The sequence below is a fragment of the Zea mays genome, chromosome 4 (assembly GCF_902167145.1).
Source record: "Zea mays cultivar B73 chromosome 4, Zm-B73-REFERENCE-NAM-5.0, whole genome shotgun sequence".
Lineage (NCBI taxonomy): Eukaryota > Viridiplantae > Streptophyta > Magnoliopsida > Poales > Poaceae > Zea > Zea mays.
In genome coordinates, this window is record NC_050099.1 from 245223852 (window position 1) to 245295413 (window position 71562).

General features: G+C 44.8%; 2 protein-coding genes and 1 pseudogene across 7 annotated transcripts; 1 reads left to right on the plus strand and 2 right to left on the minus strand.

Annotated features, from left to right (window-relative positions):
* Positions 1-3892: 3892 nt before the first annotated feature.
* On the plus strand, positions 3893-58953 carry LOC100382952 (uncharacterized). Of its 4 annotated transcripts, none has more exons than XM_023302219.2 (40): positions 3893-4382; positions 4991-5054; positions 5536-5740; positions 11576-11749; positions 12013-12330; positions 21873-22095; positions 25764-25817; positions 30101-30541; positions 31313-31610; positions 32105-32551; positions 32638-32796; positions 32927-33076; positions 33840-33995; positions 34130-34171; positions 34266-34610; positions 34752-34925; positions 35037-35197; positions 38721-39030; positions 39122-39527; positions 39613-39934; positions 40130-40318; positions 40647-40911; positions 41029-41217; positions 41288-41506; positions 41591-41767; positions 41851-41948; positions 44074-44529; positions 44611-44821; positions 52140-52361; positions 52450-52920; positions 53013-53315; positions 53409-53861; positions 53943-53989; positions 54095-54188; positions 54387-54593; positions 55619-55744; positions 55842-56210; positions 56294-56525; positions 56959-57706; positions 58484-58953. In XM_023302219.2, exons 1-39 carry the CDS (start codon positions 4222-4224, stop codon positions 57654-57656), a joined length of 9636 nt encoding a protein of 3211 aa, XP_023157987.1. In that variant the 5' UTR covers positions 3893-4221; the 3' UTR covers positions 57657-57706; positions 58484-58953.
* Positions 58954-61369: 2416 nt separating this feature from the next.
* On the minus strand, positions 61370-61514 carry LOC111591486 (uncharacterized; annotated as a pseudogene).
* A 279-nt stretch (positions 61515-61793) lies between these two features.
* LOC100275075 (uncharacterized) lies at positions 61794-62806 on the minus strand. 3 transcript variants are annotated; one of them, NM_001317854.1, is made up of 2 exons: positions 62555-62806; positions 61794-62463 (listed from the first exon to the last, which is right to left on the minus strand). In NM_001317854.1, the coding sequence occupies exons 1-2, from the start codon at positions 62720-62722 to the stop codon at positions 62098-62100; spliced, it is 534 nt and encodes a 177-aa protein (NP_001304783.1). In that variant the 5' UTR covers positions 62723-62806; the 3' UTR covers positions 61794-62097. The 3 variants fall into 3 exon arrangements, with proteins under 3 accessions (NP_001304783.1, NP_001183844.1, NP_001142735.2); NM_001149263.2 differs by having other exon boundaries at positions 61927-62457; NM_001196915.1 differs by having other exon boundaries at positions 61909-62790.
* Between the last annotated feature and the right edge of the window lie 8756 nt (positions 62807-71562).

The following is a 71562-nucleotide window of genomic DNA, read 5'->3' on the forward strand; positions in this document are numbered from 1 at the left end:
GCATTCTTTCTGGATCGATGGATTCCGTGGCCCGTAAATCCATGCTCTTCAATTTACACCCTCCGTCTTCATCTGCAACCTGCTTCGTCTACCGCTGTTTTCGTTAGGCTACGAAAAAGGTTTGTTTTCTTTGTCCCTGATGCTTTGTGCTTCTACCAGATCTAGTTCCTTCAACTAGATTTGTCAGTCGCTTCATGCGATTTGCACCTTAGATTTTTGGATTCATTCATCGCCTTAAACTACAACTGTTTTTCGTCTCCGTCTTCTAGTGTCTTCGGCGTAAAAGGTTAATCGCCCCGCCTCCAGCAAAATGACTTCATTTTTCCCCGTCTTTTGTTACGGTTAGTGCTCTTTGCTGGTGACTCCCTTGTGTCCGTTATCCAAGCTACGATTTCTTCCCCAAATTTAAGGTTTAGAGTTTATGTTACAAATAAAAAAAGGAAGGAAACCAAGGAAAAAATCCTCACTATTACTTGTTGTTCGATTTAATCCCTGGTTCTTGTACTTCGAGCCTTGAATTTGTTTGGTTTCTCCCCTAAATTTGAAGTTCAAGATTAATGTTATAGCAAAGGAAAAAGTAAGGAAAGCAAGACAAAAAAATCCTCCCTGTGACTTGGTGTTTAGGAAAAAAACCCTCACTATTACTTGATGTTCGATTTAATCCTTGGTTCTTGTACTTCAAGCCTTGAATCTGTTCGATTTCTCCCCCAAATTTGAGGTTCGGGATTAATGTTACAGGAAAAAGTAAGGAAAGCAAGACAAAAAAAATCCTCCCTATTACTTGGTGTTTGATTTAATCCCTGGTTCTTGTAGTTCAAACCTTGAATCGGTTCGTCTTATTTTGTGTCCTCCTTTTCCTTTTTTGGTCCCCTGCACATGCTTCACATGATCTGTTACAAATTCGTGGTTGGTCAATCCGTTGTTCGCCACATTTTTTTAAAACTTCTTTACCTTGAAGAGTCCTTTTCTGTCCTATTTTATTTGGTTTTACCCACACTAGTTTAAGTTCCCTGCTTTTCCTCGGTTCCTGTTTTCAATCCCACTCGATTATGCCCAACTTAGTTTGAATTCACAGCTGTTTTCAATATGGTAAGGAAATGTTTGTTACTTATTAGATTGTAGCCACATTTTCGCCCACATGCTCTCGCTTCCAGATTTTGACCCTTTTCCACGGTTTTCAACACGGTAAGGAAATGTTTGCTACTTATTCCCTGGTGTCCATTATCCAAAGTATGGTTTCTAGGCCAAATTTAAGGATTAGTGTTTATATTACAGAAAAGGACATAGGAAAGAAACGAGTAAAAAAGAAGGAACCAAATCCTTTCAGTTACTTGCTGTTTGATTTACTACCATGTCCTTCTATTCCACATTTAGGATCTGTTGTTCTTTTTTTCCACAGCCCCCCCCGGAATATGTCTCACTGGAACTTTTACAAATTTGGGTTTAGGGTTTATGGTACAGAAAAGGTATGTTTTTTACACCATCAAGCTATTGATTCTTTGTCACTTTAAATTGCTATTGATGTGTAAAAAAGAGTTGATTATATGTTCTACATAAATTGCTAGAATCCTTTGTGGCTACAAAAGAATTGAATCAATTGATTATATGTTCGTTGACGAGGTAAACTAAAATTAGTTTTAAGCTGCTTCCATTCACACTGGTTGTCCGCTACATGGCGAGTAGTGATTTTACAGTTACCTTTCTTGAACTAAGTTTAAATGCTCCACGTCTTATAGGTACTGTTTGTTTCTGCTCTTTTATCGAAGCACGTGGAGTGATACCTCTGCACCTCAGTGGCTTTGTCGGCGAGGCTTCGTTGCTGAGGTAATTAGCATTAGTTTCCTTCGTGCTGGTTGTTCACTAATAGACTAATGTTTGATGTCCTGTTCGGCCCTAGGATTCTTACCAATGCGTCTATGTGTTCCACCAACAATCTAATTAGCACATACTTAAATCTACCATCTATCCACACATTGGATATATACTGCATTATGCATGCTTGCTAGTTTAAAGTGTGATTTCGTGTACAAAATACAGTACAAAGCTTCTTATTTAAAAATATTTGTAACTTTAACAAATCAACTCTTAGATATACAACCTAATGAAATGTATTCATAGGCTCGATGCGTTCTAGCATATTCCGATGTGCCACGCAGTGCGAAGGTAAATTCAGTGTACTTACATGCTTAACTTCTATATATACTAATGAAGATAGATATCTGTATACTGTTAATGCCTCTGCAACAAATGGTAAAAACATGTTTTCCAAGTTAAACACCTACAAATTCCTCGGTACAAAAGTGCTCTCCCACTTTGGACTACCGTAGTAAGATAGCAATGTTTATCTTATCGTTCACAAGTCGTCCACAAAGACATGGATCAGCTGACCAAGCTCGAACTACCATCACCTCCAAAAAAGTAAGTGTTACAAGATATCACTTAGAAAATGAGAACAATGTCTACCCGTCAATTTCACAGCTGCAACTTCTATTCCATACTGATACAATAATAATGCATACAGGATGAAGCATACCCAACTTAACAAAGAGCTGCCGTATTCTATGGGTTCAAAAAATGAAGACTGCTACCCCACCATGAAGCACTCGAAGGTATAACACCGTCTACAATCCTTTGCATACTATCCTCATGTTTTCCTCTTATTCTCCTTTGCACCTGTTACATATTTAACACACTTTTAGCATAAATAATCTTACTCCTTTTCTCATGTATGTACAAGTATTGGTTTTTTTGCAAGCATTAGAAGAGCTCCATCACTTTTTAATATAAAAGCCTTTTGTGTACATATGAACCCACTGTTGGAACATTTCTAAAACTGTATTGACTTATGCAACCTCTAGAAACACACTATTACTGCATATTGAGTACGCTACTTAAATGCTACTTACTATATATTGTAATTTCATTTGACACTACAACTGTGGTTAGCAACCAAATTCAGCTATAAATTTCGTAAGCATGTGGCGCCTTTTGCTTACGTCATAGCATGTTTCCATATGCTTATTTGCTTCATAACAACTCTTATACATGTTCATGTACACTTTCTTTACATTAAACCATGTTAATGGACCCAGCACGCGCGCAAGTGCGCGCAAAATACACTAGTACCTCATGGTAGTGTACAAGAATGATCAGCTAAGTAAGTCATCTAACTTATGATCTATTTGGTTCGGCTGTGGATTTCTAAAAATCTAATTATAGATGTGAGACGTGAGAAAGTTGTTGTGACCGTATGATTTTAGAAAAATTAAAAGATATTTGGTTGAATAAGTATCAACCGTAGATTTTGTAAGAGCATAATAGCGTGAAAACATGTATGACAAAAATCTTGTTTTGTATAAACATCAAACCTTTTATCTATAGGATATAGGTTTATCTTTACCAATGTGGTGGAAGCACATACAAACAGAAGTCGTATTCAAGAAACTTACAATTACTGGTTGTTCTTGGCATCATTGGTAAATAACGAACTAAAAAAGTTTTTTCTTAAAAAGGCTCAATCGAACTAATTTCTTTATCATGTAAATATAACTTAAAACAAAATAGTAACAATTCGATACCTATGAATTTAACACTAGCATGGGCATGAGCATTCCGTTTCAAATCAAAACATGAAAATTGGCTATCCGTATCGGCTTAAGGCTGAGTTCGGGGCTTCTGGCGAAAGAGCACAAAAGAGCACAAAAACATGAAAACGGATCAGCTGGGTCAACTCTGAGTTAAGACAAGGATTATCAGGTTTCTCAAGGCTTTCAGCGCAAAAGAGCACAAAAAGCATGCCGGCGAGCCCTAACGGTATTTTGTCACAAAAGCCCCTATAAACAGTTTAGTTATTTTGTAATTTCCTCCCTCAACTCTCTCCTATACCGAGAAACAACCCCTGACCATTGCTTCCCTTCTTTCCAGAAGAACTCCGGAGTCCGGATCTCTCCCCTCGCACTCCTCGATCTGACTGTTCAAGAAAAAAAACCCCTTGATCGGAAGAAAACCGACCGGGAACATTTTATCCTGTCCTGTTGCAATTCCCCTCACGCGATCTCGCCGTGTCCACTTCTATCACTACCTGGCCACCTGGGGATCGGGTTGGGCTGGATTGGATTTCCGAACCGAATCCTGCGGGCTCGCCTCGCGTCGCCGTCCTCTTCGCCGCGGAGGTGATGCGCTGTTGCCGCCGCCGCCGCCGCTAGCGCCGGATCGGGGGCGATGAACATCGTCAAGGGCGTCGCCGATCTCCTCCGCAAGTCGACGCCCGCCTCGCCGGGGGCCGGCGCCGGCGGGGGCGGCGGAGGCGGAGACCGAGGAGGCGTCGGGTCCCCATCCGCCGACAGGCTCGCCGCCCCGCCATCCCCAAGGGTCCGCTTCAGGTAACTGCGCCTGCCTCGCCTGCCGTGCGCAATGCGACTTGCTTGTTCAACCCTGGTGCTGGTGTCCGCCATTTGCTAGCGAGTGAGCTCGAGCTCGCTGATGATTTTCTTCTTCGCTTCTGTGCTTTGCCACATTTGAGCTGTCGTTGGTGGTTTTTGAAGCATACCGGTATTAACTCGTGCTGATGGATAGCTGCGATGAAATTAGATGGATGTGTTGAAGCTTAACTGGTTAAGCTGTAGCGGTATAATGCTGTTGTGGTGTCTAGTTTCCTTGTCATACTTTTCTATGCCAGTGTGGCTGACAGTTAAACAGATGATGAAGGGTAAAAGTATCTTTTCTAGCGTGTAATGGAGGGAGGGTGCGATGAATCAGGCAATCCTATGGCCGAGTGGGTTACCCTGGCTGTTATACCTACGCACACCAATGCTTCTGTTATGTTGATTTTGGACTAGATACCAACAAGTTCTGTCAATATGTTGCGTGTCCATGTTTTTCCTCTAGGGTTACATCCTGGTGAACTGGACTTTCAGTGCTCCTTGTACTCACAACACAATCTGATATGCTTATGTCTCTTCTCTCTCAATCATGTGTCTTTTGATTCCAGTGACAATGGTGAGGAAGGAGTCCTTAATGCGCTTTGGCACAAGTATGAGAGTGGCATTGACAAGGTACCTGGCTGACAATGTTGGTTTGCCTTCATGGACCTTTCCTTGGATTATCTCAGATGTAATTGAATAATCGTTTGATAACTAGTACCTATTGCATCACATGCATCCTAGCATTAAAGCTCTCAGCAGGTGTGTCCTGATTTCAGTGTAACACTTATGACAATCAGTCAATGTGTTTTGTCCTATCTTTCAACAGTTCCCATGAGATAACTTGGTTAACTGAGTAATTTGACTAGCTTTCTCACCTGGTATCCTGTATGAGGACAGGAGGGAAAAAAATCCAAGACCATGAACAGTATTAATTTATCTGTAGATCATATAGCTTAGTTTAAAGATTGAACTACAAGGATGGAACTATAAGGATTTTTCGCTTTTAGCATAAACATAGATACACTTGAAGTTACTAAGCTTATGTAGCATTTTATAGGAAGTACTTTTCAAAGTGAGATCATGTTTCCTCATTTTATTGTATTTCATATAGGCTGAGAAGAAGAAGACTCTGCAAACATTTGTCATGCATTTTGTAAAAGCATTTAAAGATTGGGAGCCAGGCTATATTGAGCAATCAATCGATCATGAATCGTTATCAGATGATACAATTTTAGGATGCTCTACTGGTCATCCTTCTGAGGTCATCCTTATTCTCATTCAAGAGATTTCTCAAATAACTTCATCTATCACTGAGAGTAAGTGGATCTATCGAACAAAAAGTAGCTCATTTCACCATTTCTTATATTATATCATACAACTTTTGAGGTCTGTACTTGAGTATTTGACACTACAGCTCTAATTTTCACGCTGCCATTCATAAGTCTGTCTGGATCTTTTTTCATGTTGTTCTAAGAAAGGCATCAACATCAACATAGACTTTTAGTCCCAAGCAAGTTGGGGTAGGCTAGAGTTGAAACCCAACAAGAAGTCACCAAAAAGAGAAAGAGGAAGGGGAGGGGAAAAAAGCTTTTGAGAGCACTAAAAGGGAAAATGCCTAATCACGGTTCGGGCACGTGGATAGTTTCTTTCCAAGCACTTCTATCCAAACACAACTCCATTGGGATATTCCATTCCTTCAAGTCCCTTTTGATTGCCTCCTCCCATGTCAAGTTGGGCCGTCCTCTACCTCTCTTCACATTATTGTCCCGTCTTATGATGCCTATGTGCACGTGCACCGGTGCCTATGAGGGTCTCCGGTGGACATGCCCAAACCATTTCAACCGGTGTTGAATAAGCTTTTCTTCAATTGGCGCTACTCCTAGCCGATCGCGTATGTCATCGTTTCTCACTCGGTTTAATCTTGTGTGCCCACATATCCAACGGACATACACATCTCTGCGACACTTAGCTGTTAGATATGTCGTCTCTTAGTAGGCCAACACTCAGCCCCATATAACATAGCAGGCCTCACTGATTTCAAGTCGGGCGACCAGCTGGTCGTCACAGAGGACCGACCAGGCGCCTAATCGCGATTAGGGCGACGATTAGGACGCCTAATCGGTCCTGGTCGACCTCAGGTCGTCTCCTAATCGTCCCATACAATTTCTGGACATATATATGTATATAGCTGTATATAACAAGCAATACTGCAATAGCCAATAGGCTAGGCACTATATAAGTCTGAAACTCTGAACTGAGTCTGAAATTACAAGCAGTGAAGCAGCAGAAATGAAAGTCTGAATTTGTAACTAGAGACTGCAGAATGCACTGGTGCTGTGATGGTAAGAACCAAGAAGTCAAGAACAACTGACCGCAGAGTGTAGACATACTGATAATAAGATAGAAAAGGGGGAGAAGGAAGGGACCAGCACCAGTCATCAGTTCCTCTTCGTCACTGCTCACTGGTGCTGGTCTGGAGACAACGCTGGTGGAGTCCAGGAGAGCCGGCGCCGGTGTATTGGAGCAGCCGCCGGTGAATGCACTGGACAAATGACGGCGGTAGAGGGCAGACAATGGGCAGGGGTGCAGGCAGGGTTTGGGTTACGGCAGCGCTAGGGTTTCGGCAGGGGAGGCAAGCGGTTTATATTGCTTACTGTAGATGGGCCAAAAAAGGATGAAGCCCAATAGTAAACCCTAGCCGCCACTGGACGACCAGAAATCAACTAATCGGACGCCTAATCGGACGATCTGGACGCTTAATCGATGATCTGGACGACCAGAACGTCTGATCGCGTCGTCCGGCTAATCGGCCACTTACCGGCGACCAGCCCGACTAATCGCGATTAATCGCGATTAGTCGGACGACTTGAAAACAGAGGCAGGCCTAATCGCCGTCCTGTAGAACTTGTCTTCCAACTTATGTGGCACTCTCTTGTCGCATAGGACTCTCGATGCTTGACGCCATTTCATCCACCCCGCTTTGATCCTATAGCTAACATCTTCATCAATATTACCATCTCTCTGTAGCATCGATCCCAAATAACGGAAGATGTCCTTCTTTGGTACTACCTGGCCTCCCAAGCTTACATCTCCATCTTCACTAATTGTAGTACCAAAGTCACATCTCATATACTCGGTTTGCACCTCGTCTCCCTCTGGCCCAGCGGTTTGCACCTCGCTCCCTGTGTTGGTGGCACCTTCTGCAGAGCCTTTAATGCAATTGTCTCCGGTGGACGCTTCAGCGCCCGCCTCCTTGGTCTCCCCCACTGTTCTTAAGGCGTCGCCTAGGCGTCCAGGCGGAGGTCCAACGCCTAGGCGCCTTGCCTGCCTACATCGCCTAGGCGTCGTCTAGGCGCCGCCTAGGCGTCCAGGCGGTGGTCCAACGCCTTGTCTCGCCTTACCGCTTTAAAAACCATGGTCTCCCCTCGTTCGGTCCCACCTCTGCTTGTGGAGTCTGCTGCTACCCCTTTCTTTGAGGGTTTTGCTTCTGCTACAGACCAGGTGCCCCTTTTGTCACCAGCTATTGACACAAGGTCTTGCTTAGAAGTGGCGGTGGAGTCTGAATTGAATGTTTCTGTGAATGGGACCTCTTTGATTTTAAATGGCCAGATCCAGTTTGATGACAGATTCAAGGCTAAACCTCCTTGCTTTAAGGTTTATTCCCGGAGAAAGGTGATTCTCACTGATCCAGTTCTGCATGATGACTCTGGTCTCTCTTCGGCTCTGCAATTGTTCAAGCACAACGTTGTCAAACCGGTTGATAGAATTTTAATCCCTGCCCCTCAGTCTTGAATTCGTGATGATGGGCCACATTGGTGGTTTACAGGTGTTTATGGTCCACACTTGGACTCTCTCAAGTACGGTTTTTTTCAAGAACTCAGGGAAGTCAAAACAGTTTGTGGTGATCCTTGGATCGTGGCTGGGGATTTCAATATGATTTATAGTTCTGACGACAAGAACAATTCCAATATCAATAGGAGTTTGCTTCAGGATTTCAGAAGTTTAATCAATGATTTGGATCTCAAAGTTGTTCCTCTTCATGGTAGGAAGTTTACTTGGTCTAACCAGAGAGATTCCCCCACTCTGGTTAAATTAGATCATGTTTTTTGCACTTCTACCTGGGAGGACTTGTTCCCTGATCATGCCCAGGTTAGTACTGCTTCAGTTACCTCTGACCACTGCCCCATAATCCTGAAGTTGCATGAAGAGTTTTAGGGTTTCTTAGATGAAGTGTCTGCTTCCTGGAATCTGCCAATTCAGGCTTCCTGTCCTTTGGTAAGGCTGTCTTTAAAGCTTAGACGGTTGGCTAGAAAATTGCAATCCTGGGGACATAAGAATGTTGGAAATGTTAAGGCTCAGCTTGGTTGGGCTAGAGAAATTCTTCATAGACTGTAAATGGCCCAGGACAAAAGGCTGTTAACCTGGGAGGAGTCATGGCTATTGAGGAAGCTTAAGCAGCATTGCTTGGTTCTTGCTTCGCTTGAAAGAACTATTGCTCGTTTGAGATCTCGGATTCTCTATTTGAAGGAGGGTGACGCCAACACATCCTTCTTTCATGTGCAGTCCCACTACCGTAATAAGAAGAATCATATCCATAGTATGTTGGATGGCGACAGGGTGGTCACATCTCAGGAGCAAATGGAGGAGGTGCTGCATAATTACTATCTTAATGTGTTGGGCTCTGACCCCCAGAGGCAGTTTACTCTTAATCTATCATGCTGCCATAGGGCTGCCCTTGATTTATCTGCCCTGGATCTTCCTTTCACTGAAAAAGAGGTTAGAGACACTATTTTGAGCCTCCCTTCGGATAAAGCACCTGGACCTGATGGATTCACAGGTAGATTTTATAAGACCGGTTGGCATATTATTAAGTACGATCTGTTGGCTGCCCTATTTACTCTTCATCATGGAAACACACATCAGTTGGGACATTTGAATTCAGCTTATCTCACTCTTATCCCTAAAAAGATGGATGCTTCGACAGCTGCTGATTACAGGCCAATTAGCCTCATCCACAGTTTTGCCAAGTTAATCTCCAAGATCCTTGCAAATCGCCTGGCTCCCCATTTACATCGCTTGGTTGCAGCTAATCAGAGTGCGTTTGTGAGGGCGAGGTCGATCCATGATAATTATATGTTGGTGCAGCAATCTATTAAGTCTTTGCACAGGAAGAGGCTCTCTAAAGCCTTTGATTCGGTTTCTTGGGCTTTCATTCTTGGTCTTATCTCACCTTGGATTTGGTGTTAAATGGCGTAATTTGGTTTCAAATCTTCTGGCTACTTCTTCCACTCAAGTGCTGTTGAATGGCTCCCCCGGAAACTTCATCATGCACAGGAGGGGTCTTCGTCAAGGAGACCCTCTTTCACCTATGCTTTTTGTTCTGGCGATGGACGTCCTTAGTAGTCTTTTTAATCTGTCTGAAAGCAGAGGTCTTCTGTATGATTTAGGTGAAGCAGGTATCAGAAACAGGCTTTCCTTATATGCTGATGATGTGGTGTTGTTTGTTAGGCCAGTTGAAGAGGATCTGAATTGTGTTAAGGTCATTTTAGATTGTTTTGGTGCAGCTTATGGTCTCATGGTTAATATACATAAAAGTTGTGCTATTCCTATAAGTTGTGAGGATTCTTCCATTCAGCAAGGCTGCAGCATTCTGAACTGTTCTTCAGCTTCTTTCCCCTGCACTTATCTGGGTCTTCCAATTTCAGATAAAAAGCTAAGAAGATGTGATTTTATGCTTTGGGTAGAGATGATTGCAGAGAGGCTTCCAAATTGGAAAGCACACCTCCTTAACCTTGCTGGTAGGACAGCTCTTGTGCGTTTTGTTCTTTCAGCAATCCCCATCTACCTTCTCATTGAAATGAATACCCCCAAGTGGGTGATAAAAGAAATTGATAAAATCAGAAGGGAATTTATTTGGAAAGGAAGGAAGGAAGCTAATGGAGGCAGTTGTCTGGTTTCTTGGGAAACAGTTACAAAGCCTATCTCTCTCGGGGGTCTTGGGATCCCTAACCTGCAGTTTAAGAGCTGGGCACTGCAAGCAAAGTGGTTATGGCTAGAAAAAACTGACCCAAACAGACCATGACAGGGTCTTAACATTTCTTTGCAGCAACATGTCAAAGACTTATTTGCAAAATCTGTGATATCTATTATTGGGAATGGGGTCAGTACCCTGTTATGGACTAACAATTGGATGCATGGGGCGGCAATCAGGGACATTGCACCAGAAGTAGCTGCCAAGGTGGGCAAAAGAGCTCTGTCCTCTACAACCGTAGCTCAGGCCCTTGATAATTTCCGCTGGGTCAATGATATTAGAGCTCCTCTTTCTCTGTTGGGCCTTCAACAATATTTGCTGCTTTGGGATTCCTTCAGGGAGGTCCATTTATCACAGGACCCACATCAACATAGATGGAGACATGTTACTTCAGGAGTTTTATCTTCTAAATCATGTTATCAAAGCTTGTTTGCTGGTTCAGCTCCTTTTGAACCGTGGAAAAGATTTTGGAAAACCTGGACTCCACCAAAATGCAAATTCTTTCTTTGGTTGGCTATGAAGAATAGATGTTGGACTGCTGACAGATTAGAAAAGAGAGGTCTTCCTCACCCGGTGGTGTGCCCCTTATGCGACCAAGAGCAAGAAACAATCCAAGACCTCCTAATCTCCTGCTTCGCTCACCAATTCTGGCAGTTTGTTATCCCCTTTTGGTTTGGGTCATCTCACGCCAGCTGTTGATGCTCCTTCCTTCACAAAGTGGTGGAAACAGGTGGAGTGTCATGTGCCCAAAAGCACAAGAAAGGGGCTTAACAGTGTCATCATCTTAGGGGCATGTTGTATTTGGCTTCATCGTAATAAGGTGATCTTCGATGGGGATTCCCCTTTGCTGAGAAGGATTCAGAGAAGCTTCCTTGATGAATCAGTTTGTTGGGTTATGGCTGGTGCTAAGGGCCTTGGATCCTTGGTTCTCGCTAGGTCTTTGAATGTGGCCGGGTCCTTAGACATCTGGTCTTGTTCTGTTTTTTTTTTGTGTTGTCTTTTTGTTCTTTTGGCAGGATCTCTGCCTTGTCTCCTTCCCTTTTAATATAAAGATACGCAGTTCTCCTGCACGTTCGATAAAAAATGATAAATTTGGATCTTGTTTTTCCTGCATTGTTAGGCAGCAGCTGTCCAGAATCCTCTGCTAACATTTCGGAGTTATTGGGTGACCTGGGATTAAACGCAGAAGGTTTGACAATTTTAGAGTGCTTGACAATTCTCACGCGCTCAGTGCATAACTGTAAAGTGTTTAGTTATTATGGAGGTGTGCAGAAGGTCACTGCACTTTTGAAAGGTACACTCTCTTTACTTTGCTGTAAGTATTAATACTTCTAGATTTATTTCATTTCCTAATACTTCTAGATTCATACTCTACTTGGCTATAGTATTAATACTTCTAGATTTATTCATTTCCTAATACTTCTAGATTCATTTCATTTCCTTTTCATTTCTTTCTTTGACAACAATTTCACTTTGTAGTAGAAGACTATGATAACAGGTATATGTTTACTTTTGCTGTGGATATTGTCCTAGCTGATTTTTCTCTTGTATATTCAGCCGCAGTTGTAAAGCTGAAGACCTTGACCAGCTTGCTTGCCGCAGATGAACAACTGTCAAATAAAACTGTAGAGAACATGAGGACGATGCAAAAGGTTCTTGTGTACATTGTTACAATAATTTCAAACTTCATGGATCTGGAACCAAATACAACAAGGATTTCACAGTTTATACTAAACAGCTCCAGGCATACCCTATCGAGCAACTATTTGGCCACAGTTGCTCCAAATACTTCCAAAAGCATGGTTTTTGATAGAAATTGGCAGAAAAAGGCCATTGTTTCAGTTATGGAAGCTGGTGGTGTCAATTGGTTAGTAGGTAAAGTTACCTTCTCAACGTTGGTAAATGATAATATCATTATAAGACTTACTCGTGATTGTTGAGTTACTCTTAAAGCACGGTGTGAGTCTAGTTTGCTCATTTGTCTGGTGAAATTCAAGTGCATTACACAATTTCTAGAAACGTACTCCCTCCGGTTCTTTTATCAGGTGTATTAGGATTTGGAGAAGTCTTTAAAAGTGTACTTTAACTGCAAATTTCTTCAACAATAATTTATTATCAACTACTAAAAAATAAACCTGATTTGTCGTGTTACAACATCATGTTGATGCAATTTTTGTATGGTACCCATGCATGCAAGTTGATGATCCATTAATCAAATTCAATGAAGTTTGACTTCTCCAAATTAAGTATGCCCTATAGAAATGGAATATTTTAGGAATGAAATATCATTGGAAAGATGATGATTACATGTAGTTCCACTATGAAGCTAAGAACATGATAGAAAGTACTACATGAGATGTTTGGTGCCAAGACTCTTGATTATAGTCTTAAGTCTTAACCATGGGTTTGCTGATGTGATTAAATTTTGTTTTGGTAAAAAGAATTGAGCATTTGAGTGCCAACCCTGAATCAAGGTTAACTGCACATCGATATATTAAGAAGAATATAGGAAATGTCATGGGTGGAGTTTTGACTTTTAAACATTTTAAACAAAGTTTAAACGTAGTTTTAAACAACATATGAAAATATCAATATATCATAATTTCGGACAATAACATTAAGTTAAATACCAAACAACCAACATAAGTTCACATAATAATATTGTGCAACATGGCATGTCCACAATCACATTACCACAATAACACAAGTTCAGCTAATAGCAAGTCGACAACTGCAAACAAAGTGGAATGAAATATCCAATAGTCCACAACCACAAACATAGCACAAAAGCAACTAAAGTGGAATGCAATGTCCACAACTGCAAGCATACAAGCGTTATTCAATCTCCCTCTATCATATCTCAATAACCATCATCCAAAACATCTATACCAACATCATCGTTGTCTTTGTCTTTCTCATCACCATAGCTCCACTGTTGTTTGTTGCTTCATCACCATCCATATCAAGGTCGTCAAGCACAAAATTTTCATCATCTTCATTCCGTTCACCCACTTCAAGCCCATCTACATCGTCCTCAAATCTTGACACTTGAATGCCATGAGCTCTACTGGGAAAGTTGCGGCCTTGAAGTTATGTAGATGCACCGACGGCATGATCAACATGCTCCCATATGAAAAGAGGGTCATCCCCAACAAGAGTTGAATTAGCTAATGTATCAACCCACTCATTGTCCCAATCAAAATCTTCAAGAACCAAAGGATCAAAGTTCTTTCCTTCTTCACGCATTTTTTGGAACATAGCGACCATCTTTCTATTGTATGAAACATATACCAAATCATCCAATCTTTTGTGCTCTAGCCTGTTCCTTTTCTTGGTATGCATCTACAAGTTGCAAGTAACAATAAATAAAGGGGTAACAATTGCAAATTGAATTGTGTAATATGATCATGTTAGTTAACTTACAAATTAAAACTTGCTCCAATTCCGCTCGCAACCGATGATGAAGCACAAAGACTAACAATCCGCCTTGCAAACTTATATAACTCAATGGTTCGACGGCCACCATATGCAAACAACCAATCAACTAAAATGGCAAAATAGGTTGTATTTAAATGCTGGAAATGAAGTTATTCTTGCTGAAAGTAACTAATAAAGTGATACTTTTAGAATACTCACATGAATTTCTTGTTTGTGCATTTTTAATAGCCACTGGGTTTGCAAATGCTTCTCTTCTGTTCTCATAAAGGACAGCCTGAGCATAAATTTTATCTTTAAGGTCCTCACCTAACACCATTTTAACAAGTACATCATTGAAGCAACCCCTTAGCTCTCCAACATAGCCTTCATCATCACTTTGCTTCACGCTATAAAATTTTCTAGGGTTCAAGTAGAGTGCTGCTCCATACAATGGAGTATCCATTTGTTTCATACAACGATTGTCAACAATTTTCATGATGCGGCTGAGGCAAGAGTTCTTGTTTTGACTTTTGAGTAGAGAATGATGAAGTAGTCTTTTGCTTTGCTATCTTGATAGCTGCTGCAACCTCAGGCATGGCTGGCTTTTCATCACCATCAACCATGAATCGAAGCACAAGTAGTGGTAAAGACTAAAGAAGGTCTAAGGCAGTCCTCAACTGAATTCCAAAATTGTGTTGAGAAAACAATTTCATATACTTTTTTCCCTGCTTCTGTTTTAGCTACTTTGGAGCGATCAAAAACATCACTAGAAAATAATGCTCTCAATGCATCCTTGTGCTTATGTAAACTTCTCAAGGTGAGGAATTTAGTAGCAAATCTAGTAGCGACAGACCTCACAAGATCCATACCTTTTGTATGCACCCTCATCTCACTTAGAATCCTCCCATGCCTATATATGAATATTGTGACATGACGACACACGCAATAGGCTTCTTAAAATTCTTCAATTTTTCTATGTCGTCCAACATAAGGTCTAAGCAGTGAGCATCACAAGGGGTCCAAAATAAGGTAGGAGTGGTTTGAACCAAAATGCACCCTTCAGCCTTGTAGTTGGCACCATTGTCAGTTACAACCTATGACTTATCCCTGCCAATCTTGTCAATTCTCTTGTCTAGTAGTTCTGCAAGCATGCATCATGAGACTCACTCGATGCATCCACCGACTCTAAAAAGAATGTACCTTTAGGGCTGTTAACTAGGAAGTTGATCAAACGGTGACCCTCCTGTCTGTCCATCCATCTGACATGAGGGTGCAGCCATATTGACTCCATGCATTCTCGTGCTTCTTCTCACAATCTATCTCTTTGACAGCCTTCACAAACAATAGTTCTCGTAGCTCATGGAAACTAGGGGGTTTGAACCCTGTACCATACTGTGCAATGTCCTCTACAACTATCTCAAATTGTCTTGAGTTGGCAGCATTGAAGGGTATGCTACACTCATAGAAAAACTTGGCTATCTCCATACAAACAACTTCTCTTTTTTCTTTGGGCTTTATTGCAACATTGATGGTTCTGAGTTGCCCCCTTGGCATACCTTTCCTCTACAACCTCTTGGGGTGTACGTCGGAGCAAAGTTGTAATTGACTTTTTTGTTGCCCCAACGGTTGATGGCCTGCTTGATAATTCCTTTCTTTTGCCGGTTGTTCCAGTGCTGTTGCCTCCTCTGGATGCTGACACAATTACTTCCACAACATCATCTTCATTCTCATTTGATTCAGCTTCATCAAAGTACTCTCCCTTTGGTCTATCCTCTTTTCCTTCATCCAAAGCCGCCTCCAACTCTCTAGCAACCGTAGTTGTGGCATTGGGACACTTGAGGATATTTTTGTATCCACCCACAAGATGTTTCTTGTGATATCCTGGCCCGGATCTAGTCCTAGCCATCGAGCGGATTAAGGATGCAAGAGACAGAGAGCATCCTTAATCCGCTCGATGGCTAGGACTAGATCCGGGCCAGGATATCACAAGAAACATCTTGTGGGTGGATACAATGGTGATGCTAATACAAGGCTCTTCCACTCTTGGTCTCGTTATCGGAAAAGAAAAAATTTCATAGCCAAAATTCAAGACGGGGAGCAGCTGGTGACCAGTCATAGTGATAAGGCAGAGGTGCTCCGGTCCTTTTATTCAGATCTGATTGGTACAGGGCAGCAAAGATCCAGAACTGTCAACCTTGACACCTTAGAAATGCAGCACACTGACCTTCAGGGGCTCGAGCAGCCAATCTCAGAGGAGGAGGCGTGGAATACCATCAAGCAGCTTCCTCCGGACAAAGCCCCGGGGCCTGATGGGTTCACATGCCGTTTCTATAAGGTCCGTTGGTCAATCATCAAAAAAGACATTATGGCTGCTATCATGGCTATCTGGAACAAGGACTTCCGGAATTTCAGATACCTCAACACAGCCTTCATTACTCTTTTGCCTAAGAAAGAGGATGCCATACTTGCCAAGGACTTTCAACCTATTAGCTTGATCCACAGCTTCGCAAAATTAATCACGAAGATCATGGCAAGCAGACTTAGTGGTTATATGGACAAGCTGGTTTCTAGGAACCAAAGTGCGTTCATCAAGGGCCGATTCATCCAAGATAATTTCTTGTTAGTTCAGCAAACTGCAAGACTGCTGCACGCTCAAAAACAGCCCAGAATCCTTCTCAAGTTGGACATTTCCAAGGCCTTCGATTCGGTGTCTTGGTCCTTCTTACTTGAAGTATTGGAAAAGGTTGGATTCGGCCCCATTTGGAGAGATGTGATCAGTGGGCTGCTTATGACCTCCTCTACCCAAATTCTACTTAATGGAGTTCCTGGGGAATTCATTCAACACTTGAGGGGCCTGCGGCAGGGGGACTCGTTATCCCCTCTTCTCTTCATCATCGTTATGGATGTTCTCAATGGCCTAATTGTTAAAGCTGCTGATGAGGGTTTGCTTCAACCCCTCTCAACTCGCTCCATCCAGCACCGAATATCGCTCTATGCTGATGATGTGGTAATTTTCTTGAGACCGGCTGCTAGTGATCTGCACTTGGTAACAAGGATTTTGGAGTTGTTTGGGGACGCCTCGGGGCTTAAAACCAATGTTCAGAAAAGCAGTGTGGCTCCCATTCACTGCTCTCCGGTAGACATGGAAATGGTAACCTAGATTTTTCCTTGCAAAGTTGAAACACTTCCTCTTAAATATCTCGGGCTGCCTCTTTCCCTCAGGAAGCTAAGCAAGGAGCAGCTGCAACCACTAATCGATAGGCTTGCAGACCTCTTACCTAATTGGAAGGCCGACCTGATGACTCGAGCTGGCAGAGCCATCCAGGTGCAGCATGTGCTCACGACAACAGTTATATATCACGCCATGGCATTGGATTTACCTAAGTGGGCTATCAAAGCCATTGACAAGATTAGACGTGGCTTTCTTTGGAAAGGGCGTAAGGATGTGCTCGGTGGCCACTGCTTAGTCGCTTGGGGCAAAGTGACACGCCCAAAGGAGCTTGGTGGGCTTGGCATCTCAGATTTACAAAAGCTGAATTGGGCCCTTCGGGTTAGATGGCTGTGGTTGGAAAAAACAGATCCCTCGAAGTCTTGGGCTGATTTACCCCTCCAGAGTTCCAGCATTCTGAAATCTATCCTCTCTACAGCTTTGATTACAGAAATTGGTGATGGTCGTAACACCTTATTTTGGAGGGACAGATGGTTGATGGGGTTGAGGATTGAGGATCTAACTCCTCATATTTTTGCCATCGTCCCGACCAGGATTACCAATAGGAGAACGGTGGCTGAAGGTATCGTGGAGATGGCTTGGATTCGGGACCTGAGAGGCACCATCACTTGGGATGTCCTCTCTGATTTTTTAACTCTTAGTGAAGTCATTGCAGATTACTCCATTAATGTTGGAGTGCCAGACAAGCATATCTGGAAATTCTCCCCGACAGGCCAATACTCTTCAAAGTCGGCTTATGATATGTTATTTCTTGGTTCCACTTCTTTGGGAGCATATGAGCGCATTTGGGAATCTTGGGCACCTTCAAAGTGCAGTTTCTTCCTTTGGCTTGTCATGCACAACAGATGCTGGACCGCAGACCGTCTTGCTAGAAGGGGGCTACCCCACCCCAGTGTGTGCCCCCTTTGCGACCAAGAAGAGGAAACAATACAACATCTTCTCATCTCTTGCGTCTTTGCACGACAGTTCTGGTATTCCTTGTTAAGCAGGTCTGGGTTGCCTAACCTTTCACCAGATAATGCTAGTTGCAGCCTTGATGACTGGTGGAGCAGAGCTGTGGAGAAGATTCCCCGTGATCTCCAATCCGGCTTCAATTCTCTAGTTATTCTTGGCGCTTGGAGCCTTTGGCGTCATCGCAACGACTGCGTGTTTAATGGGAGATCGCCAAGCCTGGCGAGTGCTCTCACCCTCGCTAGCGATGAGCTCAGGATGTGGTGTAGTGCCGGGGCAAAAGGGTTGAACCTGCTTTCAACTCTTATGTTTATGCTTGACCCAGGGGGATAGTCTAGTGGCTTGTTCAGAGTGGTTGTGTGTGGTTGCTGTGTTGCGTCTTGTGTCTTGTTGTGTCATGTGTGTGTGTGTCGTGTCAGGTGTGTGTCGTGTGTGGTGTGTTGTACCTTCTTCTATCTATTAATGGAATGATACGCAGATCTCCTGCGTGTTCGAGAAAAAAATATCCTGGCCCGGATGGATGGTGATATCCTGGCCCAATGATTAATAGAATTGATAGAATACATATACCAACAAGGTGCATCTTCTTTTTCGTAAGCATGTCTTAAAAGATCCTCTGGGTTAAGCGTGCTTGACTCGAGCCAATTTTGGGATAGGTGACAGACCAAGATGCTTTCTTAGGTGTGCATGAGTGAGGACAAAGTGCGCTCAAAAGACTCATGTTGGTATGTGGGGATGGTCTATGATTCTAGAGGGATGCCAGGAGTAAGTACCGCTGGCCTGAGAGTGGACGGGGTGTTACTAATGGTATCAGAGCTGACCCTTGCGGTTTTACGAGCGTGTGTAGGCTAGGGGTTCGGACATATGTCACATGGCGTATGTGAGCCCAGAGTGGTCACATGACATGGCATTTGACGACACTAGACACAGACGTGGCCAAGATGGGAGGTTTCTGACATGGGTTGACTGACGAGGATGTCGGTCTTCTAAAGGGGGTCGATTGTGATATCCTGGCCCGGATGGATGGTGATATCCTGGCCCAAGACTTAATAGAATTGAGTCATTGATAGAATAATCACGCCAACAAGGCGCATCTTTTTTTGGAAGCCTGTCTTAAAAGAACCTCTGGCTTAAGCGTGTTTGGCTCGGAGCAATTTTGGGATGGGTGACTGATCGGAAAGTTTTCTTAGGTGTGCTTGAGTGAGGACAAAGTGCAGACAAAAAGACTCGTGTTGGGGATGGTCTATGATCCTAGAGGGCTGCTAAGAGTAAGTAACTGGTTCGGGAGTGGATGTGGTGTTACATTTCTTCACCCTCAAGATTCCTCGTTTAATCTGCCTTGGGCAAAGGGTGCATTGGATCAACTCTCGCTTGCCAGGCTCTACATAATAGGCATACTTCCAACCTGGATCATCAGATTTGGGCTTTATTTTTGGATCTTTTAGTGGATCATATCCATCACTTTGTATTTGAGAGCCAGCTGCATATGCTTCTGTGCTAAAATCAGCCATTTCCCCTCTAATCTTCTCTACAATAATGGAATGCATATGTTTAGAACTTCAACTGCTTCAGCAAGCGAGCAACAGAGCTCCTGAGAGGTTAGTAGGCAGTAGGCACATACCAGATTACTAGTACCAGTTCAATGCTCCAAGCAGATGTCAAAAAATGAAAGAAACTGAGATTGAGAAGTGAGAAGCATAAGCATGTGTTGTCCATGCCAAGAGGCGGATGCAGGTAGCGGGCAGACGTCGGCGTGTGCTGTCCATGCCAAGAGGCAGATACAGGTAGCGGACGGGCGTTTGCGTGTGCAAAGGAGCAGACGTTGCGGATTGGACGACGTCGACAACGAAGCAGAAGAGCAGTGGACGGCGCCAGCAGCGTGGATCGGTCGTGCACGACGTGGGCGACGCAGGGTCAGGCAAGCAGCCTCCTCTTGCGCGGATGGTCCGACGGAACACAACCTCCCTTGCGCCACGGACCCAGCTCTAGCAGCCTGAGTTGGCTGACACAACTCTCCTTGCACCGGCAACTGCCTTGGAGTGGCGGCGGCTTGGGCTCTGGACTGGCGGTTGGGCGGTAGGATGGGGCATAGGGGATGAGCGAACAACAAAGCAGCCTGAGCCGACGGCCTGGAGTGCCGGCGGTCGGGCGGGAGGATATGGTACGGGGGAGGAGCACGAGCACCTGAGCGAGAGTGAGGGCAGGGCTGAATGCCTGAATAGAAACTGGATTGGACCGAATTTCACAGTTGGGCATGAAGACTAAAACGTTAGAAATGTGGCGTTTTTTTTTCATCCAGCGTTTAAACGCCAAAACATGACATTTAAGCGCCAAAAACGTCGTTTTACGTCAAGTCGCAAAACGTTACAGCGTTTTAGCTGGGTGAGCTGAGTTGCTGGGATAGGGCTGGGGCTAAACAGTTAGCAAGTATTAGTAGGGTCTAGGCTGGGTTCCAATCTGGTCTTGTTGGTTTTGCTTGCCCTCTGGGCATTGTACTTTGGTCCTCTTGGACCTTTTTTCCTCTCTTAATATAATGACGTGCAGTTCTCCTGTGCGTTCGAGAAAAAAAGCATCCTAATAGCATTTTGTCGTTTAAACGTCGTTTTAATAACAATGCCCTGAATGTTGATGACTAATCCGAAAAAGCTTAGATCTTTTCTACACTATTTTAATTTTCTGCGCAGGAGGGTGAATCTGAATCACTTCTGTTTCATTTCCCAACCGACTCCAAACCTGAACTGTATTGCCTAGTACAACATTTGTGTTCCTTTTACATTTGGCTAGCTACTAAAAGTTGGTTTGTTAATAAAACTTGTCAGGTGTAGATTTGTTTGTTCAGAGGTATTTCCCTCTATTTGTCATCATATTTTTTGTGAGGTCAGAGAGAGTAAGATGTACCTTGATACCATCACCAGCAGCACTGTGTCTTCTCTTGGTTTACATAATGTACTATATTATGCACTCTTAGATATCTAAGAATCTAAGTTGCGTTGAAGACGTTTGCATGTGATAAAATGCAACTGTTTCAGATAACAAATACTCTCTCCATTCCAAGTTATAAGACATTTTAACTTTCTTGGAGAATCAAAGCATCTCAAGTGACAAGTCTGACCAAAATTATAGAGAGAATTACAAAGATTTATGACATCAAACAGGTATACTATGAAAATATAATTAATGAAGAATCTAATAATACTTATTTGATATCATAAATGTTATTATTTTATTATATGAATCTGGTCAAACTTGGGATGCTTTGACTCCAAGAAAATTGAAATGACATAATTTGGGATGGAATGCAATATATCTGTGAAACCGCTAATAAACGTGTAGAGTGTGTGGTGTTGTCTTGTCCTTCCTCCAAGTCGAAGAGTTGCTGGCTTAAAACAGCGGTGTGGGTCGTGTTTCCTACTTGTTTTAGTCGGTGATCCGTAGTTAGTCTCTAGTGGTGTGTGTGCTGTATTGGGGTCTCTCCCCCTTTCTTTTCTTCTTTTAATACAAAAGATGCGCAGCTCTCCTGCGTATTCCAGAAAAAAAAAGTGTGTGGTGTTAAACTTCTTAATTTTTAATGAAATGACGTGCGGCTCTCCTGGGTAGTTCGAGGTAGCAAACTTCTTAATTAAATCTTGTAGTAACTAGTAAATAGATTTAAGTTGTGGTAAATATGTGTAGAGTAGTTTTCCATACCAAGGTATAGCATGTTTTTTCTATATGCTTCAGTTGGCAGAGCATTCAAGGAAATTGTTCCAATGAAGTGTCCACTTGTTATATCATTTAACCACATTTTTTCATCATCATATCTTACATATTTTTTTTGCAGAACTTCTAAGGGTTATTCGAAGATTGAATTTGAAAGAGCAGTGGACTGACTTGTCACTCCACTTTATAACTTTGTACTCTCTGAGGTCAACTATATCTGAAAATGTTCGTGCACAAAATCATTTCAGAAGTATAGGGGGACTGGAGGTTCTATTAGATGGACTGGGACTGCCATCAAGCAAATTTTCAGTCTCGAAGCAGTCTTTTGTTCCCAGTGATGAAAGGTATGTGTTTGATCTGTGGCAAAACGCCAAAACCAGACCTTTGATGTAGGAGGTTCTGAAGTTTGGAACAGAGAGCTGTAATAAGAAAAAAACTAAATAAGATATATTTTTCTACACTAATGTACCGTTCTCAAGGATTATAGCTCGCCAAACACCTTCATCATTATCATTGTCAAGTTATAGTCATTCAACCAGAGGAAATGGAGGTGTTTCACTCTAAGATACTCCCTCCAATAAAAATAAGTTCCTATATGGAATGTGTGGTCAAAAATAGTGCTGTTTTTCTTAAGGATATCCAGATTGGATATGTGAAAATAATATCTGCATATTTCCCACAAAAAGTACTCCTTCCATTCCAAATTATAAGACGTTTTGGCTTTTCTAGATACATAGATTTTGTTATACACTTAGATCTCCGATTGAGCTTCTTAATATAATACCATGGGGGCGGTCTTTCCCCTACCGACCGATTACATTATGTCTAAATGTTAGATTGTAACTTCTTGTCTAAATGTAATAGGCCTAGACCTAAAGCCCAACCCATGTAACCTAATGCATATATGAATACTCAACCCACTCAAGGGTTAGGGTTTATACATCATTCAACCTGGTATCTAGCCATGTTTTCCTCTCCTTCCCTCCCCTAGCTGTTAGCTCCCTTGAACCCTGATTGCCGCCGCCTGGCATCTCCAGCACCTGCCACCACCGTCAGAGCCATGGACTATTTCTCATCTCCCTCTAGCTCCTCTCCCCCCTCTCCTCATCGTTGGGTGACTGTGGTCGCCCCTGCTGTCGCCGGTGCGCGTCCCTTCCCGCACCTGTTGTAGGTGCGGCAGACTGAGTCCCACCCACCGGCGCGATTGCCCGAGCCCTTACCATCAGCGTTGCCGCCACTCCCGCCCCTGCCACAAGTGTGCCCCCTAGCCTGGCCCAGCCACCAGTGGCTTGGGCACAGACGGACACGACATGGCCCCTGTTGTGCTGCTCGTGTCCGGTCTAGGGTTGGCTAGCCCGGGCCTCACTGCTGCCAGCCTCCATGTCATCGGTGTGGCCTCGAGTGGCCTGGACACTGCTATCGCCTTTGGCATCACTCCCTCCATCTCAGGTGCCTACTGTGCACCTCCGCCGACAACCCTCCCACAATCCAATGTTGCCACGACTCAATCCACCCTCGTTGCGGCCCTCAGGCTGCCAAGGCCGTTGTGGCTACTGCTCGGGAGCGCGAACGCATCGCTGCTCTTGCCTGGGAGCATGAACGCACTGTTGTCGATACCCTCGCCAAGAAGCTTGTTGAGGTTGAGTGCCATCTGCGTGGCTCTCCCTACCTTGAGCCTCTCCTAGAGCCCCTTGTGGTCGTCCGTCCTTTGGAATACGAAGCCGTCATCATCGTCAAACTCCACGCCCAGGCAGCAGGTCTCCAGAACATCTCTGGTTCCCGTCATCCTCGACCTGGCTTCCTCCACCTATGCCCGCTGGCGTGACCTTGTCCTTCTCACCTACAGTGCTACGTCCTGCTAGGGATGAAAACGGTCGGAAACAGTCGATAAACACTAAAACCATTACCGTTTTCATATTTTTTATCGGAAACAAAATCAAAAACGGTAACTCCGGAAATGGAAACGATATCGGTATTTCGGAAACATCGGAAACGAAAGTTTGGTGCGGAAAATACACCGGTAACAGTCGAAATCTAAAATACGATCGGTAAACATATCGAACTTCATAATACAACAAAGTTGACAAAAGATCACAAAGACCACAAGTTCACAATTCATGATATAACAAGTTCACAATGATCACAAATTTATAATATCAAAAGTTTACAAAGATCACAAGTTCATAGTATAACAAGTTCATAAAAATCACAAGTTCATAGACTCAAAGTTCACAATTCACAATATCCACTCGATCTAGCTGACAAGGCATGCTTACTTATGAAATATTTTTTCCTCACATAAAGAGTTTTTCACAACCTCGCAGGAAAACCCTAAAACCTAGTGTGTGGAAAAGACCAAATTGTTAATCTCAACTGCCTTCCAACACCTTCTATCCCAAAAAAATCTTAAGGCATCTAAAAAATACAAAAATAAGTAATCCTTATCTAGATACGTACATGCGATGCGAAAAATCACATGCTGGAAAATTCCGAGACACAATTCCGGAAAATTCCGAGACATAAATCCGGTAATTTCCGACAAAAACTGGTAACCGAAGGAAACGGTCGGTAAAACACCACGCCGATTCTGATACCGATTCCGATAGAAAATTCCGAAAACCGATTCCGTTTTCGAAAAATACCGTTACCAATGAATCCGATCGAAAATTTTCGAAATTGGTTTTTGGAATACCGAAAAATTCCGAAACCATTTTCATCCCTACGCCCTGCCCACTCAAGGGTTAGGGTTTCTACACCATTCAACACTAAATACATAGTTAAAGCAATTTGGAATGGAGTACTAAACATATACACATGGTATGATGGTAAACTAAGTTATTGGTCAAATTACATTTTGGCAACCTTGTACATTACATGTCAATCATATCTTGAGTCCTGATTGATGAAGTAGCAGTCAAATAACAACGGTAGCTGTTCTAGAGAATTGATGCAATATTAAATATGTATCAATCATAGATAATTAATCATGATGTCTGACAAAACAGCTAAACAAATGAAAATGGAAGAATTAAAATGTAACCAGAACAATGTGACTGCAGTGAACAAAGGGCAGGACTAAAATACCTCCTAGGGCACTGTTTAGAAAGGAGAATTTGGAATCCAAATCCTTAAGCTTTTAGGACAAACTAAACTGGATCCTAGAAGTTCCTAAAACTTTTCTCCTAAAGAGGCACCGGAAGTCCTTAAGCTTTTAGGACAAACTAAACTGGATCCTAAAAGTTCCTAAAACTTTTCTCCTAAAGAGGCACTGGAAGGGTAAAGATTCTTGAGCCCTGTTTGTTTGGGCTTTTTTCAGCTTTTGGCCACCAAAGCTGCTGTGTAGTGCGTACTGCCAAACGCTCCAGCTTTTCAGCCCGCTTCTATAAGAATCACTTTGGCAAAAAACGGCCAAATTCAACATGAACACAGAATCGGTCGAGTCGTCATGATAGTAGGAATCTATCGCTTTCTAGATCCTGAACCCTTTGGATTACTTCATCTTCCTTCGTCCGTAATCACCATGATACTCAGATTCTTCCTACAACTAGATTCTCTCCACAACCAAATTCTCAGAAAAAGCTGGTCAGAAAAAAGCTGAACCAAACAGCCAGATTCTCTTCCTATGTGCCTGTTTGTTTCGGCTTCTCAGCAGCTTCTGGCCGTCAGAAGTTGCTGCGGACTGCCAAACACCCAGTTTTTCAGCCAGCTTTTGTGAGAATCACTTTGGAGATAACCATATAAAATCAATGTGAACAAAAAATTGGCTGAGTCATCACGAAAGTAGGAATCCGTCACTTTCTAGATCCTAAACCCTGTGAACCCCTTCATCTCCCTCCACACGTAATCTTCACGATACTCAGATTCTCCCCACATCCAGTTTTTCTGAAAAGCTTGTCAGAAAAAAGCCGAAACAAACAGGCCTGTGAAAAGAATCTTTCAGAGATAACCAGCTAAATATATCAGATCCTATCTGTTTTGTTCTTTGATCATATATAGCATCCTTTGCTTGCAGGAGTGGCATTCTCCAGCTCCAGATACTATATTTGGAAATTCTGAGGGAAGCAGTGTATCCTGTCCCATTATTTTTAAGTGCTGAAACGAGTGCATTTGGTTATAGTACTTTGTTATTTTTTATTCTTGCATTTTGGAGCTATGAGAGATGATTTATTCTAACCTCCTGTATGACAAAAGGGTTTTGTTGGGTCATGGGTTAGAGAGTTTTTTCTAGTAAAAGAATTGGTTGCATTGGCTGATTAGTCATTGACAAGTAGGTAAATAGTCAAATGCGAGGTAGCATCTTGAAATATTACACTGCATGACGGCTAATCATCTGCGTTCATTTACTATTAGGTAATATCTTTCTGATTAATCTTCTGTCTTCCCTGGTTTACACTTGAATAGTCTATGCTGCTGCTGATTGATATACTCATATGCACTATGTGTTTCATATAGAAACTATATAATACTCCCTCTGTACCAAATTAGTAGTCGTATTACGTCTTCATTTTTATGTCTATATTCAAATGAATGAGAATGAATCTAGACACATATACAAAACACATACATCAATTATTGAATGAATTTATTAAAAGGCTAAAACGACTTCTATTTTGGTACAGATGGAATAAAAGGTTTAATTGATGCTGAATTATATACCTTTCTATAATAGTGATTAGTAATCTATTTTACATCAGTTTTAAGTGTTCATGACTATATGATCGTGGAACTTTCAATTAAATATGATTAGTTGGTCATATTAAATATTTGGTCATACCATCCTGTCTGACAAGTGTATACTGATAGGGCTAATACTTTTTACTAGTGTATCTTGCGCGCCCTGCGCGCGATGTAAAATTTAGTATGAAACACAAAGAAAATAGTTGGTAAGTAAAAGTATGCACATAAAAAGTTTTTATGTGATTAATAATGTAATATATAGGGTTGTAGAAGTAAGCAAAAAAATCGGATCATACAAAAATATGTAGAGAAGATATTAATTGAACATGTCTAGTGGCATTATGTTTATCAGCATAAGTACGTCTTCATCAAGTCTGTTTGATTTTGTAGCGGGAGATAAATACGTGCAAAAGAGGTCGTCTCCTGCAGTCCTGCTACAGACGTTCTAGAAATATAGGATCTGGTGTAATGAAGAGTTTGAAAGGTCACAAAATAGAATTTGATATGACAAAGAAGGGCGTGAAAGTTGCTAAACAGAATATGATGTAATGAAGAATGGGTTGAAGATTCTGAAAAGTAGAAACTGATCTTATGGCGTCGTTATAAAGAGAAATAAAAAATATATGTGCTCATATATAAATGGTCGGAGGACTATTCTCTATTATAGTACACAAAATTAAAGGTCGTGGAGGAAACAATATCCATAAGTAGCAGTAAAGTGGCAAAAAGCAATGAGCGTTGCTATAGCATGTGTTGCAACACCATTCAACCATCTGTACCTCGGTCCTTGATGAAATTAGAGAGCGTGTTGCAGTCAGAGGGCGAAACCAGTGAAGCCTAGTTCTTCGCACGGCACATGTCTTCGCAGGACGGTCCGTAACGACCTCACATAGAGCGTTGCAGTCAGAGTTGAGGGCGAGACCAGCGAACCCCAGGTCCACACATTCCCTCGTCCTGTGCCAGTCGCCGCCAGCAACAGAGACCGAGAAATATATTAGTGGAAAATACATATGTACACACATTTGCACCGAAAAAAAATACACAGTTTCATATCTATGCTTTTGGGGAACTTTAGGAAATTAATGCAATTTCAATTTTAAAAGACTATGAAAAGAAAGAGACGTAATTCTAAAAGGTTGAAATACATACCTATCTTACAGCTAGGCTCTTTTCTTTTAGAATGAATAGGGTGGTCATTATAAATACAGGGATATAAGAATGCATGAGAAAACACAATTGTGCAGTGTTCTATTACGAACTGTTGTAACGATAATAAAAGAATATAAGAATAGATGATTAAATATGTGAATAGATGAACAAATATGTGGAAAATTTATAGGTACACATTTACACCGAAACAAAAATAATGCACAGTTTCATATCTAAGCTTTTGAGGGAGAAGTTTAGGAAATTAATGCATTCTGAATTTAAAAAGATTACACAAAGAAATAGACGTATTTCTAGAAGTAAGGTTGAAGTACATACCTATCTTACAGTGAGGTTCTTTTTTCTTTCAGAGTGAATATGATGGTCATTGGAGTAATGGAATAGTTATTGACAGAGAGGAAAGAGAAACAGTAGTTGTGTAATTCCTCGCAGTGAAGAAAAACAATAATGTAAGTGTATGCTCTAAAAATGAAGAGAAAACTGCACAACCTAACCCAGTTTATATGAAACTATAACTCTGCAATGTGTCACTTCGATCCTTAGATATCCTTTAAGTTGGGAACAAATAGTTTTGAAGAAGTTAGTGGTAATTAGCTATTGTATGAAAACATGATATTTTCATTAGTCACTCCATTAGCTGCATACTAAAATTCCATTCGAAGTCATAAAAATATAGAGCACTACGTGGCAAAAACAAACGGCGCAAATTGTTAATCATATATAGGAATGTGGCCATGTGTACACAAATGATCGATAAAATGAATAGTCAAAATATAAGAGTAGATGTGTACACAAATGATCGATAAAATGAATAGTCAAAATATAAGAGTAGATGAATATATTTACGTGAAAAAATGTATAGGTACACATATTTGCATCAAAACAAAAAAAGAACATTTCATTTAAAACATATCTAATGTTTTGGACAAGGAATTATAAAACTAATGCAATTTTAATAAACAAAAGACTACATAAAGAAAGAGACGTAATTCTAGAAGGTTCAAATACATACCTATCTTCCAACAAGGTGCTTTTTTCTTCCAGAGTGAATAGTATGGTCATTCCTTGCACCCAGATCAGGTCTAAGTAAGTGATAATTACCTCGTGAGTCAAGAACAGGTCTAAGTAAGTGATAATTACCTCGTTAGGAAAATTCTTGGATTCTGCCTGAATGTCTTATAAAAAAGCTTAGAACATAAATTTAGCCTTTTTTATGCAGTCGTAGTAATAATGCAATAAATCTGTAAACTCATGTATCAATAGATGTTGACCTCAATGTGCCTTGGCTGCATCGGCTAATCTTAGGAAACTTACACATTAAACAATGAGATACAAGGAAATTTACGTAACCAGCAGCAATCGAAAATTATATTTGGTTAAACCAGGGAAAATGAAGACAAAGATCTGAGGACAAGATACAAAATGAGAAGCATTTTGAGTAACACCGGAACTTTTAAGAGAGGATGTAGAAATCGTGAAGGAATAGAATCGAATCTAAATTTTACAAAGGTGAAACGGGTTACTATTTTCGTTGTACAGCAACAACTAGGCGACAAAGTTGATGTCCCAAAAAAGAGTTCCTGCAACAATCTATGAGCACGAAAAATGTTTTGTGGGCGAAATGAAACGCAAGCAATACACACATCCTAAAATGGAGGAAAGAAATCATGGATTAGACCGAGAAGCCAAAATCAGAGAAAAGCCTAAACCCTAAAATTTTTGGGGCAAATTGAGGAGTAGAGACGTTCGTTCAATGCACAAAGTAAAATATTGCCCTTTCGAACCGTAATGGAGCACACACCAGAAACCCTAAACTTTGGGAGAAACGACTGAAAAAGAGATGCTTAGTTAATGAGCTAAGTAAAACAGTGGCCTTTTCGAACCTCAATGTATAAAAAAAAGCATGAGGTTCTCAGGTACAAGAAAATCTCAGTAAAAGGATGCTGAGCATGATTGAAAGCACGGATCTGGAAACAGACAGATGTCCACCGAATCGAAACGGACGACGAACGATAAAAATCCTATCTGAGCAAACAACCGGAGCCGAGGAGGAAGCCGACCGAGAGGAAACTTCTATACGGAGGCGGAGTAAGCAAAACATATATCTCACTAAAACAAATGGAGCCGAGTAGGAACCCAACAGCAGATGAAGCGCCTGTGGTGATCCAGAAAGGAGCAAAAAGGAAGAAAGGGATGTAAAGCGCCACAGTTGGGAGAAGAAGCGAGAAGCCAGGAAGGAGAAAGTGGCCGGCAGATGTCTCTAGAAAGCAGCTACCATTTCCTTTAGCCGGACCCTTTTTTTTTACCAAACAATGAGCTGCCGTAGCAGGAGTAACAGGAGCCCTTGCTTTGTAATCCAACGGTGCACAATTTAATGATGACGTGGATAGCCCCATGTGTGCCGTTTTGAACCGGCTTTGTTATAAGGAAATGTGACTGTATTGTCAGAAAATTGTTTCCACATACTGTTTCATATTTTGTCTTGTGTCCTTGACTGTTGATCAGCTTCGGTAATGTCAATAATCTGCAATTTTTGTGTGAAAATGGGCGGATACATAAATTTGCAAACAGTATCTGTTGGCCTGCATTTATGCTTCAGGAGTATCATCAGCAAAAAATTCTTAATGCTCAGGCCATCCTGAAAGCTGATAAAGAAAGCACTGGGCCTTCACCAACATTGGAATCTTTCTCAAATCCTGTAGATATTCTTGATACATCAGAATGGAACGAGTATTCTGTAAAATTAAGCATAACACTTTGCTCATTTCTCCTTCCTCCCAAGGAGATCAAATACTGCCCTGCTCCAACTGATGTTACCCAAATTTCACTATCCATCTCATTGGCTTACTGGGAGCAATGTGCAAGGTGGATTATAAAGGTTCTTTCAACAGTTTTCCCGTGCATGAAAGCTTGTGCTAGTGAAACTGATTTGCCTAACCATATAAGGTCAATTCTTTCTCCTTTTGTTTGCTATGCCACTTTGTTGACTTGATGCATCTCTAACCTACCCCAACAACTTGCTCGGGAATATAGCTTTGTTGTTATTATTAATAAACTATCATCCTTTACATTCATTATGTCCAATCAATCAAGATAGCGTATATTGGGTTTAACAAAGGATATTTTCCAAGCTAAGGTGTATTGGTCGAACATCAACTAAAAACACATAGTCGAATGCTCAACGAGTAACAATTTAAAAGTTCTTATAGATAATTTGCACCATTTGAGCCATCTTTCAAATAGTTTCTGTTTTTTATTATCTGCTTTCTAATCCTTTGCACCTTTTCTATTTGTTCACTGTTCTGGCTATTATGTTTTTTGGATCAGTCTCTGTGTGAATAATACTGCGAGGGGTAAGACATCCCCGAGCATTGTATTAAGAAAACCTTCTCGCATATGTCGAGAAAACCCCCGAACCCCCACCTATATACAGCGGCACCGTAGGCCGTAGCCATGTGAGAACGATCGTGACTGGGGCCGGGCCTCAGACCTGTGGTTTGGCGTGGGACAGCTGAGGGGATTTTTTTAACCACAACTTGAAATTCGCTCCCACGGGAGTCAAACTCAGGACCCGAGAAGTGCTACTCAGACTACCTAACCAACTTAGCTAGAGGCCCTTTCGGTCTCTGCAAGCTGAACATGTATGTATTTTAGTGGGAAGATTTTGTTACTAATTTCTTTCGCTGATGATTTTCTTTTCGTTGATTAATGCTCCAGGATTTTAGCAAATACCATGCAGCATTACATGCTTTGCACGTTTAGGAAGGTTCTTATTTCAGCACCAGCTCTACTTAAATCTTTTCGAGAGGAGGGTCTCTGGGATCTGATATTTTCAGAGAAATTTTTCTACTTTGGATCATCTTTGGACTACATTCAACAGAATGATCAACTTATTGATGCTCCCAAATCAATCGATTCCAAAAGTTTCAGTGAAACCGATGTCAACGTTCTTCAAGCAGAAGCTATTTCCTTCTTGGAGTTTGCTGCAACACTCAATGAAAACTCAAATAACTTGGTATCCCCATTTTCCCCTGCCTTAGATAAGAGCATCTCCAATAGTTATGTAAATTTTAGCTGTCTAAATCACAGATTTTAGAAGTTGCTAAATAACTTTGGGAGTAAAAAAATGTGAGTTCTCTAATAGTTCTCTAAATATAGGTCATAATTTTGTTTTATATCTATGCACATAAAAACAAATAGGTCACAAATGTCAACAATCACCTTCATTACCTACATGATGCAGTCAACATTTTTGTTTAGAGAGTTGCTATCGGTTGCCAAATGTAGAGAGGAAATTTGGTTAGATGAGAAGTTGCTAAAATTTAGGAAGTTAATTTAGAGAACTGTTGAAGATGAGTTTTTATGTTAACTACCTAGATTATTGATTTAGAAAGTCTTTTAGAGAACTATTGGAGTTGCTCTAAGTTGTTACTCCTATTATGATAATGTGAACAGTGCCATTTTTTTTGTTTGCACCTTCTCTCTAAAATTGCCTTGTTTTGTTTGTAGCCAGAATGCTTAGCATTGGTAGGTGCACTTGAACATTGTACCTATGATCCTGGATTGGCCGGTGGTATTGTTAAGAGCTTTCACGTGATCCTACAACTTGCAACTGAACAAACTCTAGCTTCTTTCAAGTCAATTGATGTGCTCACTAGAGTCCTGAAGGTTGCATGCCTTCAAGCACAAGAAATAAGGAAGCTGTCCCAAGATGACTTAAATCAAAATGGTTCTCAATCCAGAAATGCTCAGACGACTTATTCAGATGAGAGAATTAAGAACACTTGTGCATTTGTGAAACTGGCTTTCAACCTTTTCAAGGAGTATGCCACAATATCTGACATTGGAAGGATTACAGTTTTATGCAATGCTAATTGCATCGAGTGTTTATTTGATTTGTTCCAAGAAGAATACCTCAGGAAACACATATTGGAGCAAGTACTTGCCTTATTTAGGGTAAGTCGTATCCACCCTCTTTTCTTATATTGTTCTTTATACTATTGTCTGGATCTTAAACCTCTCCTGTTCTTTCTTACAATCAGTTACCTTCGTCATCAGCACAACACCACGCAGCAAAGATGCTACTATGCTCCAAATATCTTGAGACTTTCACTCGTGCAAAAGAAAAGGAAAAGGCTTTTGCAGAATTGTCAATTGATCTATTAGTCAATATGAGAGAGGTCATAATGATAGACCGTGTGGTATGTTTTTTGTTCTCTTGTAAAGATGGATCTGCACATGGTACTTACATTTTTTGGTATTTCTCTTCGCATCATAATCCACCTCGTCCCTGACAGTTTTAATTGTTTTTCACTATTATATTTTTGGCAGTATTATCAAAATCTGTTTCGCAATGGGGAGTGCTTCTTGCATATAGTCTCTTTGCTGAATGGAACTTTTGATGAAGCAGTTGGGGAGCAATTGGTTCTTAATGTCCTTCGGACACTGACTGCTCTACTTGCTGAAAATGATGAGTCAAAGGTAACAAAATATTTCGCTATAGTTCATGCATGTGCTACATAAACTGTACTAAGCAAGTACTTTCAAGCCTGCTGTTACCATTTTGGTTGTTCCTGGAAAGGCACCTGTATCTTGTTTTCATGGATGTCCTCCTGGGTTACCGTTGGCAACTTAATCCCTGCAGTGTTGCATACCACTGTACCAGCAACATTAGTGCTGCACCATTACCGTTTGCGTGTTGGCACTATTCATTGGTACTTAATCTGGCACATACATGTGGTAAAGTTCATAGGCCTACACACATGGCACAGCACTAGGTGGAAATTAGACTATTAGATAGGTCTAATTATGGCCTTATGGGTGTGAGCACAGCCCACCCAATCCACCTGTTACACCCAACCAAATCATGAAACAAAGTGATGCATGGATTGGGTAAAAACGGGTTGGAAACTAATTGGACCCAGGGTCACCTCACTGTGCTGCCATCCCTGCATTTGTTGGCCTCTCTGATGTTGCACTTCTTTCCTCCTTGTGATTCAGTTCACAGCTCCTATCCCCAGTAGGCTGATGCATATATAGGAAGGATGGCTGAAACTGAAAGCATTCATTTGCAGCCACAGCGGTAAGTAGTAGAAGCGAACAGGCCAGCACATACAAGCAAGCACCCCGCTGAGCTGGGTTTCTTTTACAAGGGGGTAGTTAGTCTAAGTATTGGTCTGTCCAGCTCTTTACTCGTGCTGTTATTTGCTTGATGTGATTTTAAATTCTGGTTTGCCTTATCCAGGCTGCCTTCAGATTGCTGGTCGGTGCAGGTTATCAAACACTGCAAAGCTTGCTATTGGACTTCTGTAAGTGGATTCCAAGTCCTAAACTCCTGGATGCCCTACTTGACATGCTTGTCGATGGGACATTTGACATAAATGAAAAAGCAACAATAAAGGTGAGAAATGACATGTTTTTGGAAGCAACGACATCCTTGTATATATACTTGATTTGCTTCACTAAATTGTACCCCCTTCTATTACATTCTGCTACCTGATATTTGTTACGTGATTCTGCTGTCCTTTTCATCAGAATGAAGATGTGATTATGCTATTAATAAATGTTCTGCAAAAGGTCCGTTTGCCCCTCCCTATATTCCTCTGTGTGTGCGCATGCGCTTTGTTGATACTTATATGTGTATGTAACATTGGTGATTTTCAATTGGCAGAGCAGCACTTCACTCCAGCATTATGGGCTTATGGTCTTGCAACAGTTGCTCAAGGGGTCCATTACAAATAGAACTTCTTGTTTCAGAGCAGGGTTGCTTAGTTTCCTTCTTGATTGGTTTAAAGTTGAGAAAGGGAATGACATTGTAATGAAAATCGCAGAAATAATTCAGATCATTGGTGGACACAGTATTTGTGGAAAGGATATTCGAAAATTTTTTGCCCTCCTTCGTGACGAGGAGATTATTGCAAAGCAGCAGCACAGTTCATTGCTTTTGACAAGTGTTAGTCACATGCTCAAGGAAAAGGGTCCTGAAGCTTTCTTTGAGTTTAGTGGTCATGACTCTGTGAGTATGTTCATCTTAATGTACTAGAAGCCATTTTGGTAGTATTTTCTTTCTGCTAATTATAAAAGGATTTTTTTCATCATATATTTATGCCATATTTTGCATTCCTTTGTATGATTCCTGATACCTTTTCCCCAACAGGGCATTGAAATTAAATCATCAGTTCAATGGCCTTACAATAAAGGTTTATCTTTCTGTTGCTGGCTAAGGGTGGAAAGTTTCCCTGAGAAGGGTTTGATGGGTCTTTACTCTTTCTTCACTGAAAATGGAAAAGGATGTTTAGCTATGATTGGGAATAATACTCTAATCTATGAGGTAATTCCTGCCACCTCCCTACGTTCACTTTTTATTAAATTTTGCCAGTGCTCCTTTTCTTTCATAAACTATAATATATCCTCATATAAATTACCTCCACATGCTTTGCAGTCTGTCAATCCAAAGCATCAGTGTGTTTTGTTATCTCTAAGCCTCCCTATCAAGCAATGGAAATTCCTTTGTGTTACTCATACAATTGGGAGAACCTTCTCTGGAGGGAGTCAGCTGAGATGCTATGTAGATGGCGATCTAGTATCAAGTGAAAAGTGCAGGTATGTCAAATCCTCACTTCTTTGCTGCATGACTTGCATTTTGTGAGTCAATTTCATTCAATCATCAGATTTAAGTACTTACGGATAATGTTCAAACACTTCCTTATTCACTAATGTTTTCTAGAACATAGCAGGAGGTCTGTGAATAATTTCATTAAGAGAGAAAACAGACGGGGCGACTGAAAGGTCAGCCCCGATTACAATGTTGGTTGGGCCAAGAGCATCAAAGGAGATGCTCAAATTCACCAACCACCACCTACACAAGTCACACGACAACTAGCCATTCACACAGGTCATACTACAACTAGCATCCCAACCTAGTTCCTTGAAGTGCATTCACGGGTAAGCAGGTCTTGAAGAGCATCGGCCCCCACCGCACTCCAAAGGGAGCATTCATTGGCAATGTTAGAGTGTTGTTTACGTCTCTGTGTATACCTCCATTGTAATGAGTCTTGGCCCACAACACTCAGCTATATATATACACTCCCAACCCTGATTAGGGTTAGAGTTTCATTCTCCAACGACTAGCGCGGCCCGCTTCGTCGACCCCGCCCTCGTTTACCATCGCCGAGGGCGGGCCACTCCCTCGGCTCCCGTTGACCCGGCCCCGTCGACGAGCACAACTCGTTTTGCCAACCCCAGCCTCGTCTACCACCGCCGCGAGCGAGCCCCGCCCTCGACTCCCGACGCCCCGCTGGCCCGTATCGAGCCTCTTGTGTACCACGCGGTCACCATCCACCGCGACCCCGGGCACGTCCACCCGATGGTGACTCGCCGCGCAACCGACGTTCTCCGCCGCGTTGACCAGCTGATCCTGGCGGCTGACACGGCTGCCAACCCTCTGGGCGCCTCCCTGGTCCCCTCCATTCGCGCCGCCCTTGCTGACCTCCACTAGCGTCGCACTATGGAGGAGTTAGCGACCCTGCTGGCCAACCAAACCTAGGACCTAGAGCCGTGTCCACCAGACACCAACGTGGTCACAGGCAAGTGGCTCTTTCACCATAAGCTGACCTCGGACGGCTCCCTCGACCGCTACAAGGCCCGTTGGGTCCTTCGGGGCTTCACCCAGTACCTTGAAGTGGACTACGACGAGACCTTTAGCCCTGTTGTCAAGTTCGCCACCGTTCGAGCTATCCTCTCCCTCGCTCTTTCCCGGGACTGGACGATCCATCTGCTCGACGTCAAGGATGCCTTCTTCCACGACACTTTGACGGAGACTGTCTACTGCAGCCAGCCCATCCGCTTCGTCGACGCCGCTCGCCTGGATCTAGTTTGCCGGCTGAACCGCTACCTATACGGCTTCAAACAGGCGCCACGGGCTTGGTACAGTCGCTTCGCCTCCTACTTGGCCTCCATCGGCTTCGTTGAGGCCAAGTCGGACACGTCCTCTTCATCTATTGGCGCGGCGACGACACCGTCTACCTCCTACTCTACGTCGACGACATTGTGCTCACGACATCCACCGCCGACCTTCTACAGCGCACGATCGTCGTCCTTCAGTGAGAGTTCGCGATGAAGGACCTCGGGCCCCTTCACCACTTCTTCGACATCACCGCCGAGCGCCGGCCTCAAGGTCTCTTCCGCCACCAGCGTCAGTACGCCATCGACATCCTAGAGCGGGCTAGCATGTCCGATTGCAAGCCTTGCTCCACGCCTGTCGACACTAAGGCGAATCTCTCTATGGATGACGGGCCCTCAGTCGCCGACGCGACGTCCTACTGGAGCCTGATCGGTGCCCTTCAGTACCTGACCTTCTCCAGGCCCGACATCGCCTACGCCGTCCAGCAGGTGCGCCTGCATATGCACACCCCGCGGGAGCCCCACCTCACCGCTCTCAAGCGGATTCTACGCTACTTCCGCGGCTCCCTCGACTACAACCTCCTACTCCGACCTCCCCGACATCGGAGCTCGTGGTCTACACCGACGCTTACTGGGCTGGCTGTCCTAACACGCGCCGATCCACTTCTGGTTACGCCGTGTTCCTGGGCGTCAACCTCGTCTCTTGGACCGCCAAGCACCAACCTGACGTCTCTTGCTCTAGCGCTGAGGTCGAGTACCGCGCTGTGGCCAATGGTGTGGCCGAGGCCTCCTGGCTGCGCTAGCTTCTCCAGGAGGTCCACAACCCCCTCGAGCATGTTGCCCTCGTCTACTGCGACAACATCAGCGCGGTCTACCTCTCCACCAATCCCGTGCAGCATCAGCGCGCGAAGCACGTGGAGATCGACCTGCACTTCGTTCGCGAGTGTGTCACCACCGGTGATGTTCGGGTTCTCAGTGTCCCCACCACGCTACAGTTCGCCGACATCTTCACCAAGGGGCTGCCGTCGAGCGTTTTTGCCGAGTTTCACTCCAGTCTCAACATCTGTACAGGATAGAGTTGAGACTGCGGGAGGTGTTAGAGTGCTGTTTACGTCTCTGTGTATGCCTCCATTGTAATGGGCCTTGGCCACAACACTCAGCTATATACACACACTCCCAACCCTGATTAGGGTTAGGGTTTCATTCTCCAACTGACAACAACCTGCAGAATAGCAGAAACACGAGGACTTTTGCTGTCAAACACAACCATTCCTATGCTTCCGGATATCTCAAGCAACCAACATGATGGGGGAGTTAAGACCCCTTTTTTGAGCTTATTCGGGACTGCGCTAGCAGCTCTACTCCACCATCTTATTAATCTATCATCAGACTGTGGTGAGAGTGTCAACAACCCTAGATTCATGAAAAGAAGGGACCAAACGCCTCTAGCAAAGACAAATGACTAGACAGTGTTGGATAGTCTCCTCAGCCTGATCACACAGAGGGCAAGCAGCAGTATGGGGGAGCCCCCATTTAGCTAGCCTGTCAGCAGTCCAACACTGATTTTTGACAGCCAACCAGACAAAGAACCTGCATTGCAATTGTAATGGTGCCCATGTTTTCCAGATACGTTTCCACAGACCAAATTTTACTGTCCCATTGAAAAGGCCTCATAAGATAATTTACTGGAGTATACCCCATGCTTAGATAGGTGCCATATATGCTAATCAGGGGTGTCTTGCTGAAGCTCCAGGTTGTCCACCAAGTTCCAAAGCTGCAGATACTCTACAAGAACCTGTACAGACAGGGTCCTCTGATGTCAGAGGCCCATGTATGATTATGCAACCTTTGTGCCACAATAGCTGTACAGACAGGGTCCTCTGATATATTACAATAGCTGTTCTGATTCTTAGTACATGGGGGTGTTAGGCATCTCTTGGAGGAAGATTAGACATTAACAACTTGGACTAATAACAATAGTTTGCTCAAAACACCATATTTGAGATAGTATTCTGCCACTAACAGTGTCAAGATTGTAATCTCTGTTAGTTCTTGCATGGTCATACAACAATGGTATTACTGCTAAGTTGCTCAAACATTCAACAAAAAGTCTAAAAAGAATAGGACTTAATTACATAAATTAGCTGTTGCATATCTTATACTAATTTGGCTTTTATGATGTCTATTTTTCAATAGTATCTTATCTTTCTTTTGGTATTTGCAGGTACACAAAAGTAAATGAACTAATGACTCGCTGTAGTGTTGGTACAGAATTGATGCCCATCGGTGAAGAACCTTCTTCTCTTGGCTTTGAGAACACTCTTGCTTTTACTGGTCAAATGGGCCCTGTTTATGCATTTTCCGATGCTCTCTCCCCTGAACAAATAAGGGGCATTTATAACCTAGGACCAAGTTACATGTACTCTTTCCTTGGTGATCAGAATTTGCTTACAAATGATGACTCACGGTACAAGGGAATACTTGATGCAAAGGATGGCATTTCATCGAAAATGATTTTTGGCTTGAATGCACAGGTTTGAGCCGGCCTCCAAGCATGATATTCTATCTTTTTCAAGACAATGCTGGAATCATATAATTGAATACTTATCCTTTTCTTCTCTGTAGGCTAGTAACAATCGGACTTTGTTTAATGTATCATCTGCACTGGATGGTCTTGACAAGAGTAAGTTTGAGGCAACCACCATGGGTGGGACAAAATTATGCTCCCGGCGCCTGCTGCAAGAAATAATCTATTGTGTTGGTGGCGTTTCTGTATTTTTCCCTCTTCTGATCCACTTTGATGATGCTGTGGTTCAGAATGGAGAGTTTGCCACCAGAGATCAATTGGCTGGTCAAGTTATTGAGCTTGTTGCATCTGTTCTAGATGGAAATATAGCAAATCAGCAACAGATGCATCTTCTTTCTGGATTTTCTATTTTAGGGTTCCTGTTCCAGTCTGTTTCACCGCAGCTGCTAAATATCAAGACTCTTTCAGCATCGAAATACATGTTTACTATTTTGAAGACCTCTAGTGAGCTCTCCTCCTCCCTCTCCCTCTCTTATCTTCCTACTTGTTTGGAAGAGGTTATATCAGTAGCTTATCTGCCTTTTTTCAGGCATGTCAGATATTCTATTGAGAGATGCTCTTTCACAGTTTTACTTGAATCCACATATCTGGGCATATGCAACCTATCAAGTACAGAGAGAACTTTTTTTGTTTCTGATACAATATTTTGAAGCTGATGGGAAATTTTTACCAGTATTATGTGCGCTCCCTAGGATCATTGATGTCATAAAACAGTTCTACTCGGAAAAGCTAGATCCAAGGTTTTCTAAGCCTTTGCTGGTAAGCAAAAAGGTGACTGGGGAGAGACCAAGCATGGAAGAAATTCGCAAGATCCGACTTCTCCTGTTGAGTCTGGCAGAAATGAGCTTAAAGTAAATTACTTGCAACTGTTCGTCAAAGATTATCTTATGTTTTTTCTCTCCATTAGCAGTCCCAAATTTCTGTCCTTTTCATTTTCAATGTTGCCCTGTACACAAATCTGAAACTTTTTTTTCTTGATTTGCATGTGCTTACATTTTCATTCATATTATTTTGGGCTGAATTGGTGATGGAATTATCTGTTTCAGGCTAAAGGTTTCTCAACATGATATCAGAGCTCTTGTTTCCTTTCTTGAACGAAGTCAAGATGTTGCATGTGTTGAGGATATACTCCATATGATTATCCGCGCCCTTTCACAGAACTCGCTTGTACCATCTTTCTTGGAGCAAGTAAATTCACTTGGTGGTTGTTACATTTTCATCAATCTTCTTAAGAGGTGATTTGCTTTGATTTACTTACAGATACTAGCTAAAAGCAAGCAAAGATTTCAATCTACATTAATTCTCACGTTGATAGGGTACTTTTGCTCTTGTCGTTACTCATTAGGGTTTATCAAATTGCAGATATTATGGACCTTTTTTTTTAAAAAAAACTGAACTCTGTTTCCGACTGGCGAAAAATATTTTTCCTTTACTTCGTGTCATCTTTTTTGTGATACAATTCATGGCAAGATGCAAATGCAGTTTTTATATCTGTTTTCTCTCTGTATCGTACTTTTTAGTTTATATATGAAGATGTGAATTTTTACATCATTTGTTTGCCAGGGAATTTGAGCCAATCCGCCTATTGGGCCTTCAGCTTCTTGGAAAGCTTTTGGTTGGGGTTCCATCTGAGAAAAGAGGGCCAAAAATTTTTGGCCTCCCTGTAGGACGACCTAGATCCATTGCTGAAGATATAAGGAAAGGGGCAACAGCAGCACCTCAACTGTTTTTTTATTCAATATCTGATAGACTTTTCAAATTTCCACTTTCAGATCATTTATGTGCTAGTCTTTTTGATGTTCTTCTTGGTGGAGCCAGTCCTAAGCAGGTAATCACCAAGTTTCATACTAAGTGTAATACTATGATATTTATCCTCTTATCTTTGGCTTCCGATGTCAACTAATGCCTTCAATAAAGTAACTAATGCTTATATTTTTCTGTCTAGGTTTTACAGAAACGTTCCCAATCTGATGCTTTAAAAGATAGGAGCATGGCTCCTTTTTTTGTCCCTCAGATTCTGGTTTGCATTTTTAAATATATTCAATCTTGTCGAGATGCTTCAGTGCGTACAAAGATTTTAAGTGATCTTCTTGATTTGCTGGATTCAAATCCTGTGAATGTTGAATCCCTTATGGTACTTTCTAATACTATTTCAGTCATTAGAAATCAGTTTTATATTGCTTATAAAATGTTCCTGTCAGGAGTATGGTTGGAGCTCTTGGCTTGAAACATCTGCGAAGCTTGATGTACTTAGGAACTACAAATCGAATTCTGTAGCCAAGGCTGACGGTTTGGAGACCAATGAGCTGATTCTTGTGAGGAACATGTATTCGTTGGTTCTCTCCTATTGCATATTCTCTGTGAAAGGTGGCTGGCATCAACTGGAAGATACAACAAATTTCCTTCTACTGAAAATTGAGCAGGTTGAGATTCTGTCATTGTAATTTAATAATTTTTTCATTTTATTGACACTTCAGATTGCTTAATTGATAATGCCTAATCTACAGGGGCAGTTACCAAATTCCTCCATGCTCCGAGACATTTTTGAAGATCTCATTGGAAGCCTTCTTGAGACATCTTCTGAAGAAAGTGTTTTCAATTCTCAGCCATGCCGTGATAATATCTTGTATCTTTTAAATCTTAGTCATGAACTCTTTGTTGACCAAATTGGAATTAAACTCTTGGTATGTCTGAGTGATACTTGGTACCAAACTGATTTTTTTCCAGCTGTGGTCCTCATTCACTCATCCTACCCTTTTCTTTGCAGTTTCCTTCACCTGACATGTCTGCACATTTGTCATCTGATGACATCAACTCGGCAGTTCTAGAAATTATGAATACTGAGGGCAATGGTCTGCTTACAAGGTAATATAACAGTAATGTAGCCTCACAAATTGCTACTTCTGACCAAAACATCTAGGTTTGTCCTAAGTCAATCTTTTTTGAACTTTGACCACTAGTATCTAAAATTTATGGATTGTTAATTTTTTCTCTAACACACAGGAGAGCTGCGTACCTTTATAAATTAGAGAAAAAAAGGGAGAGACCAATACAAAGCAATCTCTCCACCTCACTTAGGAGATAAGAGTAGGCTGCAAGATGAAACAAAAGAAGGATACCCCTAAAATAAATAAGAAATCACCAAAAGATGGATTGACATTACTAGATTCTTTGAAAACTATTTTTATAATACACAACTTGTTTAACTTAATATGTTTTTATAGATATTGGTAGTCAACGTTAAAAAGGTTTGACTTATGAGAAATGTTGTGATCAGAGGAATTATCAAGGAAAGTACTATGAAACATGTCTTAACAGTTATTGTCTGTATGCTTGAATTCTTCTAATAAAGCATTAAAATTAAAAAATATCAAATTGCTTGAAATCATGTGCCAAAAACATGTGCTGGTGTGTCACATTATCTCTTTTACTTTTTGAGAAAATCCTGTTTGTGCCTCTAAATTGTTATGAATTGCATTATATTCAATATGAGGGCACTAGGCCCGAATATATACACCGATACATGATAGAGATAGTTATTGGATAGACTGAAACCCTAACCCTAATGTGGGTTGTGAGTATATTAATATAGCTGAGTAACTGGGCCAAGGCCTATTAACTGGGCCAAGGCCCATTGCAAGAGAGAGATACACGGTTACACTAACACCCCCTGCAGCCACAACTCAATCTTGTATGGATGTTGATACTGGACCGAAACTCAGTGAAAACTGTGGAAGGAAGCCCCTTGGTGAAAATGTCGGCGAACTGCAAAGTGGGCGGGACGTGGAGAACGAGAACATGGCCGACAGCGACACGCTCGCGAACGAAGTGGAGGTCGATCTCCACATGCTTCGTGCGCTGATGCTGTACATGATTGGTGCGAGGTAGACCGTGCTAACGTTTTCGCGGTAGACGAGGGTGGCACGCACGAGGGGGCTGTGGAGCACTGGAGCACATGAAGAGGCTGGTGGAGCTAGTAAGCCTCTGCCATGCCATTGGCCACAACGCGATACTTGGCCTCAACGTTGAAGCGGGAGACGACGGGCTGCCGCTTTGAGGACCAAGAGATGAGATTGGCGTCAAAGAACATGGTGTAGCCAGAAGTGGACCAACGAGTGTAGTCAACCCAATCAACGTCGGTGTAGACCACTAGCTCAGAAGTCGGAGAAGGCTGAAGGAGGCCGATGTCGAGGGTGCTACGAAGATAACGAAGAATCTGCTTGACAGCGGTGAAGTGGTGCTCCCACAAGGTGTGCATGTGAAGGCACACCTGATCGACCGCGTGAGCGATGTTAGGCCTAGTGAAGGCGAGGTACTATTCTGCAGTGGTATGCTTCAGATCTGGGAGATTCTTTTTCAGACTAAAGATCCAGGTGTTACTCAGTGGTATTGGGAAACAAAACCCTGTTGTTTGAGGTGGGTTGCATCATGTATTAATTATTGCAATAAAGATTGTCAGAGGCACTATAACACAGCATAAATATTGGATGATGTACTTAGGATAGTGATTTCTGCAGCAATACTTGTTTTAGAATACAGCAGGGGAAACCCCCACTGTAAGATTTTTGTATTAAATAAAAGCAGAAAAAAGAACAAGCCTGTACAACTAAACATACAGCAACCAGAAGAGAAAGAGCAATACCTGTAAAATTGTCTTTCTACTGGATTTGAAGTAGTTCAGTGTAGATGAATGACACTAAACTTCATGCACTTTCTGAAGTTAGCCCCTTGGTTTGCTTTTATTGAGGTTGGCTATGTCACTAGTTTAATTAGTTTGATATTACCTTGCTGGCCTGTTTACTCAGTTATATTGTTTTCACTGACTTGGTTTGTGGGCCATACATAGTACTACCTCCGTTCTTGAATATTTGTCGCCTGCTAGTTCATTTTTGTACTAAAACACGACAAATAAAAAAGAACGGAGGGAGTAGTACTTATGAGCATTTTGTATTTATACCAGTAGTAAGTATTTCAATTTGCATTTTTGCAGTCTTCCTTGGAGTAATATATTATTTAATGATGGAGAAAAGTTGACTGATGATTGGTGGAGCTTTTTTGACAAGATATGGACGCTTCTGTGCTATTTGAATGGCAAAGGCCAAACCAGATTAACACCAAAGGGTTTAAATACAGCTGGACCATCTATTGGGCAACGGGCCCGCGGATTAGTAGAGTCCCTCAATATCCCAGCTGCAGAAATGGCTGCTGTAGTTGTAACAGGAGGCATCAGTAGCGCATTAGGTGGAAAGACTAACAAAGTTGCTGACAAAGCTATGATGCTAAGAGGGGAGAGATTTCCAAGAATTATCTTCCATCTCATCATTATGTATCTCTGCAAAGCTGGCTTAGAAAACGCATCCAAATGTGTTCAGCAATTTATATCACTGCTCCCTAATATTATCTCTGAAGATGATCAGTGCAAAAATAGACTGCATTTCTTGATTTGGTAGGATTTGTAATCTTATTTTATATATAATCATTCGCTTGATGATGGTTAATTTGACAGTTTAGTAACTTATTGCTGCAGGTCCTTACTAAGGGTAAGATCCCAGTATGGGCAACTTGATGATGGTGCACGTTTCCATGTCATGTCACACTTGATTCTTGAAACTGTGATCTATGGAAAGTCTATGCTTACAACTAATATAGTAGGCAGAGATGATTCTACTGAAGCAAATAACAGTAAGGAGGCTGGGTTCATTCTTAATCTTGTACAGAAGGACCGGGTTCTCACTGCGGTTTGTCCCTGTCTTCACGTTCAGTTCTATGCAGAACCTATTTTGTGTTTCTCAGAAATTTCTGAACCATCTAACAGATTTAATAGCATGCATTGTTCTTTGCTGTCAGCTGTGTTTTGTAGCTGTAGGGATAACTTTCAGTTGAATGGGAAAAACCCCAAACCCTAACAGGGCCTAGGGAGTTGTATTAATAGGCTTGAGTAAACTGGGCCAGGCCCATTACAGAGGGGTAAGATAGTAATTACACGGGGAAAACCCCAAACCCTAAACGGGTATTCTAACACCCCCCGCAGTCACAACTCTATCCTGTACAGATGTTGAGACTGGAGCGAAAGTCCAAAAATACACTCGACGGTAATCCATTGGTGAAGATGTCGGCGGACTGCAGCGTGGTGGGGACGCTGAGAACCCGAACGTCACCGGCGGCGACACGCTCGCGGACGAAGTGCAGGTCGATCTCCACGTGCTTCGTGCGTTGACGCTGCACGGGATTGGTGGAGAGGTAGACTGCGCTGACGTTGGTGGGGACGCTGAGAACCCGAACGTCACCGGCGGCGACACGCTCGCGGACGAAGTGCAGGTCGATCTTCACGTGCTTCGTGCGCTGACGCTGCACGGGATTGGTGGAGTGGTAGACTGCGCTGACGTTGTCGCAGTAGACGAGGGTGGCGCGCTGGAGGGGACTGTGAAGTTCGTGGAGGAGCTGTCGCAACCAGGAGGCCTCTGCCATGCCGTTGGCCACGGCACGGTACTCGGCCTCAGCACTGGAGCGAGAGACGACGGGCTGCCGCTTGGCGGCCTAGGAGACGAGGTTGGCGCCCAGGAACACGGCGTAACCGGAGGTGGATCGACGTGTGTCTGGACAACCAGCCCAGTCGGCGTCGGTGTAGACCACGAGTTCCGACGTCGGGGATGGTCGGAGTAGGAGGTCGTAGTCGAGGGAGCCGCGGAGGTAGCGCAAGATCTGCTTGAGAGCGGTGAGATGAGGCTCCCGCGGGGTGTGCATATGCAGGCACATCTGCTGGACGACGTAGGCGATGTCAGGCCTAGAGAAGGTGAGGTACTGGAGCGCGCCGGTCAGGCTCCGGTCGGACGTCGCATCGGCGATCGGGGGCCCGTCGTCCTCGGAGAGCTTCGCCTGAGTGTCGACAGACGTGGCGCAGGGCTTGCAGTCGGACATGCCAACCCGCTCCAGTATGTCGATGGCGTACGGGCGCTGATGGAGGAAGAGACCCTAGGGCCGGCGCTCGGCGGTGATGCCGAGGAAGTGGTGGAGGGGCCCCAGGTCCTTCATCGCGAACTCCCGCTGCAGGGCGACGATCGTGCGCTGAAGAAGGTTGGCGGTGGATGCCGTGAGCACAATGTCGTCGACGTAGAGTAGAAGGAAAATGGTGTCGTCGCCGCGTCGGTAGATGAAGAGGGACGTGTCCGACTTGGCCTCGACGAAGCCGATGGAGGCCAAGTAGGAAGCGAAGCGACTGTACCAGGCCCGCGGCGCCTGCTTAAGGCCGTAGAGGGAGCGGTTGAGCCGACAGACCAGATCCGGACGAGCTTCGTCGACGAAACCGGTGGGCTGGCTGCAGTAGACAGTCTCTGTCAGAGTGCCGTGGAGGAAGGCATTCTTGACATCGAGCTGATGGATCGCCCAGTCCCGGGAGAGGGCGAGGGAGAGGACGGTGCGAACAGTGACGAACTTGACGACGGGGCTGAAGGTCTCGTCGTAGTCCACTCCGGGGTGTTGGGTGAAGCCCCGAAGGACCCATCGGGCCTTGTAGCGGTCGAGGGACCCGTCCGAGGTAAGCTTGTGGCAAAATAGCCACTTGTCGGTGACCACGTTGGTGCCTGGTGGACACGGCACCAGGTCCTAGGTGTGGTTGGCCAGGAGGGCCGCGTACTCCTCCATAGCGCGTCGCCAGTGTGGGTCGGCGAGACCGGGGAGGCGTCCGGTGGAGTGGTAGTCGTATCAGCTGCCAAGATCAGCCGGTCGACAGGTCGAAGAACGCCGGCGGCGCGCCGGGTCACCATCGGGTGGACGTGCCTGGGGTCGCGGTGGATGGCGACCGGGTGGTACACCGGTGGCTCGGGGCGGTCTGCCGGGACGTCGGGGGCTGCGGGCGTGGCCGACTCGCGACGGTGATAGACGACGGCGGGGTCGACGAAGCGCACCGGGCTCGTCGACAGGCCCGGGTCAGCAAGTGCCGAGGTAGTGACGTGGCGGCGACGGTGGCAGACGAGCGCGGGGTCGGCGAAGCGAGCCGTGGGCGTCGACGGGGCCGCGCATGGTGCGGGAGGGGTCGACGCGGCCGCGCGAGGCGCGGGCGTGGTCGACAGGGCCGCGCGTGGCGCTGGCGTGATCGACGAGGCCGCGCGAGGCGCAGGCATGATTGACGGGACCGCGCCTAGTGCTGGAGGGGTCGGTGGGGCTGCGCAGTGCGCAGGTGTGGTAGACGGGGCCGCGCGTGGCGCAGGTGTGATCGACGGGGCCACACGTGGCACGGGAATAGGCGCGAGCCGCGACGTCGAGGCCACACGGGGTGCGGGTAACGGCGCAAGGCGGGGCGCCTGGGAGGAGGGGGAGACCGGATCAGACTCGAGGAGGGAGTCGAGATCGGTGGGTGGGGAGGGGCCAGCAAGGGGAAACACATCCTCGTCGAAGACGACATGACAAGAGATAATGATGCGGTGGGAGGCGAGGTCCAGACACCGATACCCCTTGTTGTCAGAGGAGTAGCCAAGGAAGAGGCAGCGGGTGGAGCGAGGAGAAAGCTTATGAGGGGCAGTAGCGGAAGTGTTAGGGTAGCAGGCAAAGCCGAACACGCGAAGGTGGTCGTAGGTGGGGGTTGTGCCGTATAGGGCGAAGTAGGGAGTTGGGTGGCTCACCGCCTTGGAGGGAAGACGGTTGAGGAGGTGGGTGGCGGTGTGGAGAGCCTCTGCCCAGTAGCTGGTAGGGAGAGACGCCTGGAAGAGAAGGCAGCGGATCATGTTGGTGGTGGTGCGGATCATGCGCTCTGCTCGACCGTTCTGGGCGGAGGTGTAGGGGCACGAGAGACGCAACTGAATGCCACTGGTGAGAAAGAATGACCGAGAGGCGTGGTTGTCGAACTCGCGGCCGTTGTCGCACTGCAGTGCACGGACCGGGCGCCGGAACTGGGTGGATACCCATGCGAAGAAGTGAGTGAGGGTGGTAAACGTGTCGGACTTCAGCCGAAGGGGGAAAGTCCAAAGAATATGAGAGTAGTCGTCCAGAATGACCAAGTAGTATTTGTAGCCGGAGAGGCTAAGGACAGGAGACGTCCAGAGATCACAGTGGACAAGATCAAAGGCCTGAACAACCCTGGACGTGGAAGTGGAAAAAGGAAGACGGGAGTGACGGCCGAGCTGACAAGCATGACAGAGGCGCTCAGAAGAGCCCCGAGTATAGGATATGTCTGAGTGGCTGGAAAGCTGTGACATGGCGTCAGGTCCAGGGTGCCCGAGGCGACGATGCCAAATGGCGGCGGAGGTGGTGGTAGTAGCAAGAGCATGTGATGTGGTGGTAGTAGTAAGTGCAGGAGATGAGGCTACTCTGGTGGGGGGAGTGGAGGGCAAGTGAAGAGAATAGAGGGGCCGGAGCTGTCACAGCGAGCGAGCACAACATGTGTGGGAAGGTGGCGTATGGTGAGACCCCAGGGGTCGAACTCCATAGAGCAGTGGTTGTCATTAGTGAAGCGACGAACCGAGAGGAGGGGATGAGTCAGACCGGGAGCAACAAGGACGTCGTTAAGGCAGAATGGTCCTGGAAGAACGGATGCACCTACTGAGGTGACTGGGAGAGTGGAACTGTTGCCTACGATGATGGAGGAAGGATGTGAGGGGTGTGGGGGATGAGAGTGGAATAACGAACTAGTTGTGGGAGTAGTGTGGAAGGAGGCCCCGGAGTCGACCACCCAATCGGTGGGAGAGGGAGAAAGTGGGGAGGTCATAGGGTGCGTGGAGAGAGCCAAGGAGGAGCTCTGACGTGGTTACTAGGAGGGGAGGGAGACAACGGGGGCTCGATTGCCAGGGAGGCAATCACTGTACGAGGGAAGACAAGGGGTCCGGGCACGTGACGACCGGCGTTGGGGTGGATTTCAACACAGTCACGAAGGACAGGGCTCATGGCACGATCGTAGGCCACGAAGGTGCCCTGGACAAGCTGACCATCGTGGAGGACACGCACGGTGAGCCCGTCGAAAGGGGGTGAAGCCATGAGAGAGCGGAGAAGTGGTCAGAGACAAGCAGTCGGCACGACGCTGGGGGAAAGGCGTTGCTATAGGCGAGGAGGAGTGGAGGCCGAAACTGGTTCGCGGCAAGGCCGGCCCAAGCGGTGCCGATGAGCAGGAAGTCGGGTGAGGTGAGCCCGCGGCGGTTGACAGACAGAGGGGAAATGGCCGTCGCGTGATGGGCAGAGCGGCGCGCACAACAGACGGCCTTCACGACGGAGATGCCGTGGAGGAGCAGGATGCGGCGGGCTCTGCAGGTGCAAGACTGGAGGTAGGAGGTGAGCAGGGAGGAGAGGTGGAGGCACTTCAAGCTGGGAGGAAGCGAGACGGGGCCGGGGCCGGACAGCGATACGGTGCCGAGGCGCGGGATCTGCGTGGGCAGGGTCGGCGCGGGGGAGGGGTTCGGGCGCGGGGCCGGGAGCGAGAGGTGCTGGTGTAGCGGCCCCGACGAGGACGTGGAGCAGGACGCCGTGGCCGTGGACGCTGTGGAGGCCGAGCGCGAGCGGTCCGAGGACGAGCCGAAGCTCACGCTCTGCAGCTCATCGGCCGCGCACTAGTGAGATGGGGCCCGAGAAGCGGAGCCGCGGGAGCTACAGCTCGACGGCGCGCCTGCCGGTACCGAGGAGCAGGATGCGGCGGGCAAGGCCGCCGCCGGTCCCTACGACGCCGGGGAACGCGGGGCCTGGCTGGGCACTGTCGATGCGGCCGCGGACGCGGCCTGCCCTCGCGACAGAGGAGGCCGGCGGCCGAGCGTGGCGACCGAGGTAGGGTGGCTGTAGAAGGATGAACTATTGTATTGATAGGAGATGAGGTATATATATATATATATATATATAGGGACTCAACCCTAACCATAATGGGCCGGCAGCCCAACAGTGGTGCCAGCCCACACACACTCACACTCACACACACACAGTCTAACATCCCCCCCCGCAGTCGCAACGGGGGCACCACACACGATGAGACTGGAGTAGAGACCAAAGGTAGGAGCCGACGGGCTGAAATCCCCCCCGCAGTCGCAGCCTCGTAATGGTGCGAATGTTGCGGCTGGAGCAGAGACCGGTGTGTGCTCCAAGAAGACGATAGCTCCTAGATGCCGAGGTAGCCAAAGTCGAGGTGGTCGCGGTCGGGAGACACGCAGCAGAAGCCTGATCTTCGGGAGGGGTTGACGTTCGAGCGTCAACGATCGGCAGGGCGACACAACAAAAGGGCACCGGCAGGTCGACCTTCCTTCTTCGATCGTCCGGGCGTCAAGGAGCCCCGCCAGGGAGGCCGACAGCAGTGCACACGCCTGCGCCGGTCATGGTGTCCGCGCCCGCGGCAGAATAGAAGGGGAAACACAGATCCGGCCGGGAAGGCCACGGTAGCGACGGATCCAGCCGGGAAGACGCGATCCAGCCAAAGGGACGGCAGATCGAGCCAGAAAGGTCGCAGCAACGTGGATCCGGCCGGGAAGGCCGCGACAGCGACGGATCCAACGAAGGCGATGAAGGGGTGGGCGGCGGGGCGAGTCCAGCCGGGCAAGGGCCTGCGCTGGACCTGGCAAGGGGTGTGAACGGCGCCGGCGACAGGTTAAGGTCGAAGGGTGAGGCGCTGCTGCGCTGAGCGTCATGGGAGACAGGCGCTATGTGCCAGGGAGGCCATGGGAGACGAGCGCTATGTGCCAGGGAGACATGCGCTATGGCAGATAGCTCCATCCGTCCTACTGCTTGAGGGAGCGAGGGCATCGAGCAAGGCTCGTGCAGGGGAGAAAAGAAAGCAGGAGCGGGGCTGGTGGACTGGGGAGGCGCTGGGCACGTCCACCAGGCTAGGGAGGCCGACGGCCATGGATGGGAAGGCCGGCTGGAGGTTGAAGAAAGCAGGGAGAGGGGAAGGTGAGCCGGTCCTGGGCGTCTGTGGCCGGCGAGAGCAGGGAGCAGCCCGTCCGCGCGTCACCATGAGAGAGGAGCTGAGGGCGGCCATGGCTGCTGAGCTGGAGTGGAGTGGGGCGGGAGCAGAGGGGCTGCTCTGGCGCGCCATGGGGATGGGAGAGGCCTTGACGAACTCGTCGGGCTCCTGGCGGCCGAAGGAGGACAGGTCACACACCCGGGTGCTGCAGGCTGCTCTTGCCGCCGTCCGACTTGCTGCGATGGAGCAGGTCCTTGATGAACCCGCTCAAGCGGCGGGAGCCCCTAGACGACGCAGATGAGGATGCGGTGGACGACGACGACGACGAGCGCGACGCCGCCGTCGGCTGCTGCGCCTCGCCGGCGGACTCGGGCTTCGGCACCAGGACTTGGAACGCGGACCGCCAATGCGTGCGGAACGGGGACATGGAGCGCGCCTTGCGCCGCACGGAGCGGCTGCAGACGCGGCCGCGCTCGTCCGCCTCCGCCTGCTGGTTCTCGTGCTGCACGCCCGCGGCGGGGTCGGGGTCCGGGTCCCCGTCTGGCTGCAGCAACAGCGCAACGGCGAGTCGGATCTGGCCGTTGTGGAAGAGCTCGTCGGCGGAGCACCGGGTGGGAGGCCGCCCCCGGGAGGGAAGGCTGAGCCTCCCGGGGGTGGCGGCGCAGGAAGCGGCTGCAAAGGGGATGGAGCAGCCGGCGGCTGCTGTGGGAGAGAAGAAACCCTAACCTAGTCTGATACCATAAATAAGGATGAACTATTGTATTGATAGGAGATGAGGTACATAACTACATATATATAGGGACTCAACCCTAATGGGCCGGTAGCCCAACAGTGGTGCCGGCCCACCCACACTCACACACACAGTCTAACAGTGGCAGCGGCGCCTGGAGAAGAGAGAAAAGAAAAAAAAACTACAGTGGCTCTGGTACCAAGTTGAATGGGAAAAACCCCTAACCCTAACATGGTCTAGGGAGTTGTATTAATAGGCTTGAGTAAACTGGGCCAGACCCATTACAGAGGGGTAAGATAGTAATTACACGGGGAAAACCCCAAACGGGTATTCTAACACTTTCACCCCCCCCCCCCCCCCCCCCCCCCCCCCCGCCGAAAAAAAGAATTTCCTTTTGTCCAGTTTGCAATCAATTCTGAAACAATGCTTGTTCTGACATGATCACTTTTCTGGTACCCAGGCTACTGATGAGGCAAAGTACATGAAGGATGCAATTGCTGATCGCATGAAGCTGGTCCAGGAACTCCATTCTAAACTTGATGAACGCTCAATTCAAGACGTTGAACAACTGCAAAGTTTTGAGGATGATGTACAGTTTGCCAAGACTGCTGCTATAGCTGCGGACGACAGTAGAAAAGCAGCTTTCCAGCTAGCATTTGACGAGGATCAGCAAATTGTTGCAGTAAGTTGTTACCTCATTTTATGGTTTTACCAAACATAATGTTTAGATATTTAATATTCCATATAAATTGATTTATGTTTCATAACAGGACAAGTGGATTCATATTCTCCGTGCTCTGAGTGATGAGAGGGGGCCATGGTCTGCTGCTCCTTTTCCAAATAATATTGTGACATACTGGAAACTTGACAAAACTGAAGATAAATGGCGGCGCCGACTGAAGCTCAAGCGGAACTATAAGTTTGATGAGTGCCTTTGTCATCCATCATCCATCAAATCTAGTAACGATAATGCTGCCCCAACTGTTGACCCATCTGCTAATGCCAAGATAACAGAAAAAATGAAGCACTTACTTTTGAAAGGAGTGCGTGGAATTACAGGGGATATCAGTTCTGAATCATGTGAGGATAGCAACGACATGATTGATCCTCCCCAGAATGTCCCGCCAGAGAACCACACTGTTAGTGATACTTCTGATTCTGCAGATTCCTCAGATTATCCTGCTATTGTTCAAAATAGAAAAGAAAGTTCATCAACCAGTAGTGATAATGATTATATCGAGGTAAGCAGGTCCATTATGTAGTTGCAGAATGGCTGTATGGGTATTTGTTCTTCTTCCCCACTCAATATCTTTATTTCTTTCTCATTTCCCAGGTGCTATCATCAGTTCACTGTGTTCTTGTAACCCCCAAAAGAAAACTAGCTGGGCAATTGACTATCACACGAAATGCCCTACATTTTTCTTTTGAATTTCTAGTTGAAGGGACTGGGGGATCATCTGTTTTCGACAGATTTCATGATAAAAAAGATTCAGACTCCAAGAATGAGATGGGAGGTGTGGAAAAACTGAAGGGCAATCTTGATGGAGGACGAGGCAATGCTGCTGAATCTAGCGACACTCAAATTAAAAATCAATCTGGTAAAATCAAACACCATAGAAGGTGGAAAATAACTAGGGTATGTCTGCTTTTTTCTATTTGAGAGTTTGTGCGACCTTGTGTTGACTCTATGGGCTAGTCACAAATTTGACTATTTTTTCCTTGTTGACAGATAAAAGCAGTTCATTGGACACGGTACCTACTACAATATACTGCCACAGAGATATTCTTTGATGATGCAAACGCACCAGTATTTCTTAACTTTTCATCCCAAAATGATGCTAAAAGTGTTGGGTCTCTTTTAGTTTCCCTGAGGAATGATGCTTTGTTCCCCAAAGGAACAACCAGAGACAAGAATAGTTTAATTTCCTTTGTTGACAGAAAGGTTGCCCTTGAAATGTCTGAGAGTGCTAGGGAAAGTTGGAGAAGAAGAGAAATAAGCAACTTTGAGTACCTTATGATTCTCAACACTCTTGCTGGACGATCTTACAACGATTTAACTCAATATCCTATATTTCCTTGGATATTGGCTGACTACTCTTCAGAAAAGCTTGATTTTAACAAATCATCTACATTCAGGGACCTTTCAAAACCAGTAGGTGCCTTGGATGCAAAGCGCTTTAAGGTAGGATCAGTTCCTATGGACTTTTCACTTCTGGTTAATGCACTTTCTGATAATTTTGAATAAACTATATGTAATATGCAGGCTTTTGAAGATAGATATCTTAATTTTGTTGATCCGGATATACCAAGGTTTGATCTTTCTTTCATTATATTCTCTCAAACATTTTTCGTGTGCATCATCTTACCCTAAATACCCATTAAGCAATTCTTTCTGTTTTTCTTTTTTTTCGGCAGTTTTTACTATGGATCCCACTACTCTAGCATGGGAATTGTTCTTTATTACCTTCTAAGGCTTGAGCCTTTTACTGCGCTGCACCGCAATCTTCAGGTTCTTTCTTATTCTTGTCTCCGTGTCCTGCCTTCATTTGTTCTTTTTGCTTTTGTCTTAAATGTTTACTAGCTTTTTTTTTCTTATAGAACATAGAGCAAGATTTGAAATTTGATTTTTTTTATAATGACATGTTTGTTTTTGTCATGGGAGTTCCAAAAACACCAGCTGATATGTTGTTTTACATGTTGCTTACAGGGTGGTAAGTTTGACCATGCAGATCGTCTATTTCAGAGCATTGAAAGCACATACAGCAACTGCCTATCAAATACAAGTGATGTCAAAGAGCTTATACCTGAATTCTTTTACATGCCTGAGTTTCTTGAGAATTCAAATTCATATCACCTTGGCATAAAGCAGGATGGTGAACCATTAGGTGATGTTGGTCTCCCTCCATGGGCAAAGGTAATCCATTATTTTGTTTGTGTTAGTATTAATATTTTTCTGAATAATACTGATAATATTTAGTCAACCTGCGAAAGGATCTCTAGCTGAGTTGGTTAGGTGTTTTGAGTAGCACTCCTCAAGTTCTGAGTTCAACTCCTTGTGGGAGCAAATTTTAGGCTGGGGTTTTAAAAAAATCCCCTCATCTGTCCTATGCCAAAGCACGTGAATAAGGTCTGGCCCCGGCCCGGGTTGCATTCGTTCTCACCTGGCGTACCGCGTACGGTGCCATTGTGTATGGGTGTCAGGGATTCAGAGGGGTTTTTTTCGACCTGCATGAGGTCTTCTTCTTAATATAATATTGCGGAGGCGGTCTTATCCCTGCAGGTTGTTTTTTTATATTTAGTCGGCACTAGTTCATGGAACAATCCAATACTGAACAGTGCTATAGCTTTATTCATACTCTGCTAACGCAAAATTATTCAGTTTTTGTTCCTTATAGTTCTTTAGTGATGTCTTCATATAGCTACATCCATTCAGCTGTAAGAACTATATTTTGAAAAGAATTTTAAATAATGAACTTTTCTTGACGTGCACTGATTTTGCATGATATTTCATATGGACTACGAATGTATAAAATGTTATTCTGCATCAAATCAGATAACATTATGCATCCTACTGTGTCACGTCCTCCGTTTTTACAAAATGTTTAAATAATCACCGATAATAACATTGCATCTTATGCCTTGTATTGTATCTTATCTGTTTAATTTGCTAGTGGAAGATTTTATGTTTGCATTGGATACGTTCAACTTAAACATGGTTAAATCTCAGTATTCAACAACTACCAGGGTACTAATATTTTATCACAATATTATATAATTGTAAAAGTTGTAGAAATACATGATATGGAAAATTATTCAAGAAGATTCTATGATCCGAAGATACAAAAGTTTGGCCTTGCACTTACCATGGTCAGCAGCCCTTGTATCTTATCATCCAAAGGAAACATGTCTCATTGTTTAATTTTTGTGTGACGCATTCAGGGTTCCCCAGAAGAATTTATTCATATCAGTCGAGAAGCCCTTGAAAGTGAATATGTAAGCTCTAATCTACATCATTGGATTGATCTCATATTTGGTTACAAGCAGCGAGGCAAGCCTGCAGTTGAGGTACGTATATCATATTTTGTTAAAAACTCCCATGGGTCAGTGGGTTCTCTGTGCTCAAACTTAACCTTGCTAAATCTGTATCTATTATTTGGAACAGGCAGCAAACATATTTTATTATCTGACATATGAGGGTGCCGTTGATTTGGAGAACATGGATGATATGTTACAAAAGTCCGCTATTGAGGACCAAATTGCAAATTTTGGACAAACACCAATTCAAATTTTTCGGAAGAAACACCCAAGGAGAGGTCCTCCTATACCAATTGTGCATCCACTATATTTTGCGCCACAATCGATAACAGTGACTTCTGTTGTCCCGACCATAGTCACCCCTTTATCTGTATTATTCATTGGTTTGTTGGACTCAAACGTTGTCATGATGAATGAGGGGCTCATACTCTCTGTAAAGCTTTGGCTAACAACACAGTTGCAGTCTGGTGGAAACTTCACATTTTCTGGATCACTGGTATCATTCTATTTATAAATGTCTCTAAGATGGTATTGCTTTGTTTCATTTACTTTCTTTCACTTTTTATTCTTTTCTTGCAGGAACCTTTCTTCGGAATTGGTTCTGATGTTATTTCTCCGAGGAAAATTGGCACTTCTTTGGCTGAAAATGTTGAGTTTGGAAGACAATGCTTAGCAACTGTTCAAATTCGTGGTGACAATTACTTAATTTTGTGTGGTAATTGGGAGAATAGTTTCCAGATCATATCTCTAAGTGATGGAAAAATTGTGCAGAGCATCCGGCAGCATAAAGATGTAGTTAGTTGTGTGGCAGGTAACATTTCTTCATTAAACTCCTATAAGCTCCAGATTTAAGCAGTCGTTGACATAGTATCGTTTTGTGCTAGGATTTACCAATGCTTCAATGTGCAGCATTATGTAAGGATGCAAGTGTTCTAATTGCTTTGGGTCATTGAGTCAACCCAAAAACTCTCAAATGAACTAGAATGGTATTTGACCATCATTAGTTAGTTGACCCATAAAATACTAGAGTACCCACTTGCATCCATTGTATTATGAGGATACATTACAAATATGGCATGCAAACTAAGTATACTGAACAAAAATTCTAAACTTGTGAATTAAATCATACTTGCATCTAGTACTAGAATTCTCTACAATAACTGTAGCCTCTTAGTCAACATTGCTTAGATATTATAATGTTGCTTAGTCAGTATTACTATATCTGGCAACATAATTTTGTGCAGTTTCATCTGACGGAAGTGTGATTGCAACGGGAAGCTATGACACAACTGTTATGATCTGGTATGCATTTCAAGGGAGATCAAATGACAAAAGATATAGGAATGCAAATTACGATCTATCAACTAAGGATCATGTCATCATTGAAAGCCCTTGCCATATCTTATGTGGCCATGATGATATTATCACATGCTTATTTGTCAGCACGGAATTAGACATTGTTATCAGTGGGTCAAAGGACGGGACTTGTATGTTCCATACACTGCGTGAGGGGACATATGTTCGATCGATTCGACATCCGTCAGGTGCTGGTTTGTCAAAAATGGTAACATCACAGCATGGCAGGTTAGTGATATACTCTGATAGTGACCTTTCTTTGCATATGTATTCCATAAATGGAAAGCATATTGCTTCTTCGGAATCCAATTGTCGTCTCAATTGCATGGAGCTAAGTTGCTGTGGAGAGTTTATGGTATGTGCTGGTGATCATGGTCAAATTGTTCTCCGCTCCATGCATTCTCTTGATGTTGTTTGGAGGTACGAGGGAGCTGGGAAAACAATAACTTCCTTAGTTGTGACTCCTGAGGAGTGCTTCTTGGCGGGAACCAAGGATGGTAGCTTGATTGTTTTTTCAATAGAAAACCCTTTGCTTCGTAAAAACGCCATGCAACGGCACAAGGCAAAACCTTCCATTGGTGGTTAGAGGTGTAGATCAAAACAGTACCAGAACTTCTTGCTGCATTTCAAATAAAGGTGAGTCATTTTCTCATCTATGTACCTTTTACTACCATCGTCTTTTTTTCCCTCCATTTGTTTTGTAGCTCTCCAGTTTTGTAGTGTCGTGCATTTTTAGTTCTTGAAGTACCCTAAGCTATCCATTTTTAATGGACATTAGCTTGAATGTTTGGTTCGCTGTATGTCTGTTTTTTGTGCTTATGAGGACTTGTGGTAAGACAATGCTTAGCTAGTTGAAGCTAGTACAGTTTTCATTGGACAGATACAATTACTGTAGGTGAGTCGTCATTTTCCCCAAATTTAGGTATTCATCATATATAAACAATGCGGCATAGCAATGCACTGTTCTGAGCTTTGACTATATTCAAATCCAGTAACTTGTCAAATGCCTAACTATCAGATATGACATATTCCCTCCGTCCCTCTCACTTTCGAAGAAGTCAAATGTACTCAACTTTGACCAAACATATACAAGAAAATATTAATATTTATGGTACATAATTAATATTATTAGATAGATCATTGAATCTATTTTTATAATAAACTTATGTGGAGATAATATTGTTAATATTTTCTATAAACCTAGTCAAACTTAAGGAAATTTGACCGGCAAAAATACTATAGTGACACTTTAAAAGGGACTAGGGACATAGGAGTAAAAGTTACCAATTTTGCTGTGTCATGATATCATATTATCTAAAAGCTTAGTTGTAGTGTGCATCAGTGTCTGTGACTGGTTCAACTTATTTTTCTTTTTTGCTAGGGATGTTTATGGGCCTTTATAATATTTTGCAGGTTATCAATCCGCAATAATTATAACAGAGAAGATTCTATAACTCCTGTATAAATGTACATACGTCATCAGATCGAGTTTACCATTCTGAAGAGTGCATGTGCCGATCACAATCAAGAGGATAATTCTTCTAACTGCAAAACACATACTATGGTAACTAAAGTAGATTGATGTTTCATGTTCAAGACAAGAGCAAGGGGATAGGACCTTCAATATGATACTCTTGATATTTGTAGGGTGGTAGCTAGTTAGTAATGGGGGTGCATTTGAGTGTAATATAAACTTATTTTGTGGGGGCATTCTTGCTAGATAAGAGCGAGCCACAGTTTTCCTAGATAGAATTTTTAGGTAAATAGGTTGCCACTGACCTGTAACTATTAATCTGAACATTGTAAATGGAACTGATGCGGGTTCATAATAGAAGGCTTGCAACTTTGGAAAAGATATAATTAAATCTTATGAGCCGTCTGAATTTGTCACTGAAAAGCTACTAATGTGTTGTATGAGTGCACAACTTGATGTTGATTTATCGTTCGAACATGGTAGCGTCAATTTCACAAGCCTACCAATATTTCGAGATAACAGTTACAAACCGATACTAATTTTTCCCTATTTCCCATCTCGTCCTACTATGAGCTACTTCTGTTCAAAAAAAAACCTTGTGACTTTAAACAAATTCAGACAAATTAGTATTGAACTCAGATTATCATGGGGCCCTTAGATCTCTTATAAAATTATAGGTTTTCACATAATCATATGGATAATTACTTGGCTTAGATAATTTTGCAGGTAGCAGCCATGTAGATAAGGATTGGGTAAATAGAGAAAAGATGCGCCAGTTGAGTTTTGATACATGTGGACCACATTGTCTGTCTGGGGAGATAAATTTAAGAGAGAGCACGTGGTTGCGAAACAACTTTTCTGCCTAGCTGGGTGAACATGCCAAATTTGATTAACTTTCACCGACACGTGGGCCTGGGTTGTATTGCGGCTTGGATTGTACTGAAGCCTGAAGGTGTAGTAGTCAAGTACTCCAGCGTTCCCGAAATAGAATGCAATTACACGCTTGAGATTAGTCATTTTTTAAATATCAGCATTTATGTCTTTAAGACCGTGTCCAACAATTCACACATATGATCACCTGAAACACTATTTTACATTGTCGACTATATTGTTCGCAGAGTGAAATTTAAATACTCAATGAGTAAGTTGCTAAAGATAGCCTAATTAAGTTTACTATAAAAACACTAAGATATACTGGAGAAATATAGGTAGGGTGAGCAAAGACACCATAAGGTCATGACATCAATAAGCTACTCCCTCTGTCCCAAATTAAAATTCATTTTAACATTTTAATGGATTCATACAATAATTAATTTATGTGTTTTATATATATATCTAGATTCATTACCATCTAGCTGAACATAGACAAAAAGCAAGGGCTAAAATGAATACTATTTTGGGATGTAGGGAGTAATACAAATAGAGTTTATAGAGGTTTATATCGTTATGTGTGTAATACCCTATATCCTTTTGCTGATCTTAGATAATGGTATGCAGAAGATATATAAGATTACAGACTCAAGTACCATGAACTCTAAGACCTACTATAGGACACTAGCGTGGTGGAAAGTCTAATACTAACTATAGTTACCTTGGTGGTCTCCCTTGCAGAACTAAATGGGTTGGAATTCGTGATTGTATATGACTAGGGTGGATCAACCTAGATTATATGTTGCTCTATCACTCTCCTTTATAGTTCAAGGAGGCAGTGATCTTACATGTACATGCCTCCAGCAGACCCTACTTGTCATCGAGCCAACTGTCCCTATCTTGTCTCAACCCTGTATAACAGTCCTTTGCCTTATAATCAGTCATATGACGTAGATCGAGCATGTGTCAACTAATCATACTTGTTAAACTGACTTTACTGAGTGCCTTAATGGTGTTAAGTATGATTCATGTACTATAATTACATTATTGTTCCTCCATACTGCCTAGTTATGGCTATATGGATTTTTCATCTCATGGGAGCCAATAAATGCGAGAACATACTTGCACAATGTCCCCTGAGCATGTATCAGGGTAAAGGTGTGCATTTAAGGTCATGTATCACATTTAACTTGATACACATTCTTGGTCATAATCTTTCCTTCCTAAGGTAACTATCAATCCTACTAGAGGTGCAAGTAAGATAACCCGACGTCTAAGTACGTCGGAGTCTAGGGCAACTGACGTAATGTAATTGGTAGCCAGAGCATCATTTATCACTTTAATGTATTTTTCGATACACTCCGTATTTGCATGCATAGTTACGAGATAGGTCTACGTACTATGTAGTGGTCTTCAAGTGCCCTGAAGCCTAAGTCGTATGACAACACACTAAGTTAGACCCGCAATATCGCTTATCGAACATTAATGCATTGTGCTGGAAACTTATCTATTAAGGTATTGCGAAGGGATAGTCTTTAGACCATTAGATTTGGGGTCCATCTCTTGGGTTTGTACTATCTTTTCTGGACCGAACGCACTCTTTTGTCAAGAGATAGGATCAAACTTAGCCACCCTAAGTCCCCAACTCATCCGAGTGACCCTAGAGCCCTAGAGGGTATGAATCCTAGTCATTAGGTACAAGGTTGATCCTTTTAAGGGTCCCAAGTCTTATGAAGTGTCTCGAGTGGCCAAATGTTACAACGGCTTAGGCGCCGACAAAAAGGATATAGTGATCCATCACCAAATAGACCCTAATAGTTAGCCTATATGTCTTGATTCTTAGTGACTAAAGTTCAATCAACTAGGTCCTAGGGATTGAAGCAGGGACTGAGTTGGATTGAATGAGCCACAAAAATTCCATCCCACAAATAAAACAGTCAACAAGTACAATGTTTGTACGTTGCGACGACACACAATCATATTTGATACCTATAAAATTAAAATAATAATGCCAGAGTAAACATGTGGTCTATATATAAGATATTAACTGATAAGAACAAATATCACACCTTATCTTAGCCAAAAGGCTGAAAAAAATATGAGTTGAAAATGAGTCTTTTTATAGATCGTTCGGTCGTTTATACTCCTTTAGCTAGTGAGGTGGTACTATGTGGGAGTGATGCGCTATGTGTGACTTTCTATCATGTTAGGTTTGGGTCTATCGTATTGGGCTTAGGTGATTTCTCAAAACTCATATATGGTATAATGGCCCATAGTTTGTTAGACGAGAAACAAGGTAGATGAATAGACCTATATGTTTTAGGCGTGATGCACTACACATGGCTGGTGGTTTAAAAGAGTAGAGAAGAGAAGAGAATAGAGAGAATATCGTATGTTTATTTTGATTAACTATTACAGTTATTTCAAGCGAAATTGAAGCTGGATGAAAAACAACTTCACAGCAAACATATATACTCTCCACATCACGCGTGATAAAGCTAAGCCAAAATAATATTATCTCCGTTTTTGAATATTTATCAGCCGCTAGTTCATTTTTTACTAAAATGTGGTAAATAAAAAAACGGAGGAAGTATCATGCATGAGCGCACGTGTGGAAGTGGTACAAATATATTTCTCCCGAACAAGCTCACTGCAGCTAAGCTAGATTTTCTCTCTTCCCTCTTCAACAAGCTCCGACCTTGTGAAGCTCCAGCGCATGCACGGCTCGCCGGTGGCCTAGCATGTGTCCACCCTCCCAGCCGCTGGCCTGCTGGCAGCCGTGGGAGTCCAAGAAGTTCTTGCTGAGGTCCCTCGTCACGGACCCACCTGCGCGCTCCCGCGGCGGCTGCGGTGGCGTCGGTATCCTCTGGAGCGACGACCACGCCGTCGCGAGGCCGTGGTCCGATGGCGACCCGCACGCCAGCTGCTGCTCCCTGTCGTCCTCGGCGATGGTGTCCAGGCTCCTCGGCCCCTTCCTTCGTCGCATGACCGACACCACCTGCGGCGGCGCCACCTCCGTCGTGAACCTCGCCGCCACCTGCGCCTGCGCCTTCGCCATGCATCGAGGAGTTGATAAACACACACACACACACACACAGTAAGAGACGGTATCTCTACTCGCTCTAGTTATGTGTATGTACGTGGCCGTGGTCCGACGGTGACCCGCACGGCGCCAGCATCTCCCTGTCGTCCTCGGCGATGGTGCTCAGGCTCCTCGGCGCCTTCCTCCGCCGCATGACCGACACCACCTGCGGCGGCGGCGCCTCCATCATGAACCTCGCCGCCACCTGCGCCTGCGCCTTCGCCATGATCGAGGAAATGACGAACACACACACACACAGCTCGCTCTAGTTTTGTGCATGTACGTACGTCTTTGTTGAATCGCGAGCGTGTGCGGCTAGAGTTGGCGATGGAAGCTTGCATTTATACTGAGCCAGCACCCAGCACCTGCAAACGCGCACGGTGCGACGCCGTGGACCATACGGTGGCGAGACGTGGACAGCGCCGTCGCCTCTCGGACGCAGATCGCACAGCTGTGCGAACCCAGTTCGCTTGCACGTCACGACGCTAACAGCCTGCCTGCAAAATCCCAAGCGAACGTCACGTTATACGGGCCAGCCGCCGTGCGCGCGCGGGCAAGGCTACTTCTGGCGGCAGGCAGGCACGCACATGCACATGCGCCTATGCCTCGCTCTCGGCGGCGTTCGGAAGCAAACAAAGCATGCCTCCATGCGCAACGCGGCGGAGCGTTCAACGGCGGAGTTAATTCGGCGCGCGTCGCGGCGCGGGCTCGTCGGTGTCCGTCGCTGCCGTCAGGCTAATGGCGCCTTTTTGGTTTAACGAGCGACGCCGACGGGCGCCGACCGCCGCGCGACGTGGCCGGTGTGCTTTGGTGCGGGGCTCCGGGCGATCCGCCGTCCGCGTGTGGCCATGATCCGCTCAGGGAACGCTTGGCCTATCGACGGTAGGCGATCGGAGCGCACGGGCGCCGGCGCGCGTCGTTCTCCGTTCATGCGGGCCATGTGGCCGCGCTCTCGTCTGGCGCTATCCGCGTGTGAGATGTGTGTGCTGCGGTGCCGTGCACTGTAGGGCACGCTGCAGAGGCGTAGCAGGATTTTTCCTTAGGGCCAACACATATATAACTATATATATATATAGTTATAATATTAATAAATAGAGTATATATATATATATATACTCTACTGTATTTAAGTGTAAATTTTTTCGTATGTTGTCTCCTTCAGCGAGCACAACAAGGAAATAAATTTCCTTCCTGTGAAAAATATCCAAAAAATAGGGTGTGAAGGATTCAAACTCTACTCACTTAGTAGATAGCACTTGGCTTCTACCACTACAACTTATGTTTGTTTGTCTTCTACCACTACAACTTATGTTTGTTTGTGTTATATAAATGAGAGATATTATAAATATATTTATATAGTAATAATTTAAAAAATAAAGAAATATAATCGTATTTAAATAAATATCTTATTTAAGTACATCTAACTATATAATATATAAAACCATAGCGATGTACGGTCAACTAATTAGTATGTAATATACAATAGCCACAAATCATAACAAGTAACTTCCAACCCCACTTTTGACTACGCCACTGAGGGCACGCGAACAGGGGACACAACATTTTTTCCCTAGACACTAGCACCGTACCATGGTAAGTGGTACAGCTGGGCGTTCGGGTTTACTCGGTATTTCGGGTCGGGTTTTTCGGGTTTTTTTATATTTCGGGTTTTAAACATTTAAGCCCGAACTCGTACCCATAATGTCGGGTACCCGTAATTTTGGGTACCCGTACTTTCGGGTACGGGTTCGGGTAATATCAAAATACCCGATATATTCGAGCATGTAGCGTTTAGCAACAATATTTAAAAATTGAAACAGTGAAACAATATTCCAGTTGAGATGTCACACATAGTCATATAGCATAGAGCACACAGTCACAGATTCACTAATAGTATTAGTCTCGCTATCACACATAATAGAGAGCAAGAGAACACACCAACACAAGTACACAACAGTAGTATAGTACACACATTCTCCACTCTCCACTTCTCTAGCACTCGACCACTCTCCAGTAAACAACCGCACAGGCACAGGCGGGCGCACAGCAAAGTAGCAGACACAACCGCACAGGCACAACACTACAACACAAGTGCACAACACTGCATACTAAGTGCATAGGCGAAAAGGCCAAAAGCACCACTCCATGTCTGATGTCTCCATACCATAGTACATAGTCCATACATGTACGGTGTACCTGTTCAACAGCAAAAGGCAGACAACAACAAGGTAATTAGTAAAGAGCAGAACTAATAAAAACAGCAGCAAGGCAGACACCAGCACGACAGCACCACTCAATAGCACACAGACAGCATCACAGGTCACAGACTCACAGCAACAAGGTAACTAATAAAGAGCAGGACTACATGTCTACATGACAGCAGCAAGGCAGCAACCAAAAAAGATGTAGATGGACTAATAAATAGCACACAGACAACAACAAGGTAACTAATAAATAGCAGGACTATACCAGCATGAAGCCAAGCCATGAACTAAGATGTAGATGTTCCATGGATGGTGTTGCTTCCTATTTCTGTACCTGTTGTTGTTGCTTCTTGTTTTCCTTTTCCTTTACCACCAAATTCTTCTTTTAGTTCTGCAATGAGATAAAAACACTGTCTAGTTAATATGTGTTGATATGCAATGAACCATTCAATAATAATGAAAAAAATAAGGAATGTTAGACCTTTTTCTAGCATGGTTAATTCTTCAAGGTTTTCTTCAATATCAATAGGTATTGACCACCTCAACCAATCTTGTGCGCATACTAGAGCTTCAAGCATGAATGGAGTAAGGGAGCTATGGAAGTCATCTAAAATGCGCCCACTTGTGCTAAATGCTGACTCTGATGCTACAGTTGATATTGGTATAGCAAGCACATCACGAGCCATGCGAGCTAGTATTGGAAATCTCTGCTCAGATGCCTTCCACCATACTAGGAGATCAAGCTTCATTTCTGTGTCTTCAGTTTCTTCAGAAAGGTATTTGTCAAGTTCAGACTTAGTGTTGTTGCTTGAACCAATGCCTTTGCCTAGCCTCATTTTCTTAGCAACAATTTCCTTCAGCTTCCCTCCTCTACCTCTACCTTCCTCTACCCCACTTGACTACGCCACTGAGGGCACGTGTAACGCCCTGAATTTGGGGGTAGAATTTTTTTTCTTCTTTTCTCTCACCAAATTCAGGCGTTACTCTTTTCTTTTCTCGTTCGCTCGCTAAACCTTGACCTTTTTCGAAGTTCTAGCGGGACTTGGTTTGGATTTCCCGTGTAAAGAAAAACCCTAAATTACTTTATGTTGTTTGATGCACCATGCCGAACCATGCATTCTTTGATTGCTTAGAAATGTAAGTGCATTCATCTAGGAAGATCGGATTTCGAAAAGGAGAAAAACCCTTTCCTTTCTTTTCTCTTTCTTTCTCTCTCCCCTCCCTTTTTCTCTCTCCCGCGCCGTGGGCCGCCCCTGGCCGGCCCAGCCGGCCCAGCCGCCCCCCCCCGCGCGCCCCTTTGGGCCCATTGGCCCAGCCGCCCCCTCCTTTTCCCCCAATTTCCCCAAAATCCCTCTCCCTCTCCCTCATTCTCTCTTCCCCACACCAACCGCCGCCCCCTGCCCTAGCGCCGCCCCTGCCCTAGCGCCGCCCCCGCCGCTCGGCCGCCCGTCCCCGTCCCCGGTGAGGTCCCCCTCCCCCTCTCCTCCCTCCCCCATCTCCCCTCCCCCTTTCCCCTCGCCGCTCGGCCGCCCGCCGCCCAGCTCGGCCGCCATGGCCGGCTCGGCCGCCCCCGCGCGCCCTGCCCCGTGCCCGCCCGGCTCGGCCGCCCCTGTGGCCGCCCGGCCTCGGCCGCCCTGGCCCCGGCTCAACCGCCCGTCGCCCCTGTGCGCCCTGCCCCGCCCCCGGCCGGCTCGGCCGCCCCTGCGCGCCAGCTCGGCCGCCCCCTGGCCGGCTCGGCCGCCCCCTGCCCCGCGCCCCCCGCCGGTTCGGCCGCCCCTGCCCAGCCGCCCCTGTGCGCCGCCGGCTCGGCCGCCCCCCGCCCCTGCCCCAGGCCGGTTCAACCGCCCCCTGGCCGGTTCAACCGCCCCCCCTTTTTTTCTTTATTTTTTTTAATTTTATTTTCTTTCATTACTGTTACTTATTTTATTTTAGGTAGGTTAATCATTGTTCATATTATTGAAATAGGAAACTTAATTTAGAATTTCGTTATGCTAGTTATTCATACAATTAATTGTTTATCCAGTCCAATGTTGATCAACTAAAAACGACTAGGTTTCCATTAGTGCATATAACTGAATTCTTTTGTTAGAACCAATTGTAACTAATCATTAGTGCATAAGCTTTAACCCCCCCCCCCCCCGCGAGACCTTTTCCCGTTTCTTTCTAACCATAATGAGTGCGATATCGAATGTCATACCTGATGCATATTCACCTTATTTGTTCCCTTGTATGATGTACTGTTTGTTTCCCAATTTGAATGGATGAATGTATGTATGCTTGCAATCGCATAGAGAACGATCCGGTCGAAGAGCCCGAGGAGCTCGCAGGAGAAGCCCCTGAGCAGCAGTCGGTTGGTGGAGGCAAGTGTCCTTTGACCTATCTATGTCCTATTCATTATTTAATTCACCTCCCGCTTTACACATTTATGCCTAAGGATTGACTAGCTTTTGTTATCCATGTCCTTGTTTACCTATCTGGGTTGGATTATTACTGTTTAGCTTTATGCTATTGCTTAAACTCTAATCAATGAACATGATGAGATTATCTATGATACGCTGTTTTCCCTTCTCTTATTATGATGTGGTACTTGTGGTCATCAAGGGGGCTCGAGCGGTTTCTCGAGTGCCTCTCCGTAAGGACCTGTTCTATGGATGACCGCCCGGGAAAACAGTGCAACCATGAGGGTAGAATGGGGTGCCCTTAGCTGAATAATTAGAGGATCCGGGGTGTAGTTCACTTAGCCGTCGTGCCGTCAATGGGGCTCGGTGTATGCGGCTCGCTCTGCCAAGTTTGGGTTCGCCCCTTGGGGAGGAGTGCGGTGCATTTAGGAAACCTAACGGGTGGCTACAGCCCCGGGGAATCTTTGTAAAGGCTACGTAGTGATGCCCTGCTGGGTCACCTTGGTAGTGATCAATGGAGAGTCATGATCTCCGGGCAGAATGGGAATCACGGCTTGTGGGTAAAGTGCACAACCTCTGCAGAGTGTTTGAAAACTGATATATCAGCCGTGCTCACGGTTATGAGCGGCCAAGGGAGCTCCAATGATTAGTGGTACTTGATCAGAGATACTTTGGTACAGATGGTTATGAGATCGATGATTCTGGTTATGACTATGATGCTGGTAAGTGGTGCTCTTTCCGTTTGGAAAGGAGTACGTTTGGGTTAATAACTTGGGTTAATGCTAAAACTTGGCTTTCTACTAGTAAGTAATAATCTGACCAACTAAAAGCAACTGCTTGACTTATCCCCACATAAAGCTAGTCCACTACAGCCAAACAGGATACTTGCTGAGTATGTTGATGTGTACTCACCCTTGCTCTACACACCAAACCCCCCCATCCCCAGGTTGTCAGCATTGCAACCACTGCTCAGTCGAAGATGAAGCTGTGGAAGGAGACTTCCAGGAGTTCCAAGATTACGACGAGTTCTAGGTGTGGGTTAGCGGCAACCCCCAGTCGGCTGCCTGTGAAGGCCGCGGTTATCTACGTTTCTTTTCCGCACTTTGATTTATTGTAAGAACTATATGGACGTCTCAGACGTATGATGTAATCGACTATTTCCCTTCTTAATACTATTTTGAGCACTGTGTGATGATGTCCATGTTATGTAACTGCTGTGTACATGAATAACTGATCCTGGCACGTACATGGTTCGCATTCGGTTTGCCTTCTAAAACCGGGTGTGACATAAGTGGTATCAAAGCCGTGCTGACTGTAGGACCGCTAACCTAGAGTAGAATGGTCGTTCTAAGGACTATAGACCTCTGTCTCTGCCTTGACTTTGATATCCCTTCAAAAGTTGGTCATACCGACCAAACCTATGTTCTACTATATATAATACCTTGCTGAAAATCATGTTTTATTCTAATCCTTTATTTACTTATGATTCATTATTTGCTGGTCATATTAATTCTGTTCTCACCCTTTTGCTTGCGATGTCTTTTGTAGATGGCTCGACTTAGACACACTGCACGAAAGTCAGTCATCCCCTTCTTACCCTCCCGCCTTGCTGAGCGTCCGCTTCGCCGTCCCGTGGCCGGACAGTCCAGCCACTTGGAGAGACTACACCACCGCCTGCGTGAGGAGCAGGAATGTCGACGACAGGAGCAGCAGGGCTCTTCCTTCTCGCTCCAGCAGGAGATAGAGTCTGTGAGGAGCTGCTCCCCTGTGCTTCCTCTGGAGCCGCCCCCTGCACCACCACTGGGCGCCCCAGCTTCTGGAGTAGCTGCTGGAGGAGACCCAGACGACGGAGGTGGCGACGACAGCTCGAGCCACGACACCGACTTCTCTGCTAACCCTGAGCCGGAAGGATGGGTTGCTCGACCCATCACTCACGACGCTGCTCGCGGGTGTCACTTCCACGATGCGCTCGACACCCTGCTACGTCGGGCATTTAACCGGCATACTTGGTCCGTCGAGTATCGCTGTGTGGTCTACCAGCACAGTCGCGGGGTCTACCCGGACCGCTGGGAGGCGACCTGCTTGGTGCGCTGCCCGGAGAACAGTCTCCAGGGTGCGGAGGCCTGCTCAGAGCACTATTCTATCTCTGAGCGGGACTCAGCTGAGGCAGCCATGCAAGATGCTGCACGGCGTGCGCTTTCGCACTACTGCTCGGTTTTCGGTGGGGCAGCTGACGGTCTTGACCTGAAGTATTACCCCCGCCGTCCATCTGGCAGCACAGGAGGCGTGATTGTCTCACCTGTCGGTGAGGGCAATCCTAGGTTGAGCAGCACAGTCAACCTAGCCGTCGTGCTAAACACGGAGCTGGACCATGCATTAGATGAGCTGAGTAGGGCTCGTGCTGAGATCGCCCTGCTGTGGGCTGAGCGCGCGGAACGTCGTCATCTGGATGGTGGTTCCCCCGCTCCCGTTGGGACTCAGCACCCGTACCGCTCACCTCAGCGTGGACACCAGTCTTATGGCAATCCCGACTGCAAGACCAAGATAACTCTAGAACCATAGATCGTTAGAGTTGGATCTTGTAATTAATACGAAATATATACATAGAAGCTTCAGTTTTAGCTTTAGTTTCGGTCTTAGTTAGTCTTAGTTAGACAGGGTAGTTTGCTATATCCTGTGCATTTATGTTTGTCATGATGAACTATGTTTGGTTTGGATCTTTGTAATGACTGTCACCAGAGTGTGGGTATCCCCTGCATTTTGGTTTATCTATTATGTTAATGGAGTTAGTTATATAGTTGGGAAACCCCTTTTATTCCACTTTCCTTTCTATCTGAGAAGTTGTGTGGTCTGTGTTGGAGATCAGTGAAGATGCTCATCTGTTCAGTGCTGTTGAAGAATTCTATTCTCTTTTCTTATGCTGCAAGATTTGCCAGATCAGTTCTGATGTGTGGTTGCATTCTGCAGATGTCAGAGAACAGGCGCAGAGGAGGAAGGCGTGCTCAGCAGGAGCGAGCCGCTCAACAGGAGGAGGTGCCCCAGCAGCAGCACCTGCCGCCCCCGCCCCCGATGTCCATCGAGCAGATGTTTCTGATGCAGACTCAGGCAGTTCAAGCCATCGGTCAGACTTTGGCCGCCATTCAGCAGCAGCAGCAACAACAGCAGCAGGCCCCACCTCAGCCTCAGATGCCCAGAGACAAGCGTGCTGAATTCATGAGAGGTCATCCACCAACGTTCGCTCATTCTTCTGACCCTATGGATGCTGAAGATTGGCTGCGCACTGTGGAGCGGGAGTTGCATACCGCTCAGTGCGATGACAGGGAGAAAGTCCTGTATGGTCCCCGTCTGTTGAGAGGAGGAGCCCAGTCGTGGTGGGAGTCTTACCTCGCCACCTATGCCCACCCTGACGCCATCACTTGGGAAGAGTTCAGAGGTAGCTTTCGTCAGTACCATGTTCCTGCAGGTCTGATGACAGTGAAGAAGGAGGAGTTCCTGGCCCTCAAGCAAGGGCCATTGTCTGTCAGTGAGTACCGAGACAGGTTTCTGCAATTGTCTCGCTATGCTCCTGAAGATGTCAACACCGACGCCAAGCGACAGTACCGTTTCCTGAGAGGCTTGGTTGACCCTCTGCAGTACCAACTGATGAATCACACCTTCCCGACATTCCAGCACCTGATTGACAGAGCAATCATGACAGAGAGAAAGCGCAAGGAGATGGAAGATCGTAAACGCAAGATCAGTGGACCCCAGCCTGGAAGCAGCAATCGTCCTCGTTTCTCAGGCAATCAACCTCAGCAGTTCAGGCAGAACCAGCGTCCACCTCAGCAGCATCAGCAGTTCCAAAGGCAGTACCCTCAGAACCAGTACCAGAACCGTCAGAGCAATCAGTCAGGAGGTCAGTTTCAAAGGCAGAATCAGCAGGCACCTCGTCTTCCTGCCCCAGCAAACCAGCAGAACAATCAGGCAGCACCAGCTCAAGTTGGAAACAGAGCATGTTTCCACTGTGGAGAGCAAGGCCATTGGGTGATGCAATGTCCGAAGAAGGCAGCCCAGCAGCAGTCAGGCACCAATGCCCCAGCAAAGCAGAATGTGCCTCAGCCTGGAGCAGGCAATCGCTCTCAGCCGCGCTATAATCATGGAAGACTGAACCACTTGGAGGCTGAAGCAGTTCAGGAGACCCCCGGCATGATAGTAGGTATGTTCCCAGTCGACTCCCATATTGCAGAAGTGTTATTTGATACTGGAGCAACACATTCTTTCATTACTGCATCATGGGTAGAAGCACATAATCTTCCAATTACTACCATGTCAACCCCCATTCAAATCGATTCAGCCGGTGGTAGAATTCGAGCCGATAGCATTTGTTTGAATATAAGTGTGAAAATAAGGGGGATAGCATTTCCCGCCAACCTTATAGTAATGGGTACTCAGGGAATAGATGTCATCCTAGGGATGAATTGGCT

Bases quoted from the DNA above. Each gene is read 5' to 3' on its own strand.
- LOC100382952 (XM_023302219.2), top strand. From the start codon at position 4,222: ATGAACATCGTCAAGGGCGTCGCCGATCTCCTCCGCAAGTCGACGCCC. The intron at 41,507-41,590 runs GTTGAGATTCTG...CCTAATCTACAG, and splicing joins TTCTACTGAAAATTGAGCAG to GGGCAGTTACCAAATTCCTC. The intron at 53,990-54,094 runs GTTTGATCTTTC...TTTTTTCGGCAG, and splicing joins GTTGATCCGGATATACCAAG to TTTTTACTATGGATCCCACT.
- LOC100275075 (NM_001317854.1), bottom strand. From the start codon at position 62,722: ATGGCGAAGGCGCAGGCGCAGGTGGCGGCGAGGTTCATGATGGAGGCG. The intron at 62,464-62,554 runs GTACATACACAT...TGCATGGCGAAG, and splicing joins CACCGTCGGACCACGGCCAC to GCGCAGGCGCAGGTGGCGGC.